This window comes from Arachis stenosperma, chromosome 5, assembly GCF_014773155.1.
Source record: "Arachis stenosperma cultivar V10309 chromosome 5, arast.V10309.gnm1.PFL2, whole genome shotgun sequence".
NCBI lineage: Eukaryota > Viridiplantae > Streptophyta > Magnoliopsida > Fabales > Fabaceae > Arachis > Arachis stenosperma.
Genome location: NC_080381.1, coordinates 19,156,020 through 19,228,108, shown reverse-complemented (window position 1 = coordinate 19,228,108; position 72,089 = coordinate 19,156,020). Strand labels below are relative to the sequence as shown.

The 72,089-nt window shown below is 33.9% G+C and overlaps 5 protein-coding genes and 1 long non-coding RNA gene across 9 annotated transcripts; 3 read left to right on the top strand and 3 right to left on the bottom strand.

Annotated features, from left to right (window-relative positions):
• Positions 1–3,156: 3,156 nt before the first annotated feature.
• Positions 3,157–12,066, top strand: LOC130981794 (protein PLANT CADMIUM RESISTANCE 10). Of its 3 annotated transcripts, XM_057905499.1 has the most exons (5): positions 3,157–3,529; positions 4,497–4,573; positions 10,010–10,197; positions 10,619–10,845; positions 11,465–12,060. In XM_057905499.1, exons 3-5 carry the CDS (start codon positions 10,017–10,019, stop codon positions 11,633–11,635), a joined length of 579 nt encoding a protein of 192 aa, XP_057761482.1. In that variant the 5' UTR covers positions 3,157–3,529; positions 4,497–4,573; positions 10,010–10,016; the 3' UTR covers positions 11,636–12,060. The 3 variants fall into 3 exon arrangements, with proteins under 3 accessions (XP_057761482.1, XP_057761483.1, XP_057761481.1); XM_057905500.1 differs by lacking the exon at positions 4,497–4,573 and having other exon boundaries at positions 11,469–12,066; XM_057905498.1 differs by lacking the exon at positions 4,497–4,573 and having other exon boundaries at positions 11,465–12,056.
• Positions 12,067–12,479: 413 nt separating this feature from the next.
• On the top strand, positions 12,480–17,710 carry LOC130981972 (pentatricopeptide repeat-containing protein At3g18110, chloroplastic). Its single transcript, XM_057905754.1, has 4 exons — positions 12,480–16,263; positions 16,390–16,590; positions 16,740–16,830; positions 17,006–17,710. Exons 1-4 carry the CDS (start codon positions 12,629–12,631, stop codon positions 17,603–17,605), a joined length of 4,527 nt encoding a protein of 1,508 aa, XP_057761737.1. The 5' UTR covers positions 12,480–12,628; the 3' UTR covers positions 17,606–17,710.
• A 5,853-nt stretch (positions 17,711–23,563) lies between these two features.
• On the bottom strand, positions 23,564–25,807 carry LOC130982164 (60S ribosomal protein L7-1-like). The gene is made up of 5 exons (XM_057906043.1): positions 25,479–25,807; positions 25,299–25,393; positions 25,087–25,224; positions 24,139–24,241; positions 23,564–24,062 (listed from the first exon to the last, which is right to left on the bottom strand). Exons 1-5 carry the CDS (start codon positions 25,662–25,664, stop codon positions 23,847–23,849), a joined length of 738 nt encoding a protein of 245 aa, XP_057762026.1. The 5' UTR covers positions 25,665–25,807; the 3' UTR covers positions 23,564–23,846.
• A 20,257-nt stretch (positions 25,808–46,064) lies between these two features.
• LOC130979599 (uncharacterized) lies at positions 46,065–52,151 on the bottom strand. 2 transcript variants are annotated; one of them, XM_057903064.1, is made up of 8 exons: positions 51,776–52,151; positions 51,248–51,612; positions 51,025–51,105; positions 50,446–50,631; positions 50,253–50,354; positions 50,085–50,159; positions 49,718–49,834; positions 46,065–47,487 (listed from the first exon to the last, which is right to left on the bottom strand). In XM_057903064.1, the coding sequence occupies exons 1-8, from the start codon at positions 51,960–51,962 to the stop codon at positions 46,213–46,215; spliced, it is 2,388 nt and encodes a 795-aa protein (XP_057759047.1). In that variant the 5' UTR covers positions 51,963–52,151; the 3' UTR covers positions 46,065–46,212. The 2 variants fall into 2 exon arrangements, with proteins under 2 accessions (XP_057759047.1, XP_057759048.1); XM_057903065.1 differs by having other exon boundaries at positions 50,088–50,159.
• Positions 52,152–53,196: 1,045 nt separating this feature from the next.
• Positions 53,197–54,446, bottom strand: LOC130980525 (uncharacterized). The gene is made up of 2 exons (XM_057904194.1): positions 53,938–54,446; positions 53,197–53,863 (listed from the first exon to the last, which is right to left on the bottom strand). Exons 1-2 carry the CDS (start codon positions 54,444–54,446, stop codon positions 53,197–53,199), a joined length of 1,176 nt encoding a protein of 391 aa, XP_057760177.1.
• A 14,931-nt stretch (positions 54,447–69,377) lies between these two features.
• LOC130982853 (uncharacterized) lies at positions 69,378–71,536 on the top strand. Its single transcript, XR_009087205.1, has 5 exons — positions 69,378–69,823; positions 69,902–69,947; positions 70,034–70,088; positions 70,834–70,926; positions 71,441–71,536. It is a non-coding gene; the product is annotated as an uncharacterized LOC130982853 (long non-coding RNA).
• The last annotated feature ends 553 nt before the right edge of the window (positions 71,537–72,089 follow it).

Genomic DNA, 72,089 nt, shown 5'->3' with positions numbered 1-72,089 from the left:
ATTAGTGGAATGCCCATATGATTTGTGATACTCGCAATACCCCATTCGACTTCTAACTTTCTTGTGCTTAATAGGATGAGGAGGTGAAAGTTTTTTTAGTGTGGCAGATTTTCCTGTAGATGTCAACAAGAAAAACCCAGAGCGGGGTGTAGTTATGATATCTTCAAATCTTTTCTGAGCCGTATTCTCTTTTTCTTCGCTTCCTTATCTTTGTCCCGAACTTGGTAGGGGGTTTGGTGTTGGAACTGGTTCTCTAAGTCAAAAAATTTTCTCCATGTTAATATACTTCTCCACCTGTTACTGTACTTCATATAAAGTGGTCGAGTTTCTCTTGGATATAGATTGGGGAAAAGGCTCTTCTCTAAGGCCATTAACTAACCCTATTATCACTGCTTCTGTGGGTTGATTTTGAATCTCCAAACAAGCTTTGTTAAATTGCTCCATAAACTCGGAGGGTTTTTTCTGACTTCTCATTTAACTCCAGTAGGCTAGAAGCATGTTTGACTTTATCCTTCTAAATCGAAAAGTGGGTGAGAAATTTTTGCGCTAGGTTGTTGAAGAAAGTTACCGACCTACATGGTAGACTATCAAACCACTTCATCGCTGCTTTGGTTAACGTCGTCGGGAAAACTTTATATCGAGTTGCATCGGACGCATCAGATAGGTATATCCAACTTTTAAAATTGCTAAGATGGTGCCTTGGGTCAGTCATTCCATCATAGAGATCCATGTTAGGACTTTTGAAGTTCCTAAGAACCCTAGCTCACATGATCTCTTTAATGAACATATCATCTCCTCCAAGAGGGCTTTCCTCCCGATCAGCCCGAGTACCCCGACCTCTAAGGTCAGCCTCTAGTTTTCAGAGCTTTTCTTCCAGTTCTCTTCGGCATCGTACCTCCTTTTGCAAATCTATTTCCGCTTCTCTTTGTCATTCAATCTCTTGCTCAAGTTGCTTTAATCGACCATGGTGTCTGTGTTCAAGCCCCATGATCTTTGTTGGATGAGGGGGTCCTCATCCTCAGGTGGATGAACTTCTGAGAAGATTCGCCGCGGTGGAGGATTTTCCAATGTACCCTCTCCGTGGGAGCCACTCGCTCTTTCATGTCATGGAGGTATCCCGAGTGCTCGTTCGTCGTTATGAGATTCTGGTTCTGATTCAAATTCCATGTGACTGTCTTCAAATTGATTGTTCACCATGATTGGGTGTAGACTTCTAGGTACCCGACAACGACGCCAATGTTCTGAGGGTTACCTGAATAGGATTGCTTTTGGGCCTAAACGTGAGGTTCATACTTCTGCTGATACTGAGGTGCCGCCGTTCGAGTTTCTCATGAGGAAGTGGGGCGTGGTACCTACAAGAAACTCCGATATCTAAGTTAGTAAGGGTTCAAAGCAGGTTTTTTTAGTAGATTGGATTCTGCATATACCTGAGAGTGTTAGTACATTTATAGTAAAACGGATAACCACCTTTTAGAGTAGTTTCACTTTTGATGGTGGATAGTCATTCCTCTTTTTTAGGGAAGTTATTGAAATCTCTTTTTTAGATGGATAGGAGATATCTTTGAGAGTTAGTTTCTTATTTGAATAGATAAAATTGAACTCCTATCGTCACGTCTGACCTCTGTGAGGTCGGGTAAGTGTAGGCTAGACAGAAACTCTTTGTTGAAGTCTAAATTTATTTTTAGACCAGTATATGAACACTAATAAATATATTTATAAACACTAATCAATATATTACTGAATACACAAAATAAAATCTAAACATACTACAATTTTAATTATTTTAAATTTAGACATGTAATCTTTAATTAAGAAAACGAATGAATTGACCGACGAATAACTCAAAAAGAATTACTTAAACCCTTATTATTATTATCCGAACCAAAATGCATTCGAATTTTAAGTTGAAAACTAAAGATAGTGTACTTGTTTTTATCTTTTTTTAAAACAAAAGTAGTATTACGAATTAATTTTAAAGATCTAAACTAAAATAATAAATTGTGAGTTAAATTTTGTTCTCTTTATTAGTACTTTTATTTATTTGTTTATTTGTTACCAACCACTTTAAGTTAGTTCTTTGTCTTTGCTTTTAGGTCAACATGAGATTTTTTTTATTCAAAAGATATTTTTTTCAAATTTTTATGTTATACTTATACGACATTATAATAATTTAATTTTTTTTACTAAAAATAGAAAGGCTTGAATTTGCGACTTCTTAAGTGAGTATGAAGAGACTACTATTTGAGCTATAACTCATTGGCCATTATAAAATTTTAGTTAATTTTATATTTTTTAATTTATATATTTTTAAAATTTATGTTAACATATATTTATATTTTTGTATATTTATTTATAATTTTATATAATTTTTTGTTATAATTTAATTATTACGATTAAAATATAATTAAAATTTTAAATTGAAATTCAAAATTTAAGAAATTCAAATTCTGATAAATTAATAAATAGGTAGAACAGTTCTTTTTATTTGTATTTGATTTTTTAATTATTATTTTTGAATTAATTTTAATGATTTTTATTTTAAAAAAAAAAGAGTCAAGTGGGCTAGCCCGCCAACCTGCCAATCCGCCATAAAACGAGGCGGGCTAGCATTTTAAATCCATTTTAGTTGGCGGAGCGGGCTGGTCCGCCCCGTTTATAAGGCGGGCCTTCGCGGGATGGGACGGGTTGGGGCGGACCGACCCACTTTGCCACCTCTAGATTCCATCACTATCCAGCCATAGCTGGAATTCGAAGCTGGGATTTGGCTTTTATGAGGCCAACATATTGGCCAGTGGTGCAATGCCTCTGCCTCTAATAGGTAGAACGGTTTGATTTTCAGAATTTTGGAGTTTATGAAGGGGTTCTATTAGAACACAAAAAAAGACAACAATATTGCCCAATAAGATTTACCTTTTTGTTGGGCTATTGAATTTACTTATTTGGGCGGGCCCAATTAAAACATGCTTCTTCGGATCAAGTTGCAGCTCTGCTTCTTCTCTCCCAATAGCTCCGGAGTCCGGACATAGTTATAAAAACGGACCGATCCGGCCAGTCGAATTGAAAAACCAGTGAACCGACCATGGCATAATTGTAAAACCACGTGAATTGGCTGGTTTGAAAAATCCGGACCGGTTCAATTAAAAAAACAAACGTAATCCCAGCTAAGGATCCCCCTCCCCAATCCACTCTCTAACTCTGAAAGTCTGAAACGGGCCAAAGGGGAGAACGCGGCGCATCAACCTTCTCCTCTCACCGCACGGTCGCCGGTGCGTCTGCGTCTGCCAGCTCCTGCGCCTTCACTGCTGTCTGCGTCTGTCTCCTTCGTACGCGTAGCGTCGTCCCTGTGCCTTCACTGCGTCACCTCGCCTTCACTGTTTCACTCCATTCCTTCTTTGTGGTTTGAGCGAAGCCGTCAAAACAGCGAAACACAACGCTCTCAGATCTGCAGCAGCTTCATTCTCTCTCTCTCTCTCTCTCTCTCTCGGCTCAGATCCTACGCGGATCTTCCTCAGCTTCCGTCCCTCCTGAGGTGAGTTATTTTTATTTATTTATTTATTTTTAATTATTCTCTATTAATTTTGTGAGTGTGCTTCTCCTGCAAAATCTATAACCATATCTGAATTTGTGAGTGTATCACAAAAGAAAACGTAGTTTTAGTTGAAGAAAACAAAGATAAAACCGATTCTGTTTCTACAAATATATTTCTACATAAAGCACTGGTTTTGTAACAATTATTGCCGAAAGTGTATAATTTTGTTACTGCAAGATGCATCATCAAACAGAAATTTAATCAACTTAGCAATCAAAACAAAAGCATACATCAAAATTAAGCAAAGGAAGAACAAGTTTCCAAATTGGAAACCATTGAAAGCAAAAGTAGTACAACGAATTGCTTATTAGTTCAATTCATGATTTAGGTGATTAGGTTTAAATGGTTAATGGTTGATTTTTGTTGTTGTTTTCATGATTGTGGCTGTTTTTTTCATGATTGTTACTGTTTAGGGTTGATTGATGCTGTTTAGGGTTGACTTGTTTTATGTAGTTGTTGGTTTTTTATGTTCCTTTTATGCAATTTTGTTGATGAAATTTTAAGTTGGTGGTCCAAGAAGCTGGTAAGAAATCTGTTGTTAGTAGATAGTTGGATATTCAAGTGAATGTGTGTTCCTGATTGTTCTGAATATTATACATATGGTTCAAGATCTATTCATAGTTTTTAAGTTTGAAATTCAAATCCAATTATTAAGTCTGCTTATAGTGTTATTGTTTGTCCGTGTTTATATAGGTTCTATTGATTATTTTATATTTTTTTATTTATGTGGGACCAAATTAACTGATTGAACCAATAATTTATTGATTGAACTAATGACTTAGTGATTCAGTAGCTTGACCAGTTCGATCATCGATTCGGTTCTGACAACTATGGTTCCAGACAAGCTTCTCTCATTTTCGCTCAAGAAAGCAAAAAATAAAAATAATTTGCCAATTTTTCATTGTAGATTTTTTAGGAATAACACCCTCGAGATTGAGATTTGAGACCCCACTCAATAAAGCGTTTCAATTCCTTATTCCCGAGGTAAGATAGCTCTCCACATGAAACCTAATGCAATTTCAGCTTTGCGAATTTTGTTCTCTATAAGCCTACCTTTGGTTTTGTATGTTCCCCATTTTTGAAGCGCTTTTTCTGACATTCAATTCTTCGGTCTCAGCTGGATTCCAGCGTTTCCGCTTTCGATTCAGGTCATTTTTTAACACATATCTGATTCGGGTTCTGGTGTATTATTTGGAATCATAATGAAAATTCGTCCATGCATTGTTGTTTCGTTATTTTTGTGCTAACATTATGATCACTAAACTACATTGTGTGCTCTATTTTACTTTTTGTAAATGTTGTGTTCTTAATTTTCCATTTTTAATGGAATTTGAGTGCAAGCATGGTTTCTCATAATTGAAGTGTTTAAATGTATTGTGTTATAAAATGTACAGGGAATCAGCCTCTTTATAGAGGAATTACAGAAATAGAAATAACTAGAAAATAGGAAAGAAAGGAAAAATACTAGCCTAAAATAAAGGAAAGATTTCTAATCATAAAATCCCTAAAATTAAGCTAAACCTAAAAAGGAAAAGATTTATAATTAATTCTATTTACATAAAAGATTCAAGAAAGGAATTAGGAATCTGATTTTGATTTGATCTAGTCAACACTCCCTCTCAAGCTGGCTTGAAGATATCATTCATTGACAGCTTGCTTATTATGCTATCAAAAGTCTTCTTGGGTAATCCTTTAGTTAGAACATCTGCTAATTGTTCCGTAGTTGGAACATAGGAGATGCAAATCTGTCCTCTCTCAATCTTTTCCCTGATAAAATGCTTGTCAACTTCAACATGTTTAGTTCTATCATGCAACACTGGATTATGAGAAATGGAAATTGCAGATTTGTTGTCACAATACAACCTCATTGGTGGAGAAATGGAAACTTTTAGTTCTTGTAGGATTTTCTCTACCCATAGTGCTTCACATATTCCATGAGCCACTGCTCTAAACTCAGCTTCTGTACTACTTCGTGTCACAACACTCTGTATTTTACTCCTCCAACTAACCAGGTTTCCGCCAACAAAAGTACAATACCCAGATGTTGACCTTCTATCCATGACATTCCCAGCCCAATCTGCATCTGTATAAGCTTCTACTTGAAGATGTCCATGCTTTTTATAGAGTAACCCTTTCCCAGGCAACCCTTTCAAGTACCTTAGGATTCTAAAGACAGCATCCATGTGTTCTTGACCAGGTGAATGCATAAACTGGCTTACCATGCTCACAGCAAAGGCTATATCCGGGCATGTATGGGATAAATAGATTAGCCTCCCTACCAACCGCTGATATCTCCCTTTGTCCATTACATTTTCTGGTTCAGCTGGCTTCAATTTTAAGTTGGGCTCTATAGGTGTTTCAGCAGCTTTACAACCAAGTAATCCCGTCTCTTTTAAAAGATCTAGGATGTACTTTCGTTGGTTCATAAAAATGCCTTCCTTAGACCTTGCAAATTCAATTCCAAGGAAGTATTTTAATGAGCCAAGTTCTTTGATTTCAAATGCTTTGGCAAGCTTCTCCTTTAAGTCTTTTAGCTCCCAAAAATCATCACCTGTCAGAATAATGTCATCCACATATACAATTAAGATGACAGTTTTATTAGCTGCTGAATGCTTATAGAAAAGTGTATGGTCAGCTTGGCTTTGAGTATAACCAAGTCCCTTCACCACCATTCCAAGTCGTTCAAACCAAACTCTTGGGGATTGTTTCAATCCATAGAGAGATTTCTTTAGTTTGCACACTTTGTTCCTCCCTAGTTCAGCTTCAAATCCAGGTGGAAGTTTCATGAACACCTCTTCCTCTAGTTCCCCATTTAGGAAAGCATTCTTTATATCCAATTGATGTAAAGGCCAATTGTAATTCGCAGCAAGAGATAAGAGAATCCGCACAGAACTGAGTTTGGCAACTTGAGCAAAAGTCTCTCGATAGTCTACTCCATAGGTTTGTGTATATCCCCTAGTTACTAACCTAGCCTTATACCTCTCTATGCTTCCATCAGCATTGCACTTGATGGTAAAAACCCACCTGCAGCCAACCAATTTTGTATTCTGTGGCAGATCTACAATCTCCCAAGTTTCATTTTTCTTGAGTGTATGCCACTCTTCCATCACTGCTAATTTCCAGTTGGGATCATCTAGTGCTTCCTCTATATTCCTAGGCTCAAACAGATTTGTAATTTTAGAAGTAAAAGCTCGATGTTTTTGAGAGAGATTTTGGTAAGAGACATAATTGGAAATAGGATGGTTGGTGCTGTTTTTGAGTATTTTTTTGGTGCAGGTTCTGGTTTCTTTCCTAAGGGCTATTGGCAAATTATTATTAGAAGTGACAATTTCAGATTTACCTGGAAGTTCCTGAAGTACTATAGTTGGGCCGTCTTCCGGGTTTTCAGATTGGGTTGGTACAGAGATGATGGGCTGTTCTCTAGTCTTCTTGGGATATTTCCGAACATAACACCGAAGCTCCTTTTCTTGTGGTATTTCTTTTCCTGTTTGGATTCCAACTAATTCTGGCACAATTTCAGAATTGGTTTTCACATTTTGTTTTGCAATTGTTTCAGAATTTACTTGATTAGTGGAAGTTGTATCCTCAATATGTAAGATAGGAGTGGGTAAAGGTTCATGCAAAAAATTTTCTTCCCTTAGACTCTCCCCCTGAAGAGAATTCTTTTGAAAAAAGGTTTAATGTTCCAAAAAAGTAACATCCATACTTACATGAAATTTCTTGGTGTGTGGATTGAAACATTTATAACCCTTTTGACTTGGGGAATAGCCAATAAAAATGTATTTTTCTGCCCTTGGATCAAGTTTACTTCGATATGAAGGTGTATGTAAAAACACAGTGCAACCAAATACTTTTAAAGGTAAGTCAGAATGCAACCTACATGCTGGAAAATTCTTTTTGAAAGTATCCAACGGTGTGCAATAATTTAACACACGTGTGGGCATTCGATTTATGAGATAGGCTGCTGTTAGAACAGCATCTCCCCATAAATACTTTGGAACATTACCCTCAAACATAATGGCACGTGCTACTTCAAGAAGGTGTTTATTCTTCCTTTCAGCAATGCCATTTTGTTGGGGTGTATTGGGGCATGTAGATTGATGTTGAATACCTTTCTTTTGAAGAAATTCACCAAGATTTTTATTAAAGTATTCAGTGCCATTATCACTTCTTAATATTGAAATTTTTGTGTCAAATTGTGTTTCTACCATTGTTGAAAAATACTGAAAAATTTTAGAAATCTCAGATTTTTCATGCATGAGATAGATCCAACATAGTCGTGTGTGGTCATCGATAAAAGTTACAAACCATTTTTTTCCAAATTGAGTTGTTATTTTTGATGGACCCCATACATCACTATGAATCAAGTGGAAAGGTTTAGATGCATGATAAGGTTGAGAGTAATAAGGAGCTCTATGGCTTTTTGAACGAATACAACTTTCACATTTAAGTAAGGAAGAATCAATATTTTTAAACAAACTTGGAAACAAATGTTTGAGATATGGAAAACTAGGGTGTCCTAGTCTATTGTGCCAGAGAATTATTTGGTCCTTTATAGGCATAGAACTTATACCACTAAATCCTTGAGCTATTTTATCCTCCGAAATATCCTCAAAGTGATAAAACCCATCCATCATCTTAGCACTGCCAATCATCTTCCCCGAAGTCCGGTCCTGAAAAATACCATGAGTGTCAAAGAATGTCACAGCACAATTGGAATCCTTACAGATCTTACTAATAGAGAGAAGATTACAAGAAAGCTTTGGTACATGTAGGACATTTCTTAGGTCAATGTTTTTGGACAGTTTAATTGTACCTTTTCCAGCAATAGATGAAAAACTATCATTAGCAACTCTAATTTTTTCATTTTCAAAGCAAGGAGAATAAGTTTTAAATAAAGGGGAGAGGCTGGTCATATGGTCAGATGCACCTGAATCGACAATCCATGGTGCATTCAAGTTTGAGGTGCAGTTAAGGGACATAGGAATACTAAAATTACCTGTTTGAGCCAAAGAACCACTAGGAGTACTAGACACAGAACTGGAATTTAACAGCCTTATGAGCTGCTCAACCTGTTCCTTACTCAATGGTGATTTTTCAGCCTCATGAGCAGTTGGGGTAGAGCATATTTTGGGACCAGGTTTGCTGCCTTTAAGATGTGCTGGTTTTCCATGAATCTTCTAGCAGGTTTCTCGGGTGTGACGGGGTTTATTGCAGTGGTCACACCAAAGATTGGAGGGGTGCTTCTGATTTGATGAACTTTTAAGTGCAGCAGGTGCCACTAAAAGTGCATTAGACTCCAAAGAGGTCTGTTCAGTCTTGCATTTTCCCATCATCACAGCTCTACGAGTTTCCTCTCTTCTAACTTCAGCAAATACTTCTCCAATTGAGGGTAGGATTGCTCTTCCAATAATTCTGCCACGAACTTCATCTAGCTCCACGTTGAGGCCTGCAAGAAACTGGAATATCCTCCCTTCTTCCACTGTTTGTTGGTGGTGTTTGGCATCAGCGGCTGAATTCCATTTGTAGTTATTGAAGTGGTCAAGATCCTGCCACACCCGCTTCAATGTGTGGAAATATTTGGTGATATTGTCACTCCCTTGTTGAATTTCTCTAGCTTTTAGAATAAGTTCATAAATCTGGGATTTATTCCCAAGATCAGAGTACATCTCCTTGACACTATCCCACAATTCTTTGGCTGTGGTATAGTACATGTAGTTACTGCTGATATCCTCCTCCATTGAGTTCACTAGCCATGTCATCACCATGGAATTTTCGGTATCCCACACATGATATTGTGGGTCAGTGATGTTAGGCTGGCTTCGCTCACCAGTGAGATATCCAATCTTCCCTCTTCCACGGATATACATCTGAACTGATTGAGACCACCTAAGGTAATTTGACCCATTGAGTCGAAATGTGGTGATCTGAACTGAATGGGAGTCACCACTAACTAGTACCCGTTGCTCAGATTTTAAATCTGATGGAGTAGGAGTGGTGTTCTCCTTCTGTTCAGGATTAATGACTGAGGAACTGTCAGCCATAGCTATAAATCAGAGGCACAGTGCAGAGATCCTGCTCTGATACCAAATTGAAGTGTTTGAATGTATTGTGTTATAAAATGTACAGGGAATCAGCCTCTTTATAGAGGAATTACAGAAATAGAAATAACTAGAAAATAGGAAAGAAAGGAAAAATACTAGCCTAAAATAAAGGAAAGATTTCTAATCATAAAATCCCTAAAATTAAGTTAAACCTAAAAAGGAAAAGATTTATAATTAATTCTATTTACATAAAAGATTCAAGAAAGGAATTAGGAATCTGATTTTGATTTGATCTAGTCAACACTCAGTCTTCATGCTTAGGGTTCCATAAACTTTGTTTGAGGAAGAATTTAAACTATGTACTTGTTTCTTGTAGAAACAATATGAAGAACCAGCATGGTTATGTGCCACCTTCTTACATACCTTTGGGCCAATCGGAGTCGGAGGCAGTGAATCTCACACCACAGAAGAGCGGCGAACAACAAGCAAGTAGCAATGGATCAAACCAGATGCAGACTCAGTGGTCTTCTGGAATCTGTGCCTGTTGCGATGATATGCAGAGCTGTATGCTACTACTTCCTTAACCTGTCACCCTTATTTAATGCAAGGGATTATTAAAAAGGTGCCTCTTAATTATGTTTAAGGAAATTTGATCACTGTGTCCTTGTTATTTGGAATTTGAAACCTTATTATGGACATCATTCGGTGGATCCTGTTAGTGAATTCAATTGTATATCTACAATATTTTGTTATCTTTGTCTGTTGAATTCTCAAAAACGCTATCAATATTTAAAACCAACGTTGTTTTAAAGTGTTTGACGTAAAAGGCAGAAAACATAGGTAAAGGAATCAGATCAGACCCCTTAAGTAGGAAGATGGCCTATTTGAATAAAGTTGTTGGTTAAACATCCACATTTTCAAAGTATGATATAAATTGTGTAGTATCAAGTGTTATTTAACTTTCTCTATGTCACAATGGGTGCAGGCTTTATAGGGTTTATTTGTCCATGCTTTCTCTTTGGGAAAAATGCTGAGTTTCTGGGTTCTGGAACCTTCCTGGGATCATGTGTTACACATTTTCTGTTATGGTCTTTGGTTAATACAGCCTGCTGCTTTTTAACTGATGGATTGTGTTTGGCACTACCTGGATGCCTTGTTTCGTGCTATGCTTGTCACTACCGCAAGACCTTAAGGACAAAGTTTGATTTGCCGGTAATGATATTGAAAACTTAATTGAGCTCTTATAACATGATTTTTCATTTTATTATGTTTCAAACTTTTGATCACTTTTTAAACTGTTCAGTCTTCAAGTCTCTAATTCAAGTTTTACACTCAGTCAATATACAGCTTGTCAAGTTAATGCTTGCTAAAATTTATGTAAAATATTAATAAATAATTCTGAATTGCAGGTTGATCAATTTGGATTTTTGTAGCTCAAAACTGTAGGCACTTAGATTTTCTAGTGGATAAATGAACTGTTTAGATATGTTAGTAGGGAAAGAGGAAGAAATACCCCGGTCTCCATTTTTCACAAACAGCAAGTATCAAGTACTTCCAAGTGCCGATGAATTCAACAATTAACTAAAGTTAAAGCGTAATAAACGCAAAAGGGAGTAGCATACTTCTATGAGTTGGTTGAAAAACTTCCGGTTTAGAATCAGGGGTGTTTGTATTAAATTCCTCTGGGTACCTTGAATAGGCCTCTTCATCTGAAGCATATTCCTTTTAACTGTTTGTTCTGTCATAATCTATCATGTATTGTTATTATCTTTATAAGAATTGCTGAATCTAAAATTTCTAATGCTATAATGTATTCTTTCATTTTATGAAGGAAGCACCCTGTGGGGATTTTGTTACCCATTTTTTCTGTCATCTGTGCGCCATCTGTCAAGAGTACCGTGAAATCCGCGAAAGATCCGGGGATAGTGCACCGACCGACATGAAGCTTGCTGTAGTGACAGCCCCACCTATACAAACAATGCAGTCGGATTCCGAGCAGTAATGTCCCTGCCCTCCGCCCTCTGCGATTCAAATGTTGCAAACTCGGAACACAAGTTCATGTCTTCTTACAATAATGCATATGATCGCATTGCCACGGTTGTACTTTTTCAATTCTCTTACAGAAAACTAGAAGAATAAATACCCACTTGTAAATGATATTTGAGTATGTTTAGGACCTAGTTATGTCACCTTTTACAATTTGTTTGATCCTGCTGTTGGGATTATTCCAAATTCCTTAAGCAAGAGAAGTGTAGCTGCGTAATTAATCAAGTCTCAATTGGGTGTATCATTTGCTACGTAAACTCATTTCATAGTTACACCATTTGATGAACGCAAAAAGGTCTCTTATTAACTGCATTTTAATGACAGTTAAACGAGAAAAGCAGAGAAGCCATGACACTATAAACGACATTGTAAACTCAATATTAAAAAAAAAAAAATACTTCAATCTCAAATTATCTTATAAATTTTAACACTAGAATAATTTTGCATACTTAGTGAATCAAAACATCCAATTATTATTAACTGTGTATGAGTAAATCGAATAAAAATAATTAACGAATATCTGACATTTTTTTTTTTTTACCAAAGAACAACTTCTTAAGTCTTAAGTGAGTATGTGAAGATTATATCATTTGAGATATGGGAGGCTTGAACTTCCTCAACATGTACTTTTCCAAATTCAAAAGTAAATTCCTTTTCCAAATTCAAAAGTAAATTCATAAGATAGATATTGATGGACCTTTTTGCCTTCTCTAATTGGTCGGGGCTGAATCCCACAGAGCAAAATATCTATCCATCCACTTCGTTGGTACAAAGAAAGGCACAAACTGCTTAAAAATCCAAAACAGTCTCTTATTCCTTCCTTATTCTTATCTCCCTTTCTTTCTCGAACGCATACACTTCGGCGCCGCAAAAGGGCTATGTTACACGGCAAAGCAAGCAAATCTCTTTTCTTCCTTTAGCATCCACCAAACGTTGTTCGTGCCGGAACATGTCTGTGTCGGGCTCGGCACTGCTGAGCATTACACCCATAACCTCCTCATCCTCGCTTCCCCGCCGAAGAGACTCAAAAAAGTCTTCATCTTTTTCCAACCTTCCTTCAAGGCACACTGCGACTGTTCCTTACCTAGCTTCAACTTCTTCTTCTGCTGCTACTATCATTGATAATGATACCGATTTCTCTTCAGAACCCAATCCTTGCAATGACAGTGATTGTATCACTGTTGAGAGTGCCAAGTTTACATATAGCAGAGCATCACCTTCAATTAGATGGCCCCACTTGAAGCTCTCCGAACTTTACCCTTCTGCACAGACCCAGTTACCCGTTGCTTCTCCCATGGAAGAAAGTCACGTAGAGGGACCCGAGAGACCAGATTCTGGTGAACCTTTGGGTGTGAGCGATGAAGCGCAAGAAACATTGGGGAGACCTAGCAGGAATAGGGTAAAAAAGATGAACAAATTGGCACTGAAGAGAGCAAAGGATTGGAGGGAGAGAGTGAAATACTTGACTGATAGGATTCTTGCATTGAAGCCTGAGGAGTACGTGGCTGATGTGTTGGATGATCGAAAAGTTCAGATGACGCCCACGGATTTTTGCTTTGTGGTAAAATGGGTTGGGCAAGCAAGCTGGCAAAGAGCTCTTGAGGTCTATGAGTGGTTGAATTTGAGGCACTGGTACTCGCCGAATGCGAGGATGCTTGCGACTATCTTAGCCGTGCTGGGAAAGGCTAATCAAGAAGAGTTGGCGGTTGAAATCTTCATTCGAGCTGAGTCGTCCATAGAGGATACAGTCCAAGTGTACAATGCCATGATGGGTGTTTATGCCAGGAATGGCAGGTTCAACAAGGTAAAGGAACTGCTCGATTTAATGCGCAAAAGAGGGTGCGAGCCGGACCTGGTGAGTTTCAATACTTTGATCAATGCCAGGATGAAATCTGGTGCAATGGTGCCTAATTTAGCTTTTCAGCTTTTAGAGGAGGTTAGGAGGTCTGGTGTTAGACCAGACATTATAACTTATAATACTCTTATTAGTGCTTGCTCAAGGGAGTCGAATTTGGAGGAGGCAACTATGATTTTTAAGGATATGGAGAACCACCATTGTCAACCTGACCTGTGGACTTATAATGCTATGATTTCGGTATATGGTAGATGTGGGTTTGCTAGGAAAGCTGAACAACTATTTAAAGAATTGGAATCTAAAGGGTTTTTCCCTGATGCAGTAACTTATAATTCTCTGTTGTATGCTTTTTCAAAGGAGGGAAATGTTGAAAAAGTAAGGGATATTCATGAGGAAATGGTAAAAGTGGGGTTCGGGAAGGATGAGATGACATACAACACTATTATACACATGTATGGAAAGCAGGGGAAGCATGATCAGGCGCTGCAGCTTTACAATGACATGAAATCTTCTGGTAGGAGTCCTGATGCAGTTACCTACACTGTTTTGATTGATTCACTTGGAAAAGCAAATAAAATCGACGAAGCTGCAAATGTAATGTCAGAGATGTTGGATGCAGGAGTTAAGCCTACTTTGCACACATATAGTGCTTTAATTTGTGGTTATGCAAAGGCTGGAAAGAAAGTAGAGGCTGAAGCTACATTTAATTGCATGCGTCGGTCAGGAATCAAAGCTGATTGTCTAGCATACTCAGTTATGTTGGATGTCTTTCTTAGATTCAATGAGGTTAAAAAGGCTTTGACACTGTATAAGGAAATGATTCGCGAAGGCTTTACACCAGATGATGGCCTCTATGAGGTCATGCTAAAAGTGCTTGTGAGAGAAAATATGTGTGATGTTGTTGATAGAGTTATTAGAGATATGGAAGAAATCAGTGGCATGAGTCCACAAGTTATTTCATCCGTTCTTGTTAATGCAGGGTGTTATGATGATGCTGCTAAAATGTTGAAACTTTCTATCAGCAATGGCTATGAATTAGATCATGAGAATTTTTTATCTATTTTGGGTTCATATAGCTCATCTGCTAGATATTCAGAAGCATGTGAACTACTTGAATTCTTGAGAGGTCATGCTCCAGACGATACTCAAATGATCACTGAAGCACTCATCATTATACTTTGCAAGGCTAAAAAGCTTGATGCGGCCTTGGAGGAGTACAGAAGTAAAGGAGGAATGGGTTTATTCAGAAGTTGTACAATGTATGAATCTCTGATTCAGGAATGCATGCAGAATGAACTATTCGATGTAGCTTCTCAGATTTTTTGTGACATGAGGTTCAGAGGTGTTGTGCCATCTGAATATCTCTACCAAGGTATGGTATCTGTCTACTGTAGAATTGGATTACCCGAGACAGCCCACCACTTGTTGTATCATGTCGAAAACAAAGGTAGTGTCGTTGATAACACGTCTCTCTATATTGTTATCATTCAAACATATGGGAAGTTAAAGTTATGGCAAAAGGCAGAAAGTTTAGTGGGAAATATTAGGCAAAGATGTTCAAAAGTGGATAGAAAGGTCTGGAATGCTTTAATTCATGCTTATGCATTAAGTGGCTGTTATGAGCGCGCTAGAGCTATATTCAACACAATGATGAGAGACGGTCCTTCGCCAACTGTAGATTCCATAAATGGTCTGTTACAAGCTTTAATTGTAGATCGGAGGCTGAATGAGCTTTACGTGGTGGTCCAAGAGCTGCAAGACATGGGGTTCAAGATGAGTAAAAGTTCTATTCTTTTGATGCTTGAAGCATTCGCACAGGCTGGAAACTTATTCGAGGTGCAAAAAGTGTACCATGGAATGAAAGCTGCTGGTTATTTTCCGACCATGCATCTCTACAGAATTATGGTTGGATTGATGTGCAAGTTCAAAAGAGTAAGGGATGTAGAAGCCATGTTATGTGAGATGGAAGAGGCAGGATTTAAGCCTGATCTTCAAATTTATAATTCTGTATTGAAGTTATATTTAGGAATTGAAGATTTTAAAAACATGGCTAAAATCTACCAAAAGATTCAAGATGCTGATCTTAAACCAGATGAGGAAACATATAATACATTAATTATAATGTACTGCAGAGACCATAGAGCAGAAGAAGGTATCTCTCTGATGCATGAAATGAGAAGACTTGGCGTAGAACCTAAGCCGGATACATACAGAAGCTTGACAGCAGCATTTTGTAAGCAACAATTGGTTGAACAAGCAGAGGAACTTTTTGAAGAGCTTCGATCGAATGGTTATAAAATGGACCGCTCTTTTTATCATTTAATGATGAAAATGTATAGGACTTCCGGGGATCATCGGAAAGCTGAAAGTCTTCTGGCTATGATGAAAGAAGCTGGGATAGAGCCCACTATTGCCACCATGCATTTACTTATGGTTTCTTATGGTCAATCGGGGCAGCCTGAAGAAGCGGAGAAAGTCCTGAAAAACTTGACAACATCTGGACAGGTTGTTGATACTCTACCTTACAGCTCTGTTATTGATGCATATCTGAGAAAAGGAGATTATAAAGCTGGAATCGAGAAGCTCACAGAGATGAAGGAAGCATCCATAGAACCAGACCATCGAATATGGACGTGCTTTATCAGAGCTGCGAGCTTGTGCGAGGGAGTAAATGAAGCCATTAATCTTTTAAATGCACTCCAAGCTGCCGGATTTGATCTCCCAATCAGGTGCTAGTTATATTCTCTGCTGTTTTTTCATTCAAAAGTTTTGTTTTTCATTCTAGTCTTTTAGAGGAAGCCATACAGATTGATTTGTCATAGCTGTGAACTTAATATATACTAATTGTTCTGTAGGCTTCTAAGAGAAAAATCCGAGTCACGTGTTGCAGAGGTGGACCAATGTCTGGAGAGACTAGAACCTCTTGAAGACGATGCAGCTTTTAACTTTGTCAATGCTCTGGTCGATCTCTTGTGGGCGTTCGAACTCCGGGCCACTGCATCATGGGTTTTCCAATTGGCAATCAAGAGAAGAATTTATTGCCATGATATCTTTCGGTATGTATCATAGGTCATTTCCATTGTTCTCAACTGTGATATATTTATAAACTTTTGAGAGTTAAGTGTATGTCTTAATTGTAATCTTTTACTAGATTAGTATTACAAGCTCTATTAGGTTACTTATTGTGTGCTTCTATTGAATTCAGAGTCGCGGATAGAGACTGGGGAGCTGATTTTAGAAAACTATCTGCTGGTTCAGCTCTAGTTGGTCTTACTTTATGGCTTGACCACATGCAGGTGAATTCTGTTTCCCTTCAAAGTTGCTTTCTAAATGATCTATGAATTTTCACTCAGTTCATATTCCTAAATACATGGTTTTTTCTGTTGTGATCACAAAAAGATGTTCATCATTCTTAGTTTCCTTTATTGTCTTGTATCTTGCCTTGACGTTTCGATTTCATGATCATGGCAGGATGCCTCGTTGCAAGGCGATCCAGAGTCACCGAAATCAGTTGTACTTATAACAGGAACTGCAGAATACAACATGGTATCACTCAATAGCACATTGAAGGCATGCCTTTGGGAAATGGGATCGCCTTTCCTTCCGTGCAAGACAAGACACGGTGTCCTTGTAGCCAAGGCTCACTCTCTAAGAATGTGGTTGAAAGACTCGCCGTTCTGTTTGGATCTCGAGCTAAAAGATGCCCCGGGTCTCCCCGATCTAAACTCCATGCGGCTCATTGAAGGATGCTTCATAAGGCGCGGCCTTGTTCCGGCATTCAAGGACATTACCTCAAGATTCAAAGTAGTGAGTCCCAAGAAATTTTCCAGATTGGCCTTGTTACCGGACGACAAGAGAGACAAAGCAATTCATGCTTATACTGATGGAAAGAAAGAAAGATTGGAGAAAGAGAGACTAAAAGCAAAGCAAATTGTTGATCCCAAAAAGCTGAAGAAGATTAAGAAGATTAAGCAGATTAGAAAGAGGAAATACATTAGGGAAGCTTTGACACCCAATTTAATTGGGAAACAAAGAACTTTCGTTCCTATTAGTGAAAAACAAACAATGTAATGCCAAACATTACTTGTAATCTTAAATCTTGTACAAATATCCATTTAGCTAACATCAACACTAATTGAAAATATTAATAGCAATTAATAATAATAAAAGTTTAGATGAGCATTCCAAGCTTATTTTTTTTCTAATCCATTACCTAATTTGACGCCACATATATAGTTCATGAACCTTAATGCTTCACCATATTAACACAAGCTTGTTCTCCTGTTAGATTCTAAATTAATCCCTAGGAAACTGAATCCATTAGTGCTACTTAAGTTGTGAACTCAATATATATATATATATATACAAATGATATTTCTAACTATATTTTTTAGGTAAAATTTATTAGTCTCTTTAGATATTATGTACCTATACATATACATTGTAATGTTATTAGTCTAAGATTACGTCTATTCATCTTTTTTGTTAAAATACGTAAAAGTAATATTTAGCCGCTAAGCCTAACGTCCTTCAAAAAAATAATACAAATATGTTTATTTAAAATTTAAAATTTATTTGTATTAATTTTAAAATTATTTAAAAAAATGCGAATACGTTTATTTAAATTAAAAAAAATTAAATTAATAAGAATCCGTTTATTTAAAATTTTTAATTTAAAAACAATACGAATACATTGATTTTTTTTTTAGAGGACCTTAACGGTCAAATATAATCTTTAAATATCTCAACAAAAAAGTTGGATAAATGCAATCTTTTAAACTAATAAATCTTATCTATGAAATACAGTTAAAAATATTTTTTGTATGATTATGTTAAACTTTAACTGTTAATTTATTGTTATATGGTTATTTAATTGAATCTGTTAAGTTTTTATTGTCTGATGTCTATTATTGTATGATTATGTTAACTTTAAACCTTTATAACTAATTTTTCTGTGTGAATCTAGTGGATTGTATAAAGTTTGCCTAAAGCTAAGGCAAAAGTATAACTAATTTCATGTAGTTCGCCTAAGGTCTGGGAGAACTTCGTTAAATTTGTTTTAAGTTTGCAGATCTGATAAGGAACAAAGAAAAGATAGGAAGCAAGCAGCATTAGGCTTATTAATTTAAATATGGGAAATATTTTGGTGTATTGGATGAAAATGGACTTACTATGTGTATTACAAATAGATGGACGTGTCAGATGAAGGGGTAACACGCAGGGGGCGTGGTGCCTTCAACACGTAGGGGGCATGGAGGCTAGGTGGCAGACTGTGGTTGAGCCACGTAAGCAGCACGCAAGGGGCGTGCTGAGTCAGCACGCAGGGGGCGTGCTGACGTGGCAGATGTCATTGGCCAGGAGGTGCAGCACGTGGCAGCACGCAAGGGTGTGCTGACGTGGCAGGGGCGTGGTTAGTCAGCACGTGGGGGCGTGGTGACGTGGCGACGAGTGATTGGCCAGCTGGTGCAGCACGTGGGGGCATGATGAGTCAGCACGCAGGGGCGTTCTGACACGTGTCAAAGCGTGATTGGTTGAGACAGGCAGCACGTGGGGGGCGTGTTAAGTGCACTGCTCTATATAAGGAAGAGCTCGAGAGTGTTTTCCATAGTGAGTGAGATTTGAGTGTGTTGTGAGGATTCTTTGAGGCTGTTGTTGGTGTAATAATGGAGGGAACTGCAAATTTGGTGGTGTATCGCAACGGTGAGATAATACGTAATACTCATGAGGGAGTGAGGTTTGTGTCCCAGAATCCGTTTTCGTTTGTGGTTCCATGTACGATGACATTAATGGAGCTGCAGAACGGCCTCTGTCAAAGCATGGAGAATGGTACGTTAATGAGAGTGAGCAGAATTCTGTACCGAAATCCGGTTGTTGTTTTTGGTGGTCTAATACAGTTTGATGCCATGCCGATCACTGATGAAGCGAGTATGCAGAAGATGTTTCAAATTCACCAGCAGACTCAGATGCGACACCCACAGATTGAGGTATACGTTGATTTTGAAACTGTAGAGGCAGTGGCGGTTCAGAATGATATAGATATACATGATGATAGAGCTGCAGTATACCAAGGAATGAATAGTGACAGCGAAGATGACTTCGAAGCCACTTATGAGGCCGGCGACGAAGATGAGGATGGTAATGTGGGAGTTGAGGCAGCAGCAGAGAATGTAGTGGTGGGTCCATCGAGCAGTCAACCGATGGACGTTCTACCTTTTATGCGTGAGTTGGATCTCGAGGCCATGCATGCCCCCGAGTTTCCAAAATATACAAACATAGGTACGTGGTGACTAAATAATAATTTTTTGTTAGTTTATACGTTCGATTGAGTAATAAACAGTGTTGTCTTAACCGGACCGGACCGGACTGAACCGGCCAGTTCGATCGGAAAACTGGTGAAACCGGAAATGAACCGATGAAAACCGGTCAATCTCGGTAAATCGGTCTAACCGAACTGCTAAAAATTTTAAGTTGAATTTTTTTTACTATTTTTTAATTTTGTTGACATAGGCGTTGCCGATGGTGAGGACGGGAGTTCCGGATTGGAATGGAATACAGTTTTAGAAAGTCGGTCGTCGCAGCAATTAGAAGTTTCACTATTGCTAAAGGAGTTGACTATGAGGTGTATGAGTCTGAGCCACAGACGTTCTATGCAAAATGCAAGATGTACGGGCGCGGATGTGACTGGCTTATCCGAGCTAGCTTGATACGGAAAAAAGGTTGTTGGGAGATACGAAGATACAACGGTAGCCACACGTGCACGATCGGAACAATTTCACAAGATCATTCCAAGTTGGACTCAGATACAGTTGCTGATGCTATAAGGCCATTGGTCGAGACGGACCCGTCCAACAACTGCGTATCCCCGCTGACGCTGAGTAAAATCACTATCACATGACACACTCTCTGACGTGTGGTCGGAAGTACGACCCCGCAAACCATGCCCCATATCTATTGATGCCCTACGTGGATCAGCCGGCACTGACGGTGAAGGGATACTACTAAAATCTGACCAGCCACCCAAACCAGCGTCAATCCAATGCTGTTGTAGCTGATCTCCGGGTCCGTCGCTGGAGAAGTCAAACCAATCATGACCAGAAGGAATGGTAAGTATGGGATCATGATGCTGAGAGTGGTGGCTGTGCTGGGACTGCTGAGAGTGGTGGCTGACCTGAGTGTGATGGCTACCATGACTGTCGGCCGGTGGCTGTGGTATATAATAAGGAAACGGCTCAAACACTGCATGCTGAGGTGGCTGAGGGGGAGGTGGTTGTGGGGCATGTGGCTGTGGGGCAGGTGGATGTGGATGATGAGGAACGTACCCCGTCAATCTCAACAGATGTCCGTAGGAGCGCATGTACCAATCCCGGTACTCAGCCGTCGGTAAAAAATCCCAGGTCGGAAGGGGGTGCAGGTCTCGTAGTCGGCTGTGTCGCTTGTTGGCCCACTCCACTATCCATGGCCCACGCAAAACTGTCCAGTCATGAAGCTGCACTCCGCGTAGAACGATGCAATGATGGTCAACTGGAATATCCCTTGGTACCCCCGGAGGAGGTTGTACATATCCAAACTGACGCATCACTCTGTCCGCAGGGTGCCACTCTACACACTCGAACGACAACAACGGAGCAACAATGTCACACACCTCTGGGGATGCAAGTCGCCAGGGACGATCAACCCGTCAAACGGCCGCCACTCAAACTGCCACAGTATTATTGGTATATTAGAATCCTAACAATAATGGTTCAAAAAATGGATTAGAAGAGCCATAACTACTTACCTCCTGCATGTAATCTATATCATGCCTGAATGTCTGCACGGTCTTCGATGACCACGCTGTGGTCCGTTCCGAATGACTCCACCTGAAACATTATTAATTGAAAAAATTTAAATAACTCATCATATGTCATATGTGCATCATGAATATAACACATAACTAAAATAAGTCTTATTACCTCATGGCAACTGGTATCTCGGCCGGTGGAAGCGTTTGTCTCGGTACGGGAGCAAGACACGGCATTCGCTCCCATGTCCAAACAAACAAGAGATTTAGAGGGCCATCCATCTCCTTTGTATCATATCATGATGCACGGCATAGTGCTCTATAAAGATGTGCGAGACAAGCTGACCCCCAACTATAAGTATGGATCCGCTCGAAATCGCGAAGCAACGGTAGATATTTCGCATGGGCATATGCAATCGACTTGTCTGTGAATAAGGTCGACCCTAACAAACAGAAGATATGACATCTGACGTATCTCCTGATAGACTCGTCAGTGTCCAATAGCTCTGCGTCTCTAATACGTCGAACCCATCCAAGCTTTATATAAGACTTCGCATTACCACTGACTGATGGCTCACGACCGAATATCGCTATGCCCTGACTTTGAACGAACTCGATACTACTATCTGTCCATCCACTGACAGCCTCTCCATCAATGGGTAGTCCGAATATATGAGCGACATCCTCTAATGTCACTGTAACCTCACCGATCAGCAATACAAAGGTGTGAGTTTCAGGCCTCCACCTTTCAACAAGAGCAGCTAACATGGGGTGATATCCTCTTATGACTCCAATTCTAGAGACATGGTAGAATCCCGTGGCGCGTAAGTAATTCTCCACTATCGGATTCCATGTCTGTGGCGGATCCAGTTTACGTACCAACAAATTCCGGTTAGGCTGCATCAATAAAGATATCTGTTACATTATTTAAATAATAATTCTTATAAATATATTAATAAACATTCACATATTTATTTTAATATCTTATTTATTAAAATATTCAACATAGCTTATCTATTTATTTATTTATTACAAATTTAAATTCCTTATTTATTATAATATTTATTTTTTAAATATATTTTATAAGCCTTACTTATTTAATTTATTATAATATTATTTATTTATTAACATATGCATATTTATGTTAAAAAATTCAAAATATTTACTATTTAAAAAATTTATGCATATATTTATTAGTATACAAACCGTAAATATATATGTATATATTATATTATATTGTTATTATTTGTATATTATTATTATTATTATTATTATTATTATATTTTTAAATTGATATAAATGAGCGATTTTTTTTTACTCATGCATGAAAAACTAATATTTTTCTACTTTTTTGCAACATACATTTTTTCTTTATTAACAGAATATATATTTATTTTACTATAGCATTTTTATATTTTATTGTAAAACGAATATATTTTATTATAAAATTTGTATTACATCGTATAATATACATTTTATTATATTATAGTTTTTTTATAACATAAAATTAATCTCAAAATAACAAAAAAATAAATATACTATACTATGTTAAATAACAAAAAATAACAAAAAATTAAAACACAATAAAAATATAATGTACCAACTTACATAAATTGAATGATCCAAATAATTTATAATATGTTCCTACGGAGCGCAATAATTACGAACCATCTTTTAAAATAAATACAAAAATATTTTTTTCCTCCTATTTTCCAATCTTCCTCTTTTTTTCCACTGCAACCTTCCTTCTCCTCTTTGTTGATCACTAATCTCCACTTCAGCAATCTTACCTTTCTCCTACTCTCCAAAACATTACACACTACTACCATTGTGCATAACATTACCGAGTGGCTCTTTATATAGAGCCCCTACTCTCTGCTTGCTGCTTCCCCGAGTGGGAGGATTGTCTCCTGCATGGAAGCACAGTCAACACGCACCCCCGTGGTGAAGACCGCCTTGGGAATCTGCGCTGCCACCTCCACCACGCCCCCCCCCCCACCCCGTGGTGTCAGAATTCTGCATGGCTGCCACGTCACCATGCCCCCGGTGTGGTGCTTTCCCGATGACACGCGGCCTCACCACGCCCCCTGCGTGGTGCTTCGGCGATGACACGCGGCTTGGCTGCTTGGACAGCACACCCCCTGCGTGGTGACTGCTACCTCCACCCCTGGTAAATCACCCACTTCCCAATAATCTCCCAAAACACCAACTACCTCTCCATATGAAAAATAATTTCCGGCAGCATTAATCTAATGGCATTTTTCATTAAATATGAATTCTACATTTGTTAATATCTATTTTTCGTAATACATTGAAATATCATCGGTAATACATTACTTCTCTAAAATTGAAACACTTAAGACGGAAAAAATTGGTAATCGAAACACACAAGGAAAAAGAAAAGAAAGAGTAACATAATTTGTCTAAAGAACATCAATATCAATAGTAACTAGAAAATGAGATCCTTGAAGCCAAGATTTGGGGGGCATCACAAACAAGATCAAAATTTTGATACAATATATATGAGCGAGGTTAATTCATTTTAGAGACTAATTCGTTGATGAGATCCTCCCGATTTCCAGAGTCTCCACCATCCTTGAAAAGGGTTTTTGATCCTGTCAACCCTCCTACTGGTTTGTTGAGTTCAAAGGGCCACATAAGTCGAATAACTTCTTTAAAGTGTGGACCAACATTATAGATCTGATGCACCATGTCTTCTATGCATACAATACCATACTTCCCTAATTCCTACAAATAAAAGAATATGAATCGCAAATACAGTTAAGGGGGAAATCACAGTTAAACCAGGAACACCATATATTACCTGCTCAATAATGTTATTATCTGTCAACGGAACTTTCCGCTTCTCTATTTTCATGTGCCCCTTCTTGTAGATTAGCTCCTTTATGCTCTTAAGATTTGGGTATCTACAAAAGAAACAGATTTTCAAGAAATCAAGAATAATTTTAACATCATCCGCTAAACCATTACTTATGAGTCTATACCCTCAGGCCTCATGCAACGTAATATAACTAAACACTAAGCCATTATTTAAAGATATATTCTCCTCCAACACAGATAAGCCCAACTAACAATCTAACATCAACAATACATAAAACACCCATATGGAAATTTCAATCAAATTCATCATATCAACTTTCTCTAGTTTTATTTACATAACGTGGTCCTGACTCTCATGAGCATCTTAGGTTCACTCACAAGCAATGTAGCTTAGTTACATGCTCTCAAGTCTAAAGTTAAAGTAGAACAACTTATAAATTTATAATTAACTAAAACTGATGTAGAATAATAATAGTTAAAATCTTCATTACAAAATATCTTCAACATAAAAAAGCAACTACCAAATAGATATGAAACACCAAATAATGTATAGTCGTATATAAGTTATCAAGTAACTCATTTGACCTTGCTATGCCTACAATTGAAGCAAAAAATTCTATTCATATCAAGACATACTAAACTATATATTATACAATAATACAATAGTAAATATTTCAGCCCCAGGATGGAAGATACAATACAACCAACTGCAGTTAACTTGAAGTGATAATTCCAAATCTAATAATCCAGTACCAACACAAAACACACTCCTAATTCTATACAACTCCATAGCTAAAAACGAAACCAACTTCAAATTTTATGGAAGCCCCATAAAGCTACCCTGCCGCTGACAGCTAAAAACATAATCACCTCATAACAAATATTTATAGTTAACTAGTTATAAAACAAATTAAAAAAATGTTGGTCTTACCCATAGGTAACAAATGGTTCCACCCTCTGCAACTTGGCCAACACTCCATCTGATGGCTTCAAAAAGACAGCACTGAATACTCTTCTCAACCCCAAGCTGTACAAATTCTTTCTTGTTTTCTGATGCATATCGTTTTTCCTAAAAATGATACAAACACTTGATAAGTCGTATTCACATAACCAAAAAGGAGAGACAGAGAGAGAGGTACAGACCCGTGAATCCGAATGACAAGTAAGGACTTGGAGTCTGAGTTGAGGTGTGGAAGTTTCCTCTTTACTCTGCGCTTCACTCTAATAAGGTCCAGCTCCTACACATGAATATAGCAACAAAGCACGCAACTCAGAAATAGAATGAATCAAGTTCTGGCAGAGACAGAGAGAGACAGGAGTTACCATGTTGCGATATTGAATAACGAAATCCTCGGGCTTTTTGATGGTAGCGTCCTTGCTCTTGTTAGATTGGAAGTTGGAGCGCTCTAACTGAGCCTTTTTCCTGAGAGCCCATGCTTCGTTGCTTTTTCGCTTCTTGAGTATAACCTCTGGTATGAAGTTCAATGCTTTTGATTCCTCTTCTGCCATGTTCTCCTATTTGCATACAAACCTTGCAGCTTAGAAATTAGAGCAGAGAGAGAGAGAGAGAGAGAGAGTTACCGGCGAAGAAGGTATAGTAGCAGAGAGAGGGTTGAAATTTAGGGCATGTGATTAACGTCAATTCTGTTGAGACCATACGTATATACCTAGCCTTTTCAAAATAATATACTAGTGTATTTTTTTTATAAGATATCAAATATACGTTGTAATATGGATGTCTATCAATTAAACACTCATGATTTATTCTTCCAAATCAAATTATTTGGGTGATTCAAAATTTTAATAGTGAATTGTGTAAAATTTTTGAAAGAGGAGTGCTACACATATAAGTCATTTTTGTTTATAAGTCTTACAAGTTGGGCTTAACACGCGCATTACAAAAGAAGAAGAAGAAGAAGCGTGAATATAAATGATTTATATGATTTGTATGGAAAAGCGTTCTCTCTTTACCTTCGATCTCTTTCTTTTTTTTCGATTTTCATGGTTTCTGAAATCAAGCTTTGAAATTGTTTTGAAGATGATGGAACTTCAAAAATACACCCGAACGATTACAAAAATACACCCAAATGATTATAGAAATACATCCAAAGGATTACAGAAATACACCCAAACAGTTATAGAAATAAACCAAACGATTACAGAAATACACCCAAAGGATTTAAGAAATACACCCAAAGGATTTAAGAAATACACCCAATATAGGGAGAGACAGTATATTTTTTCTTGAAATCAATACACCCAAAGAATTATAGAAATACACCCAAAGAATTTAAGAAATACACCCAAAATTCGTTGAAGTACACCTTATGCATAATTCAGAACTTTTTCTCTTTTTCCTCCTCATCTTCTGCTGCTGCTTCTTCTTCTTCAAAAATGATTTCAGAGCTTGATGTCAAAAAACAATGGAAACCGAGAATAACGAAGAAAGAAAACAAAGAAAAAAGCACGTAAATGAAGAAAAAGAACAGGAAGAGGAAGAAGAACGTGTAGCAAGAAGAAGAAGAAGGAGAAAGAGAAGGCAAGAAACGTACCTTGAATAATGTTTCTTCGTTTTTTCTGGTGATTTTGATGAAGGAGAAAGAGAAAACGAAAAGAGGAGAAGAAATTTCAATAAAAAAAAGAGGGAGGAAGAGAAGAAAAAGAGACACAGAGAAAAAAGAAGAAGAAGAAGAGGAAGAGGAAGAGGAAGAGGAAGAGGAAGCACGGAGAAAGAAGAAGAAGAAAAAGAGGTAAAAAAAATGTGAAACGACGTGTTTATAAATGACTTGTATGACTTGTATGGAAAATCACTTGTATGTGAAGAATTACTCTTTCTTGAAATTAGACTGAACATTAATGAAGCTTGAAAAAGTAAACTTTGTATATGTATAAATTAGTAGTAAACTTGTGTACTTGTACGATTTTAAAACAGATTTTTTTTTCAATTTAAAGAATAACTATAGTATTATTGTAATCAATTTATACTTTATATGTAACAAATCTAATTAATATACAAATAGCATTGTTTTAATTCACTTTTTTTTATAAAAATTAATTAAATCAAATTAGAGATATTTAACCTTTGCAATTCAAAGAGGAGGAGGAATCTATCTTTTACATATATACTATTATAGCTGAATAAAATATTTCTCACATAATAAAAATAACAATATAATTAAACTTAAACTATTGTATTTTTTCAAGATAACTTTAATCCTTTTTACTATTTCAAAGCATTTAAAGAGATGAAAAAAAAAACATAAAAAATTTTGAAACGGGAAAATAAATTTCTTAATATCTTTACACGATAATTTGACTGTTTCTAAAAACATACATAATTGTTTACATATTATCTTTAACTATTACACATTGTGATAGTGTTTGTTTTGAGGTACTGAGACAGAGACTGAGACTTAGTATCATATTTGTTGGTTCAGAAACTGGTACTAAAATTTCTGTCTCTGTCTTCAAAATTTCAGTATTTCAGTACCTCCAAAAAGTAGGGACACAGGGGACTAAAATTTTTAGAGATGGAGACTGAAACTTTAATAACATTTTATACTTAAAATACCTTCATTTCAATTAATTAATTCCAATTTTACCCTTTGTACAAATTAAATTAGAATTTCATTCTTATTTTAATTTCTGTCTCCCATTTTGCACCAAACAGAATATTGAGATTTATTTCAATCTCTGTCTCTTAGTCTCAGTCTTTCCGTCTCTGTCTCTCCACCAAACGCTACCTGTAAGTTGTTGTTTACTAAATTAAATTATAATTATTGTCTTTCATATACTTTAAACTTTTTTAAACATGATACGGTCAATAAAAGTTAGATATTAAGCACTACATTTATCCATATGCTCATCCAAAATACTATTCAAATATTTCCTAAAAGCAAGCTATAGCTCCCGTCTAATTTTTCATGGGCTAATATGTTGTGCAACAGGTTTAAGCTATATGAACACTTGATATTTTTATAAATAACATCCTGCATAACATGAAAAAAAATATGTATTCAATACAATGAAACTAACAACCATACAATGGACCTAAGCAAGATTATAAATATAAATTAATATAATATCTTTTATTGATTACACAATTTTATATGGATCACATTGAATTCGGAATCTTTCATACATGTAGTGTGAATTCTTGAACTACTAATAAAATTCTGTATTTTTTTAAAAAAAATTAATAACATTAATATAGTTACACAACATAATTAATACACAATAAAAGAATCCAAAATCTCAAACCATACAAACAATAAATATATTAAAATTTTTATATAAAAAAACAAAATATGAAAGCTTTGTTTTAATTAGTATACCCAATGATTTAATCTTTCAAGAATCATCTTTTCTCATGGGATCTCCCAGCTTCTAAGACAAATTTAATGGATTTTAATGTATTTTAATCCTTAGTATCTGTGTGTTTTTCTTTTTAGGATGACTTTTTTTTATATAATTAAAATCATCAAGTTATCAAACAGCATACAAATCACATGTTCTGCGTCACAATATAATCTCTAACCACTTTTTAAAATAAAACTATCCAAATCAAAACAAACAAAAACAACAACATAAGTAACAATAAAATCAATAACAAATCAGCTATATTATAGTACCTATCTCTTCCACCCCATTTGCTTGGATTTCTCTTTCTTTTTTCCATGCATCTCGCCAATATAACACCTCATTCTTCATCTCATCAAAGTTTAAAATCTTATTTTGAAAAATAATGCTATTTCTTGTTCTTGATATAGTCCATATTGTTACAAAAATAGAGACTCTCATACCTTTTTTTCTCTTTGTTATACCCACCATTGGCCAAGCTTCAAAGCATTGTTTAGTTGTTCCTGGCCATATCCAAATTTGTCTCTAAACTCCAATAATGTAGTCCGTAAATTTCACGCTAGCCTGCAAGAAAAGAAAAAGTGGTGCATGTTCTCCATCTCTTTCCTTTGGATCATTCGAATCCCTCTCTACCCTCTTTTTTACTAAGTATCCATCCTCAAGCCATTGCATCCTTATTTCATGCCTGCCTCTCCTTTTTCCATACTTGGCTCCACTATTTTATTTCTCATATTAGCTCCTCAAGTTTTATATTTTTCCCCCTAAATATCATGTTATTGTTGTTGTTAGGAGACAACCTTCCATGAAATAATTGAAATTACCTGCAAGCAATAAAAGTATAGAACTTTTCGAATTCCAACCATCAAGTGTTAGAGAAGAGTCCGTACATCCTCTAGGGGTGAGCTATGTATGGATTCAAGATCTTTGTGCACATAGATCTAGATCATTTTTCTCTCCATTTTAATCACATACCAAACTCATCCTAAAGATAGCAATAAGATTAATGGTACCACATATAGAATGAAAGTTATACCAAAGAGTCTTTGATTGTCTCCACAAGTAAAGCTTGAAAAGAAGTGATGCCTCCTTTCTTCAAATTTTCACCTGCACCGTTTTTATTTCCAGCTCCTCTATTTCCTTCCTTTGTCGAAGCTCCCGTTCTCTCTCCCTCAACGTATCTTGTTAATATTTTGAATATAATTAACATGTCAAAAAAGCTTTTCAAAATAAACTGCTGAGTGAACGCCAGGATACAACTAAAGCAATAAATCAACACAAATAATAGATGCAGAGAATCAGCTACATTATTAAAAAAAAAAGTCATCTCTGAGATGTATCACAAAAGTACTAGAGAAACACATTTATACCGGCCGCTCCTCCTTTTTGGCTTTGTTCTCTCAGTTTACAGCATGTTCAGCAGCTTTTAATTCAGATATATACTTATTGAAAAAAATATCCATATCCTTGTGTCTCACATATTTATATCTTGGGTCATCTCTTAAACAACAGATTTTTCTTTCTGACTAAAAATGTTGTAATTACCGCTGCATTGCAACAAAACTTACGGTTCCTATTTTCTAATTCTCAAAACGGGTTATGATTTCGTTTTCAGTTAGGTTCTGGCTTAAACTGCTTCTTTGGAGGTGAACTTGCGATTCCAATGATTTTGCATCTTTGCGAAACAATTTTACACAAATGAAGAACACTCCTCAAAAGGAAGATCAAAGTGGATGAACATAATGTGCACATTCAATAGTTCAAAAAGTTTACACTTGATACACTGAGACCCAATATTCTTATTCTTCAACTTGATATATTGATTAAAAAGATCAAAAGTAGAAGAAAACTTTTCTAATTTAATAGGAACATATAACCTATCATAGCTCCATCACTATCAATATCACCATGGTTTTTCTACCATTGCTATCATCACCATTTACCAATTTTACGGTGATGTCTTTTACTGCCACCTTTTTTTAATCATGTAATCTCAATGTTAAAATTTAAAATTATATTATAATAGCAATTATATTTATCACTATTAGATTAACAAAGATAAATTTTAATTATATTAAGGACATAAGGCTCTATATTCTAAATCAATTATGAAAATAAGAATGAACACTATAAAATAAGTCATATGAACAACTAATTTGAATCACCATAATCATTAATTTGAGTATAGAACCATGCAAATAAGAGCAGATTTATTACTGCTATCATGCAAATTTAAATATTCATCAAACAAGGATAGAAATACCAAAGTGTGTAAAAGTGAAAAGTTTATAAACAAACATGAGCATAGAACCATAATAGGAAGGTATAAGTAAAAAATGTAGAGTGTATATTCTTTTGCTATATAAAATGATTCTCACACTAAATGATATGAAGCAAGAGATGACGACATCAACAACAACATAAGCATAAAAGAACAAAACTTGCATTACACATTTTACATAAAGTGTAGTCTTTTTCCCTTTTTCTTTTTAGTTCATGTCATAGTTATCGACTTGGTTACTATTTAAAACATGGTATTTTGAGCTTTGACCTGAATCTATGGTTTTGAATGTATAGAAGTAGGAAATTACTGATTTGACATCTATATATTGATAGTTGATTTTTATGTATTTTGTCTAAATCTAACTTCATTTTCTTATGCTTGTTTATTAAGGTTGTCAATAACTTAGTAACTATTGATAAATATTTTTGGTATAGTGAAAAGTGAAATCTTCCAAAGCCATATTGTATAAAAAAATGTCTGAGTAAAATATATTTACACTCACCTACTTTAGAATTGTCCCACCAAATGGGGATGATTTTGTAAATCAAACAGCACAAAATTTTTTAAATCATACTAATACATATACATCTTTTTTTCCTTTTTTCTTGTAATATTTTAAGTTATTGATAAAGCATATTGATTTCAACAACAAAGAATGCTCAGATATAAAGCACACTCACAAAAATTATAAAAATTCAAAGGTTATCTTCTTCTACTTACAAATTACAATGGTTTAACAAAAACTCTCAGTAGCTAGAAACTTTGCCATGGCTTCCATTCTTCCTTTCCAAAAGGAATGAAAAAATACATAAAAATACCACAAATCTGAACTAACTCAAAGAAAAAATAACATAAAAGAGATTGTTGCAATAAATAAATTTTATTTTACAACCCTCTAAAACTGCAAAGATATTTTATACCGTTTTCATGGGCTAGCATCAATGTTCATACTCCAACTATAACAAAATTTACCACTATTTTCTTAAAATTCACCCGCAATGAATTTTATTGATTTAAGACATACAACTAATTTAGTCAAGTGAACCTAAGAGCACAAAAGTCCTCTAAAAGTGCACGTTATGAAGATTAAAAGTTTCCATCACAGAAACAATGATATAATGAAGAAGAAACATAAAAGCATAAAAGGAAAAAGAGCACCATATATGTTAATTCTTAGTTCAGCATCTAACCAAAACTAACTAAAAGAAGATTAAATTCCATCAAACTCAAGCAACCCAAATTGCTTTGCCTTGTAAATTGTAATTGTACTTTTTGTATCATGCTCCCTTTTTCGGCTAGTAAAATTATGCAAGCAACACATTTTTCCACAAAAAACACATCGAAAACTATTAATTAGCAAAAATATCATACCTTTTAACAATAAGTTGAAACTCTTGATTATGGCCCAATTATTGAAACCCCTCACCAGTATCACTAACACTTTTAACAAATATTGATCATCGGAAGTTGGATGGGCACAATGAAAAAAAATAAACAAAATAACAAAATTTTAAAGAAAATCAAGGATCAGAGAAGTAAAAAATCAAATCAAAGTTGAATAACGTATGAAATTGGTGGTATCATAAGCCAGCTAAGATGTGTTCAATTCCTCTACCTTCGCGCCGCGCCAAGGTGGGTTCGATTCCTCACTGCAATCATGTCCCGCCCAAGATGGTTCGACTCCTCTCTCCTATCGCGCTGCCCAGATGGGTTCCTTTCTCTTTTGTTTAGCGCTGCCAAAGTTAGAGAAGTGAATTGGAGTTGGTTGCGATGGAGTTTGATGGAGGCAAAAGAGAATGTTAAAGAAGCAGGAGATGCTGCTGTAGCTGACTTGTACAGATTCTTCAGCTGATGAACATACTCATCATTTGAATGGATTGATTCCTCTTACAGAAACTCAAAATCTGAAGAAGGGTATTTGAATTTTTCAATAAAAAATTAAAAATAGAAGAAGAAAGAAAGGGTAAGAAAGTAACAGAAATAGAAAAAAGAGTAAAGTAGAGAGCAAGTTTTTACCAACTCCTTTTGACTATTCTCACCAAATTACTTACCTTTTGAATTTTTAAAGTAAAATTCATTTTAAAAAAATTCAAAATGCTAAGAAAATGACATGTCAGCACTAACTCTTCTAAGTTTACTAGTATAAAAGATAAGAGGAGTATAATCGCAGGCAAAACACACAAAAATAATAAAATATTTTTCTTTATATATATATATATATATACACACACATTTGAATATGCGAAAGAATGAATTATCAAGAAACAAATAAATTATTTCTATTATATTGAGATAATAATATTGAAAAATATTAATAATAAAAAAATTATATTTTTTAATATATATTTATTTCTTTTTTTATTTATTTATTTTACAACACGTTATTAGCACAAGATTCTGATCAAAATTTAGGAAGACACAAATAATAAATTTTCATTATGTCAAAAATTTCTCAAGTTGAATTTAATACTCTTGATATATCTAGAAAAAACTACTTATCATGGATATTAGATGTCGAAGTTCATCTTAATTCAATGAATCTTGGAGATACCATTAAGGCTGAAAATAAAGCATCCCAGACAAATAAAGCCAAAGTCATGATCTTCCTTCGTTGTCATCTTGATGAAAATTTGAAAAATGAATATTTCATACTAAAAGATCCTGCAGATATGTGGAAGAACCTTAAAGAAAGGCATAATCATCAAAAGACAATGATACTGTCTCAAACCCGATATGAATGGACACACTTGCGTCTACAGAATTTTAAATCCATAAATGAATATAATTCAGCGATGTTCCGAATTACCTTAAGAATGAAATTATGTGAGAAAAAGATATCTGATAATGATATGTTAGAGAAAACTTTTTCGACTTTCCATGCCTCGAATATGTTCATGCAGCAGCAGTATCGAGAAAAAAAATTTAAAAATATTTTGAGCTAATTTCTTTTATTCTTGTTGCTGAACCTAACAATGAATTGTTTTTAAAAAATCATAAAGCATGCCCAACTGGCGCTGCCCTATTTTTTGAAGCAAATGCGACAAACTTTAACCCCAAAAAAAAGTAAATGGCAAGATTTTGGTAACAAGAAAAATTACGTAATAAAGAAAAATTATTTTCACAAGAAAGGATCTCACCAGAAGTGGGATAAAGAAAGAAACAATGGGCAAAATAAATTAACAGAGGATAAATATTTTCGTTGTGGTGGAAAGGGTCATTGTTCATACACATGTCATACCCCAATGCACTTAGTTGATCTTTATCAAGCATCCTTAAAAAAATGACAAAGAAAATAAGATAAATTTTGTTTCAAATGATGTTGTTGAAAGTTACACCACACATTATGAAGTATCTGATTTATTTGAGAATCCTGAAAGAAATATTGGCCATTTAATCAATGATGGAAAAAATTAATATTTGGATTCGTTAAGTTCTTATGTCAATAAATAATGTAAGAAATCGTAGATAAAGCACAACTTTCTATACTATGATGTAAAAGATATCTGACAAAAGAAATTCATTATAGACACTAATATAATTAGATTTGTTCTTCATAGATAAACTTGAGATTTGCGATCCCAGGTAAGATCGGTTAGGATCATGGGATCCTTTTCTATTAGATAGGAAGGACTATTTCAAAAAATATACTTTTAAGTAATTGCTCCCAACCAAAAAATTTTCCGAAACCAAACTGAATAGAATTGTGACATTCAAAAAGTGCTTGCTGAAAATCAAAGAAAGAAGGTCCATTTAGTTCGTTGGTCAAACCTACAATTCCGACCAATAGCATCTTTGAACCAATCCAGAGCCTCATTAGTTAATCTCATTGTAATGAGTGTAACTATGTGAAATGAATCGTTACGCTGAGTTACACTCATTTCGTACCTTTTTTGTCATATTTGCTCTTGTATAATTTAAGATTCTCATAAACTATTCAAGACCCTAATGGTCACTCTCCCCACGCTCTACTACAGGAAAGCTAGCTTCCACTACACGCTAAGAAGAAAGTTTCGACTAACTAAGTGCTTGCAAGAAAGATGATAAAAAAATCATCACCTTCTTGCTCTATGTCATTCTTACTGATTGTATCATCACAACAAGGTATTTTTTTGGAAAGATCAAACCCTTCAATCCTGAACTACTAGTTTTCAGTCTCATCCGACTTCTTGTTAAGTTTTATCTCTTATTTATTTGAATTTCAAGTATGATGTATATAAATAATGTTTAATAAAATATTAATTTTTATATTTAAAGATTTCCAAATCACTAAATGTATCAATTTCTATAATAATAATAATAATAATAATAATAATAATAATAATAATAATAAATGTCTAGTATATGATACTATTCTTTTGTATAGTGCTACTTAGACAAATAATTCCAATCAAGAATACAATTTGACTGCACATGCACCTTTACTTATTTTATGATCTTGTTATTATTATTTGTCTTTGAAGAAAATGACAAGGACACATAATGAAGATATTTGCCTTGCGAATAGTGCAAGTTTGCATATTATTCTTAAAAGTAATATATATTTTACTCATCTTGTACCAAAAGAAGAATGTGTTAATACAATTATTGGCTCAGGCAATGTGATAAAAGGCTCCGAAAGAACTATAATTTTATTCTCTAGAGGAACAAAATTCATAATAAATAATGCACTATTATTTACTAAATCTCTAAGAAACTTGTTGAGTTTTAAGATATTCGCCGAAATGGATATCATATTGAAACCATGAATGAGGGAAATCACGAGTACTTATATATCACAACTCATGTTTCAAATAAAAAGATTATATTAGAAAAGTTATCCTCACTTTCTTTTGGGCTATATTATACTAAAATCAGTACAATTGAATTATATACCATTATAAACCAGAAGTTTACTAACTCAAATGAATTCATAATTTGGCATGATCGATTGGGTCATCCTGAAACAACCATGATACGGAGAATTATTGAAAACTTCCATGGATATTCACTAAAGAGTCAGAAAATTCTTCAATCTAGTGAATTCTGTTGTGCTGCATGTTCTCAGAAAAAATTTATTGTAAGGCAATCACCAGTAAAAATTAGATTTGAGTCTTTTGAATGTCTAGAAAGAATTCAAGGAAATATATGTGGACCAATTTATCCACCACATCGAACATTTAGATACTTTATGGTCCTAATAGACGCATCCTCGAAATGGTCATATATGTGCTTATTGTCTTCTCGCAACTTGGCGTTTGCGAAATTATTTGATTAAATTATTCGATTAAAAATGCATTTTTCAGAAAATCCAATGAAAGCAATTTGTCTTAATAATACTGATGAATTCACTTTCCAAGCCTTTGATGCTTATTATATGGCTAATGGAATAAGTGTTGAATATCTAGTAGCTCATATTCACACACAAAATGGGTTAGCAAAATCACTTACTAAATGTCTCCAATTAATTGATAAACCCCTACTTATGAGAACAAATCTCCCTATTTTTGTTTGAGGGCATGCGATTTTATATGCCGCAATACTTATTCGTTTGAGGCCAACAAGCTACCATCAATTTTATCCCTTGTAATTAGTTTTTGGCCAGTAGTCAATTAGGTCTATGATATATGTTCCAATTGAGAATTTATGTAGGATATGATTCTCTCTCTATAGTGAGGTATCTTAAGATACAAATAGGAGATGTGTTTAAAGCTCGATTTACAGATTATCATTTTGATTAATCAATATTTCCAGCATTAAGGGGAGAGAATAAGCAATTTGAGAAAGAACTTAATTGGAATGCATCATTGTTAATGTATCTAGACCCACAATCAGGACAAGATGAACTAGAAGTTCAAAAGATTATACATTTGCAAAGAATAGAAAATAAATTGCCTGATGTATTTTCTGATACAAAGAGAATAACCAAATCCTACATACCAGTCGAAAATGCCCGAATTCAAATTGATGTTCTAATTAGACAAATGGCTACTGAAACAAGTACACGCCAGAAGCATGGTAGACCAATTGGTTCTAAAAAAAACCTTGCAAAAGAAAAGAGGCATTTGATATTACTAAGACAAATGGTACTCCTATTGAAAAAGATAAATACACTGACAGGACACTAACAATTGTCCAAAATTTTGATATAGTGTTGACGCTAGAAGACGTTCAAGTACTTGAAAATTCTTTAAATTGTGAAAATGATAAGATCTCGATAAATTATGTATTTACAAGAAAAAAAATGGAATCCAAATAAAATAATTATCAATGAAATATTTACATATAATGTGGCATTACACATCATGCATAAAAGTAAAAATCTTGAGCAAACAACAATCGAAGAATGTCGACAAAAGAATGATTGGCCAAAATAGGAATAAGCTATGAATGCCGAGTTAGACTCACTTGCAAAACGTGAAGTCTTTGGACATGTAGTCCGTACATTAGAAGATGTAAAACCTGTTGGATACAGATGGTTATTTAGGAGAAAACAAAATTAAAAAAAATGAAGTTATACGCTACAAAGCTCGACTTATGGCACAAAATTTTTCACAAAGGACCGGTATAGATTATGAAGAAATATATCTCCCTGTCATAGATACAATAACATTGTATTATTTGATCAGTTTATCCGCATACCATAAACTATATAAGCATCTAATGGATATGGCGACAACTTATTTATAAGGATCATTAGATCGTGATATTTATATGAAAATCCCTGAAGGACTAAAGATATCTAAATTATCCAATGAATATTTACAGGAGTTATACTCAGTCAAATTGCAAAGATCTTTATATGGTCTAATGCAATCTGGACGAATGTAGTATAATCGTCTTACTGAGTATCTGACCAAAAATGGATTCAAGAATGATGATATTTGCCCATGTGTTTTCATAAAAAAAATCTGCCTATGGATTTATTATAATTATTGTGTATGTTGATTATTTAAATATCATTGGAACCCCTGAAGTGATTCCAACAATTATAAAATCTCTAAAAGAAGAGTTTGACATGAAAGATCTTAGAAAGACTAAATTTTGTCTCGACCTTTAGATCGAATATACAAATAATGGGATCTTTATTCATCAAAAAACAAATACAAAAAAGATCTTGAAGAAATTTTATATGGATAAGTCACATCCATTAAGTGTTGGGAATAAGGGGTATGACCACAATCCAATCAATCATGTGTCAAATAATTTGTTATTGTTATTATATTAAAATGTTAATATAATAAAGTTCTTGATTAAATTTAGAGATTTATCATTGTGATAGTGATCATAATATTGGGAGATAAATCTATTATAATTTAATCTAAATTGTTCTTGGTCATAGGATTATTAAAAAGGACATTAATAATCCGAAAAGATCAATATATATGTAATGGTCTTCATTGGATGAAGAGTAATAGATCTCATTTATTAAATTATATATATATAGATGGTACATATAGAGATATGGTCATTGAACTGACTCACTTTGAGAATTTCTAATGGTTATAATAACCGCATATTTGTCAATAGGATATTCTCAAGATAAACATAGTAACAGAGTTTCCTTTTACCTGCGACTGTCATAGTAATTAATAATGTATTTATTATACTTTGATTCCGAACACCTAATACCCTAGGGTGCTAGTTGAATGGATATTGGGTATGATTTAAATACTTGTCGAATTAATGATTAGTTAATAAGGAATCCGTCAACTCTCGGTAAAGAGTTTGAGCTATAATTATAATGACTGAGATGAATAAAACCTTGGTCAAGGAGATTGAATGAATGAAGAAATGAGTTTCTTAAGTCATTCACAGTTCATTATAATAATGGTAACAAGTTAGAGTTTGACAATTAAACCATACTATAAGGGTTAACCAAGAGCTGGAAAGATGGAAGGAATTATACTTTGTTCTTCTAAGGTTCTTAGTAAAAATATATTACTTCATGCTATCGGGTCGTTGAGGAGTGTTGCTAGATGCCAACCTTGATTAGTAAATTTAGTATGACTAATTTACTACCCTCTTAGTATTGAACCTATGGGGTCACACACTAACGAGTGTTCTAATCTTTGCTGTAGAATTATTTAATTATTATTTTAATTTGATTAAATAAATAATTATATTAATTCAAATAGAATATTATTATATTCTTTGCTAGCACCAAGAATATAATAATAATATGATAATTGAGAATATTAAATGAGATTTGAGAATAATTAGTTATTCTATTTCTAAACTTGAATTCTAAATTTGGATGAGATCCTAACAGATTCGGTTTCAAATTGAGTTATAATATGATTCATAAATTTGAAGGATTTAGATTTAGAATTTCAAAATATGATTTAAATTTGAATTGAGATTCAAATTTAAAAGCAATAACAAATCTCATACTATATATATGTACGTCAAGAGTACAAGAAAGACACAAGAATAACAATAGTTTTATTCCTTTACCTCTACACACATAAACGTATGTGAGCCTGATTCTTGGAGAAGAATTTTATGGCGTGCAAAGAGTTGCAAAGAGGTTCTCAATTCAGATCAAATATCCATTGGTCAAAGAGTTGACAGCAAAGATTGGTCTCGGTGTGGATATGCATAGCGCCTTCATACCATCGAAGGAGAAAGTAATTTTTACTAGCGTACACAGGTATTTAGATCTGATCTATATATTATATTATTATTAGAATAAAGTTTAAACACAAAAATAGATCTTTAGGATTACCTTCTTTTTTTCCGCTGCGTGTTATGAACACATGGTAATCCTTCAGTGGTATCGGAGCTTTGGCTTTTTTTTTTTATTTTTATTCCTATTTTCTTAAAGTTTGTGAATTAATAGGATTAATTCAACTTATTTTTAAGCATGTGATGTATTTATTTCCATGAGATGGTTTTCTAATAAATTAATAATTAATGTATTTTAATTATTTAATTGTAATTAAATTATCATTCTTTTAATATAAAAGTTATATTTATAATCAGATATTTTGTTTGATTTTATTTATATATTAAATTTTATTGTGATTTTGATCACAATAAAAGGAATAAGATGCAAAATATCTTTTGTTTGTTTCTTATATATAAGTGTATATATAAAGGTAAAATTTGATTTGATAATTTTTTAAAATTGAACGTTAGTACATAAAAAATTAAAATTTGATTTGATTGATGTGTTTTGAACACTATAATTTTAGAAATTAGTTTTTCTAATTTTCTTGATTATAAAGAGCGGCCTGACAACCAAGAGTTTTATGTTCAAGATAATAATCAGTATATATATTTGATGTATTAGGAATTTAATTTTATATTTTACCTAGACAACCTAGGAATATAAAATTTAATCCATAAATACTTGTAGAAATTCTCTAATAATGGAGATAAATCCTAAAAGTTAGGAGATTGTCAAAAAAATAAATTTATCTCTTGTTTACAAGGAACAACCTGACAACTAAGAAACTTGTACTCAAAAATTGAATTTATTTATGCATATGATGATGTATAAGGAGAATTAATTTATACTTGAACCTAGACAACCTAGGGGTATAAAATATAATTCAATTAAATAATTGTCTGCCAACCAGATAATTATTTGGGATTATAATTATATGGGATATAATTTAATCATGTTTATTTAGAATAGATATGAGTAACAACTTGACAACCAAGGTACTCATTCATGATTATAAATAATTTTGCCAGAAATATAGATTTCTTGATTTACTTTCATATTTTAAATTTTTAAATATGTCCATCTTTCGTATGGCATACTTGAAAGTAATAAATTGGCTATACATTGAGAATTGTTCTTATGTATGAAAGGGTTATCATGGACATGATAATCCTATTGAAATAATATTGTCCAATAAAATTGGTGATAGAATAGTAAGTACTTGTGAAGTATCTAAAATATTATTTTACTACAATATGGGTTGTTTTGATAACCATAAGTTCTAATTTCAAAAGCATATACCCACTATTTATTACTGAACATCTTGAGAAGATGTATGGTGTCCAAAGTAAGATAGTATGACTATCAAAGATTTTATTTAAACTAGTGGGAGTATTGGGCAACATATTTTGAATTAAACAACTTTAGAAGTTGAAATGCCATTAAGCAAATGGCTTTTACGAGAATTATTCTTGCAAGCATGTTTGGAGATTTATTTTGATACAAACAATTTATAATTGGCCTTAATATAATTAAGATTTATGATCTTTTTGAAAAAACTCAATATGAGTATTGAGGATGCGAATCAAAATTGCTCTTAAGGGTTGATTTGACCAATAATAAAGATATTGAGTATTTTTATTATAAGAGTTTAAAGTAAAATCTCTAATATCTAATTGATATTTTATTGAATAGAGAATAAGATTCTTTCAATGCACAAATACTAGTACTCTCTATACTTCATTATGTCTAAGAAACAAGGAAATATTGCACAACAATAGAATTGATATTAGGTCTGATAAATGAGATTAATTGGTTACCCTAAAAAAATAATGAGTATTATTTCTATCACCTTTCTTAAGAGTTAAGACAAAGTATTTGTGATAAGAGATTTAACTCCTGTTCTTTAGAAAAAAGGGATTCTCTCCCAAAGGAAGATAAGGTGAACAAATAGAACTTGATAAAGTCAAGACAATCGAAAAGTTTGATTTATACAATGTCAAGAGAAACTTTGTATTTACAAAGAAAAAGTGGGAGTACAATTACTTTTATTAGAATTGTTTACCACTCAATAGAGGATATACTTTCTCCGGGAAGTATAAAAAGTTTGATCGTCAAACTAATTTTTTGAAAAAGTAGCCTATTTGTATAATGATACAATTCTATAAAGATAGATCTAATGGTTACTTATATTTTTTTTATAATCATGTTCAATAAGGATTGTCCTTAAAATAAAATTATGCACTATTGTAGTGGGAGATTTTATGTTTTAAGAAAACGTGATATTTATTATGCGCTAAACGTATTTTGCAAAAAGTCAAGCACATATGCTCAAGAGCTAAAGTGTTTAAGGTCAAAAGAGTTTTGATAAATACAAATGTGCATGAAAAATTATACACATGATTGATTGACTCTAGTGTAAGTGGGAGATTATTGAGATAATAGTATGCCCAAGATCCAATCTATCATGATTGGCCCTCGTGCAAGTGGGAGATTGTTGAGAATAAGGAGTATGACCACAATCCAATCAATCATGTGTCAAATAATTTGTTATTGTTATTATATTAAAATGTTAATATAATAAGGTTCTTAATTAAATTTAGAGATTTATCATTGTGATATTGATCATAATATTGAGAGATAAATCTTTTATAATTTAATCTAAATTGTTCTTGGTCATAGGATTATTAAAAAGGACATTAATAATCCGAAAAGATCAATATATATGTAATGGTCTTCATTGGATGAAGAGTAATAGATCTCATTTATTAAATTATATATATAGATGGTGCATATAGAGATATGGTCATTGAATTGACTTAGTTTGAGAATTCCTAATGGTTATAATGATCGCATATTTGTCAATAGGATATTCTCAAGATGAACATAGTAATAGAGTTTTCTTTTACCTGCGACTGTCATAGTAATTAATAATGTATTTATTATACTTTGATTCCGGACACCTAATACCCTAGGATGCTAGTTGAATGGATATTGGGTATGATTTAAATACTTGTATAATTAATGATTAGTCAATAAAGAATCCGTCAACTCTCGGTAAAGAGTTTAAACTCTACAATTATAATGATTGAGATGAATAAAACCTTGGCCAAGGGGATTGAATGAATGAAGAAATGAGTTTCTTAAGTCATTCACAATTCATTATAATAATGGTAACAAGTTAGAGTTTGACAATTAAACCATACTCTAGGAGTTAACCAAGAGCTGGAAAGATGGAAGGAATTATACTTTGTTCTTCTAAGGTTATTAGTAAAAATATATTACTTCGTGCTATCGGGTCGTTGAGGAGTGTTGCTAGATGCCAACCTTGATTAGTAAATTTAGTATGACTAATTTACTACCCTCTTAGTATTGAACCTATGGGGTCACACACTAACGAGTGTTCTAATCTTTGCTGTAGAATTATTTAATTATTATTTTGATTTGATCAAATAAATAATTATATTAATTCAAATGGAATATTATTATATTCTTTGCTAGCACCAAGAATATAATAATAATATGATCATTGAGAATATTAAATGAGATTTGAGAATAATTAGTTATTCTATTTCTAAACTTGAATTCTAAATTTGGATGGGATTCTAATTGATTCGGTTTCAAATTGAGTTATGATATGATTCATAAATTTGAAAGATTCAGATTTAGAATTTCAAAATATGATTTAAATTTGAATTGAGATTCAAATTTAAAATCAATAACAAATCTCATACTATATATATGTATGTCAAGAGTACAGGAAAGGCACGAGAATAACAAGAGTTTTATTCCTTTACCTCTACACACATAAACGTATGTGAGCTTGATTCTTGGAGAAGAATTTTATTGCGTGTAAAGAGTTGCAAAGAGGTTCTCAATTTAAATCAGATATCCATTGGTCAAAGAATTGACAGCAAATGTTGGTCTCGATGTGGATACGCATAGCGCCTTCGTACCATCGAAGAAGAAAGTGATTTTTACTAGCGTACACAGGTATTTAGATCTGACCTATATATTATATTATTATTAGAATAAAGTTTAAACACAAAAATAGATCTTTAGGATTACCTTTTCTTCCGCTGAGTGTTATGAACACATGGTAATCCTTCATTAAGTACCTCAATGATCGTAAGGTCTTTGGATGTGGAAAATGATCAATTCCGTCTTAAAGAAGAAAATGAAGATATACTTAGTCCTGAAGTACCATATCTCAGTGTCATTGGAGTACTAATGTATCTTGCTAATAATACACGGCCTGACATATCATTTGTTGTGAATTTACTAGCAAAGGATAGTTCCTTTCCAACCAAAAGACATTGGAATGGAATCAAACAAAATTTTCGATATCTTTATGAAACAGTTGATAGGATTGTTTTATCCATATAAATATAAGTCACAATTAGTTAGCTATGAAGATTCAGAATACTTGGATACTTGTCTGATCCACGCAAAGAAATATCTCAAACAAGATACCTATTTACATATGGTGATACAGCTATATCATGAAGGTTAGGACTGGAAGTGAGTCAAGCCAGTTCATGAGCCAGCTCGAGCTCAACTCATTAATAGCTCGATAAGCTAAACTCGTGAGCTGGTGAGCCAAGTTTGAGCTTGGATTTGAGCTCATAAATTAAATGAGTCGAGCTTGAGCTTAGATAAGCTCAACTCATTAGCTCGTGAGCTAGCTCGATTATATATATAATATTAAAAGTATAGATTAAATGCATATAGGATATACGTATTAATAATTTATATATATATATTAATGTTCTTAATTGTTTAAAATTTTATAGTCATTTTTTATATATACTTTTGATTTAGGACATAAATAAAAATTTATAATTGATAGGTAGACAATATATTAAATTTATTTTTTTAATATTTTTTAATATATATAAGTTATAATTTATTGATATAGAATTATAGATTATGTTCCTATTATTTGAGCCAGCTCGTGAGCTTTCGTTGAGCCGAGCTTGAACTTACGAAATAGGCTCGATTGTTAATAAGTCGAGCCGTAAGCTAAGTTTAATTTTCGTGAGTCGAGCTTGAACTTGGTCTAGCTCGGCTCAGCTCGGCTCACTTCCAGCCCTAATGGAGGTCTACAAAACAGACGATAGCAGCAACATTCTCTAATCATGCTAAAGTACTAGCAATACATGAAGCAAGTCGTGAGTGTTTTTTACTCAAGAGTTTAATCCAATATATTCTATCATCATGAAGACTGACTGATAGGAAAATAGCTCCAACTATTCTGTTTTAAGATAATACAGCATGTATTGCTCAACTTAAGGGTGAATACATCAAAGGTGATAGAACAAAGCATATTTCTCTCAAATTCTTTTTCACATATGACCTTCAAAATCAAGAAACCATTGATGTCTAACAGATCTGCTCAAACAATAATCTGGCAGATTTATTTACAAAGTCACTTCCAAAATCCTCTTTTGAAAAATTAGTACATCAAATTGGGATGCACGGATTTTGAGATATTAAATAATGTTGACAAGAGGAGGAGGTTGTATTCTTTTTCTCTTGGTCAGGTTTTTGTCCCTATTGAATTTTTCTTAGCAATGTTTTCAACGAGGCAATTCTCATCACAAAAAATATTGTACTCTTTTTTTTTATTAAAAATTTTTTTTAATGTTTTTCTTTAATAAAATTTTAATAAGGCATATTCCTAATGAACATCCAAGAGGGAGTATTACAATATGGATGTCCATCAATTAAACACCCATGGTTTATTTCTCCAATCAAAATTATTTAGGCAGTTCAAACTTTTAACAATGAACGGTACAAAGTTTTCAAAGTTGGACTGAACATTAACGAAGGTTAAAAAAGTGAACTTTGCACATATATAAATAGGAGGAGTATGGTCGGAGACCAAACACACAAGAATAACAAAACACTTCTCTTTATATATGTACGTTCCAACAAACGAAAAAATGAATTATCAAAAAATATAAATTATCTGTTATATTGAGATAATAACATTAAAAAATATTAATATTAAAATTCTTTATTTATATTTTTTATTTATATTATTTATTTATTTATTTTAGAAGAATATATAGTTTTATACTTGATGACTAGTTGGTAATTTTTTTTTTTCGGAAAGGCAAATGAATTTTATTCAATTGGAACAAAATTATAGTCACAAAAAAAATGGAACAAAATTATAATGTGATCCAAAATAATAACATAAAGATAAGTAACTTTTAACATTCGCATAAAATAATTATATTAAATAATTCAAATAATAATTTCATATTCATTTTTTGTGATTATATCACTTAAAACAACCCTTTTTTTTCATATATTTCAGACACAATAAATTATCTTAAAATAACTTCAGTTAAAATATCCAAACAAATTAATTATCTCATATAATCAATTGTTTTAAACAATTATACAAATAAAAATTATTAAAATAAACTTAATTTTTCAACATTTCTAATCACTCTTGGCCTATATTGCTAATCTAGGTGCCCAATGCAAGAAACTATTGATCAGCTTCGTGTACCAATGAATTATGTTTTACTCATACTAGCTGCACTTTCCCAAATTCTTATAACCAAATCACAGAATGACAGTTCAGAGCATATTAGGAACACATTGGTGATAAACGGAAGTATTCAACGCACCAACTTAAAATTAGATTTTGTCATGTTCATATTATGATGCGGTACAGATTACAACAAATGGAAAGTTACACTAAGACATCAACTACAGCATCTAACACTATAATAATGTAGTCACTACAAAAATAATCATCGCGGTGCACCATACACTTGGGTGGAGTCATACTGATAAGTGGGCTGAGGGGACAATGTCTTGCCATATGCGGCGGGAGCACTCGCTTGTACAGCCGCATAACCAGCAGACTGAGGATTAGACTGCTCATAGCCAATCTGAGTTGGTGCAGGTTGAACATAACCTGGCTGACCACTTGGTGCTGCACTATACGTGGTTGCAGTGCCACTGGCATAAGCAGGATCTTGGGGTGCTTGGTAGCCATAACCTGCATTGTTGTTAGGAGCCTGCTGGTCAGGGTAAGCTTGCTGTGCAGAAGGGTACGACCCATAACCACTAGGAGCAACTTGCGCATAACTTGCAGCTGGCTGGGAAACCGGCTGACCATAACCAGGTTGTACAGTGGGTGGAGCATAAACTGGGCCAGATGCAGGCGGAGGGTGGCTATAGTTATCTGCAGCTGGAGCAGACCCATAAGAAGGATATGATGCTTGATTTGGCCCAGAGGATGCATACGGATATGGCTGTTGCGTTGGCATATTTGCGCCATATGATTGGGCAGGAGTAGAGCCCTGATATGGCATATCCCCTGGTTGAGCAGCTCTAGGATGACCATAAGATTGAGGAGGCTGCCCCTGTGGTGGCATGCCATATAATGGTGGCTTGCCATACTGCTGCGGTGCACCATAACTAGGTTGAGCCCCAGCCTGAGGGTAGGCTGGTTGAGTGTTCATGTGTCCTCCATAGGGATGCTGGGAAGGAGCACGATTTTCAAACTTGGAATCATCATATCCTTGTCCATAACCTTGTTGAGGAAGCCCTGCCTGTGCATAAGGTGGCTGATGACCATAATCATGGGTTTGCGGCTGTCCATAATTATAATTTGCTTGTGCTGGGGATGGGCCCATAGAAGGTACAGGGGAAGGACCAGCACCATGCGGAGGGACAGAACCAGGGTGCTGGGAGGATGGAGGAGCATCAATATGACCCCCTTGCCCTCCATAATACTCGTAACCACCGTTGTGTGGGGGTGGCCCCTGCATGCCATGGTGAGGCCTTTGCTCCCAACCAGAACCATAGCCACTCCTAGGGGCCATATGTTGAGGATAATTTCCATACGGTGCAGGAGGATAAGATTGATTATGAGAAGGATATGGACCACGATGCTGATAATCATATGCTGTTGGGTGGCCAAAATGAGAACCTCGTTGCCCCCACTGGGGATGGCCACCAGATCCACGGGGTGGACGATAGCCCTGCTGCCCATAACCACCAGTTGATGCCCTGACAGGCTATTCATGCAAAACACAAGGCAGAAGTCAGTAAATAGAAAAATAACTTAAATGAGAACAATAGCTCAAGTCAATATGCTGTCTAGAGGTAGGTTTGGTTTTCAGGCAGAATTGTATCATAATTTTCAAATAAATGAGAACATAGCAAATTTCATGCCCATTAATCTTTCCTGACCAGTTGAGCACCTACATCAGTGGATGATTACAGCAACAAGGATAAACATTGTATTATACCAAAACAAAGTTGAAATATGTTGAACTATACATTTAAAATTAGTGGCAAGAAGTCAAATAGATTAATTTTATCATCATAATATCATACACTAGGCACAAGTCATAAGAACTAAATTTTAAGAACTACTATAATGATGAGCTGGAAGTGTCTTGAACTGATGAAATAACCAGGCTGTTGAAATAATATAAAATCTGTAGCATGCCATGCATCTCAACTCAACCGAAGCCAATCAACTAAATGCATAAAATCACACCATATGATTGATATTACCAGTTATACTAGAAAAAAGATCTCACCTCAGCAAACAACGTATGAAAAAAGAGGAAGCCTGACAGTGCCAAAAGGAAAAATCAAAATGCACTAAATTTGAATGTATTATCACCAGTAACTAGCTAAAGATAACCAATATTAGAAGAGATTATACAATCATAGTTGAGTAAAGGCACCTAACATACTATCATGTTATAATAAAATTGATCTAAAACAGCATACAGCAGAGATGCCTATAGAAGAGAATGAAGTGCAAATTTTAATGGATACAGAGCATTAAGTAGATTAAGGGAATCACATCAGAGCATTCAACATTCAAAACAAATTCAATTGCCATATAGGATCAACACGGTTATTCTAAACTTTCGTACTTACAACACTCAAAACTCGATCCAATATTTAGTCCTTTCAAACAAGTGAATCATTAGGTCAAAGATATGTTAGGTACAATAACACAATATACTTCAACTCATCTCTGATCACATGACAACTACAATAGCAATTTCCCAGACCTCAATGAACTGAACACCATAGGACATGAGTTGTTCAATTTAGTATTTTCATTACAGAATTAAATAGACACGCAGGAGTACAACTCCAACACAGTTATAAGCATTAGACGTCATAACTTCACCAAGAATGACTCTTTCCTTCGATCTCATGCAAATCACACAGCAGCTCTATTTGAGCACCAAGGCCAGCACAACAGTCTTACTGAATCATGATTTTTAACTTTTAAGTCTTGAAGCAATCTTACCAACCATTAAACATCCTGCAATCCGAGGTTCTAATGCCTGCCACCTCTCTTCAGTGGATGAGAATGAATATGTTGTCTATGCTACATCAAGAAAGCAATGCTGACCCCAGGGAAAAGGCAATAGCCAAATCTGCAGTTTTAAATCCAACCAATTCGAAATTGGCACCTTCAAGATAAATAAATTATTCAACTGACATCGTGGTTTACACATACGATCTCCCTAGACCATTTTAATTGACGTTGGCATGGATTATTGATCAATTTCCAAACTCACAAACACTCTTCAGGTGATCTATCTCACTTGTATGGCAACAATTGATAAACAGTTCCATAAATGGATCATACAGGCACACTACACAGGAATATCTAGATCCCTATTTTACAAAGATTCTTATCCACAAACAATCATTCTTCAATGTTCAAGGATTTTGCATGGCAGTTTCAACTTAAGTAACAAGTTGACCTTGTAATTATAGAAAATTTGTAAAATCAACCACCAACTATGCATGCTTTCAAGAAGGTGCAAATAATGACATCCTTCTACATAGTACTTCTAGTAGTTCAGAGTTTCTCAAAAACAAAACTCTACAATAAATGTATTAAGCTATTACCCAATAACTCCAGTGAAAGGTGATGTATACATCTCAGTTACCTATTCAAATCACTGAAGAAACAAAAGTTGGTATGAATAAGAGTACGAACGCAATAGTACAAGATTATAAGGTTGCTCCAAATCAGCAAAAATTAATATGCAAATTGTTCTCAGATTCAATAGGAGACCAAGCTAATTGATAAGTTGTATCTAAACATAGAGCCATGACATAAATATTGTGATAAGAACAAACAGCATTAACCTTTGAGACAATGCAAAATTATAAGCATCAATGAAAGAACTATTAAGCACAACTGTTCACTAAATTACTAATATTGTCTCAGCACGGGATATAGATAGAGAATAAAAAACAAACCTGACTCATGACTTCTTTTATCAATTCTTGAGCAATTTCAATTTGTCTCCTATCCCCAGTGACTTGGACAGTCCTTTCTTTAGAATCATCTCCTTCTGGAAGATGTTGAGGTATCAACTACATAAGGTAAAAAGAATATCAGGCTCCAAAAATAACATGAAATGTACAAAATTCTAGTAAAATCTCAATACTATGAATCACCCAAAAAGAATCTTTTTGGGTGATTCATTTTTTTTTCTATAATACAGGAAGCAGTGCTCTTGTTAAATGGAGCATACTCTTGAACTACACAACGCCCAACTTTTAATATATATTATTGTATCAAATGGAATAGAACCGAAAGCGGTACATGGTATACGATAACAACTACCTGGATGCGTGCCCCAGATTTCGTTTGCAGACCTTTAATTGTTTCCCCACCTCTCCCTATGATTAAACCCACCTGCATGCATAAAAATAAAGTGTGACTCAGTTGGAATATGCATCAAGACAAAAAAAGAAATCTAAGAATATAAATAAATTATCAGCTTATCACCTTTTCATTTGGAACTTGTAACTGAATTTGTTCAGACCCCATAGTAGCTTGAGCAGGAGAAAGGCCGCGAGCTACAAGGGCAGGAGACCCCCCAGCATCTGCCTGTAGAATCCCCAAAAAGGTAAATAATGTGTAGATCATGGTAAAGAAAAAAAAAGGAGACCAACTCTTCCAATTGGTTACAGCATCTGACCTCCGCAATCACAGCACTTATCAGCTTTTCTGCTTTATCTATACTTTCCGAACTTCCTATCAGTTCCACAGACCTAGTTGCAGCTTGAGGATCTGCATCAGCATCCCTAGTGATCTGAATCTTGGCACCAGAATTATATTGCAGGTATTTTATTGTATCTCCAGCCTTTCCAATAAGTACGCCAACCTTAAACACAAAGGTAATATATCTTATCATGGAAACTGCTTTCCAAATAGTTATATTAATTATTAAAAGGTCAATTCCAAAGAACAGAAGATGGGTTGGACATAAGAAAGCAGATATGGGCGTCTATTTCAGTGTATCATCATCATCATAATCATAATCATAATCATGATGATGATGATGATGATGATGATGATGATGATGATAAGTAAAGAAGGTTGTGAATTGTGATCACTCATCATTATGGTAAATGACCTAAAGCTTAACAATCGAAAAGCCTTAGACTCAATGCCAGAATACAAAAAGGATAGCCAAACTGGAGTTGGACATAAAACAAAAAATACCAATTATGTAAATGAGCCAAATGTATGCATCTATCTACATGAATTGGAATACCTTATTGTTAGGAACATCAATTCTCCGGGTTGTGGTCTCAGTGGCAGATGTAAGTTGATTTCGGCCAGGAGAAGCATCTTGCTAAAAGCAAGTAAAACAAAAACCAAACAAAGAAAACGATGCCCTTTAGAGTGAAATACAGATAGGTAAAAGCAATTACAATGTTTTTCTCCACAACATGTCTTACTAGCCTCACAATATAAAGCAGCTTTATAATCCGCACCTTATCAGAGGGAATCTCCACATTCTCTGAAGCATTGTCAACTGAATCCGGTTCCTTATCCCCAGCGGTAGCGTCTTGCTCGGCTGAATCCTTAGCCGGTTCTTCAGTTTCTTTAGGAGGTCCCTCTGCCTTTTCATGTGCATCCTCAGCAGGCACCTCCTGGCCCTCAGCTGGCTCATCCCGCGACTCAGCTGGCTCGGCAACTTCACCAGAACCTTGTTCATTTGCAGTCGTCTCTGAATCATTCTTGGGCTCAGCAGGTTCACCATCCTCTGTAACAGCACTCTCTAAATCAACTCTTTCCACTGTTTCTTCCGCAGGCTTGTGAGACTGCTCCTCCTGATGCCCATTTGCATTTGCACTAGCTGTTAAAAAGACACAGAAACATGTTCTTCGCCACATCATTAACAAAATCAATAATTTAGTTGAAATGATAATTACATCATCAATTATACAGATTCAGAGTCGAAGTTGGCATCACTGTATGAAAAATGTGTGAGGCGCGAGATAAAGAGAGGAATAAAGTACCTAGGTCGTCGTCAAGGCGAGGGCGCTTGTTGTCGCCTTCGTCGTAAACCGCGGCATCGGCGTTGTTATCGTCAGGGTTGGATTTGGGATTAGATTCGGTAGGCTCAGAATCGAGATCTTCGAACTTGCGTTTGCAATCGGAGGGAAGAGGGCTGGCAGAAGGTGCAACAACTTCTTCCTCCGCCATTGAGCTGCGGTGTTTGGGAGAGAGAGTGGTTACGCTTGGAGGATTTTACAGTGACGAAAAGAAATGAGAGGTTCGATGGAGGGAGAAGACAGAAGAGAAGAGATTGGGATATTTTGCGGAAAAAAGGAAGGAGGGTGTGCCACTGAGTGGCTCAGACTTTAGGGTTACGACTCTGCGCTTCACAGTTTGCACGCCACTCACGGAGACCGAGGTGGGCTAAACCCTCTGCTCCTTTTTTCACCACCGTCTTGTTCCCTATTTTTGGGTTCCAATTCTTAGTGGATCGGCCCAATCATTCTCGTAGTTGCAGTATGTCCAAAAACCAGTAGCTGACAGTACACCCAAAAAAACGAGTAGCTGACATCACCCAACACAATTAAGAAACACACTAGAAAATAGAGAGACATCCATAAAATACTAAAATCCGATTAATAAGGTTTTTTATCTAATTAACATTAGCAAAAGCATTGTTACAATCAATAAATATATACTTGGAGAAATAGTAAAGGAAAAACGAAATAAAAGCTATAACACTAATATAACAACAGAGCATTTTCTTAATGAATAAAATCAGGAAGTAGGTTGTCAAATATCTCCCTATAAACAACGGTAATTATGTGATTTGACACTCTCATTGTTATCTATGATCAAGACCTTGAGACCTAAAGTATTATTTATTCTAGACTGCGCAATATATAACTGACTTATAGGGGTGAGCACGGGTAGCGGGTACTCAATTACTCGTCTAAATTTGAACCGAACCAATTAAATTGGTTTTGAAATCAACGGGTAATCAGATTTAATCCGAATCAAATCAATTATTTTTGTTAGTGATTGGTTCAGGTATCAGTTTTGGGGTGCGGAACCCAAACTAACCCACAAACTTGATCATATATTAATTAAATAAAAAAATAAAAAATATATATAGTTTTTTTATTAGACAATGATTATTCATTATTAATATATTTGGATTTTAATGAGTTTTGCTTTTAATGTATTTGGTGTTTAACATGTTTGGATTATTTCTATTCATGTTACATGTTTATTGTAATTGTTGAATTTTTAAGATAAAAATTTGGTTTTTATTTATGAATTTCAAAGTCATTGGGTACCCAATTACCTGAATCGAACCAATCTGTTCTTAATCGATTTGGTTTGGTTCGGGTACATATACAAAAAATACAAATCCAAACTAAACCGAACCAATTACATTTTGATCGGTTCAGTTCTAATTTTACCATAAACTCAAACCAAATCGACATGTGCTCACCCTTAACTGACTATGCATAAACATGGGTCTAAAAAGATAAACACTAACAGTTGATAATGTTTGTCCTTGTAATTTGTTTATCATCATGGCAAAACATAATACAACTGGAAATTGTCTCCTTGTAAATCTAATTGGCAATGTTTTATTATTAGGAACCATGTTCATTATTGGAATAAATACAACATGACCAATACTACGGCAAGTTAATATCACGCATTCAATAACATAATCACCAAGTCCCTTAACTTGCAATCTTGTTCCATTGCAGAAACCAATTAACTGGTCGATGTTACGGAAAAGCATGATTGAAACACCAATCATAAAAACTAATTTATGTTGTGGAATACTAAAACAATTCAGGGCATTCAATATCTCTGTGCTCATTGTGTATAATTCATATTCCATGATACTATTTTCATTAAAGATTGAGTCAGAACTTAGATAAATCTTTTCATTAAGAGGGAGTAATGACATAATATAATTGTTAACTTCCATCACAACATTAAGAGTAGATACTAAGATATTCCTATATTTAAAATAATCAACATTAGAAACGTTGAGCAATATATCAGGATAAACGAACAACACCAGATCTTGCAATGCATGTGACTTATTATTAAGAGTAAATTGTCTGGTAACCAAAGCAACGATTTAGCAAATATCTGTAACTCTCGATTGCAAGGGTTTAAAGTTCCTCCACATTGCCTCATGTTTTCCCTTAATTGTAAAACATGGCAAGAATGCCACAAATATGAAGAATTAACACATGCATCTATAACATCCTCCCGAGAACCATGTGGAATCACAGGTTGGCAGGAGTCACTGCCAAGAAAAATAACTTTGCCACCAAACAGAGCATCAGGCTTAAAGCCATGATTAAAATGAAGAACATCTCTCAAGCACTTGTCCAATGCTTCATAGCAAAATTTACTTAACATAAATGCCTCATCCCATATAATTAATTTTGCAGAAGAAATAAGACGTGCCAAAGGTGAACCTTGTTTTATAGTGCAGATTAAATATTGGTTAACACTTAGTGAAACTTTGAATCGTGAGTGAGCAGTTTGTCCATTGGGTAACAACAATGCCACAATACTGCTAGATACAACATTGAGAACAATCTGACCCTTCGCTCTAATTGAAGCGGATAACGAGTTCCAAAGAAAAGTCTTTCCAGTTCCATCATACCCATAAATAAAGAACAATCCACTCATATCATGACTAATTGCATTCAATATTGTGTCATACGCAGTCCTCTGGTCTTGATTAATTGGTTAACTAATCAATGGACATAGCTGGCAACTCATCTCTATTGAAATTGAGCTCATCAAAAACCAATGCGTCATAAGGGTCAATGTAATTCAAGCAATCGGGAAATGGCATATCGATAAATTCTGAGAGACCTACCATTGTTTTGCAACAAATTCTCAATTATGGTGAGAATTATCGCTTTCACTTCTTCATCCGGAAGCGGACCGCCTAAATCAAAAAAGAAAAAAAATGTTAATATCATAAAATTTTATAGCACACCGATAAAAAAATAAAAAACAAAAGCCCAAGCAGGTATGACTCATTTGAATTTAAAAATGATTGTAATTGAACCTTAAATCATCAATTACAATAAGAATTTAACTTACAAGTTCAATTAGAGGTGGCAATAGTACCCAAACCCACAGGCACCCGACCCGTAGCGTGGCGGGTGATTGAGCGGGGGCGGGGTCGGGTTCAGAGTAAACCCGCCCCGGAGTGCATATATATTATTTTAGGAATTAGAGTTCAGATCTCACCGCCACTCATTTCAGTTTCCAACCCTCAACCAAACTCACCTCTTCAGCTCTTCTCCAAGGACCACAGCCTCTGCTTAGTTGCACCAGTCAGTCGCCGTCACAACTCGTCCTGTTGCTGTAGCAGGTCGGCTTCATCACCGCCGCCGTCGCTCACCAACCCTCCTTATTCACCTCGTCACTGTCCCTTAACGAGCTCACGTCGGCGTCACTCCCACTTATCTCCTTACCATCACTATCTTCGTCAGCTCACCTCTGCAGTCTCTGGTCTCTGCTCACCTTGTTGTCCCTCTTTCCTCCCTCTTTGTCTCTCTGATAACTGGTAAGCACTCCTCTCTGACTTGCTTCTTTAGTTTTTTTAAAGTTAATTCTTATGATTTATTTTTTATGTTAAAATAGTTAAACTAGACTCATTAATATTATTTATGATTGTTGTTGATGGTTGATAATTTGATTTTGTGTTGCTGATGGTTGATTTTGTGATGTTAATTGTTGATGCTTTGATCTTTGATTTTTTGTTGTTGATGCTTTAATTTTGTGCATTCTGATTTTTTATTTTGTGTTGTTGGTGCTTTAATTTTGTGCATTCTAATTTTTTATTTTGTGCTGCAGATACCTTGATTTTGGCTTCATGTAATAATGGAAATGGAAAGTCAACAATAGTTGTGGTTAGAAAGCCTTTGTGCTTAGATGTTGATGGCCCTTTCAAATATGGAATCTACCAATGGGCAATTCTTCTTATTTCAAGCAATTCTCTGGCTGTCAAGATTCTGTATCCCATTTTTTGGGGTGTGATGACACTTAGGCGGGATACTATTTCAAGAACAAACAAATTCTTTAATTTTTGTGTGTGTGTTTGTGTTTGATTCATTATTCATCATGATTTTATTGTTGTTGCATGAGCACTTTTGGTAATGATCTTGAGCCAACAAGTAATTGGCTACAAGATATTTCTAGTATATGCATTGTGCTCACTACTTAGAGGATTTTTTTATGAGGTTAAGAATTGGTTGGTGGCAAGATTATTCAGATAAGAAAATATTTTACAGCAGCGTATGGTGGTGCTTTTATTAAATTATATCGAACATTAATAATTTATTATGATGTTGTTGAATAAATAAATGAAAGAATCATTAAGTCTTCTGTTAGTAAGTCCACCATACATTTTTTAAGTCTTGATTTACATTGAATTTGCTCAATTTCTATGGCTCTTATTTGTATTACACATCTCAGAAGTCGTAACACATGCATTTTCGAAAATTATCTTAGAAATTATTATGTTGATTTATAATCTAATGTAGTAGTTAGGTTGTTATATAATTAGTTTCTTATTATTATCTTGTATTATTCATGTACTGTGTCAGACTCTTAATCTCTTCCTTCAGTAGATACATTTATATTTCACAATACAAAAGATATTTCAATTATTAATATTTTTATAATCTCTGTATCAGATAATTTCATGACTAGTAATGCTAGAGAAGACACATAAAGCAACGATGTTGCTCCTACCGATAATGAAATTGAAGTTCAAAGTAATGCTAATCCAACTTCAAAAACTCCACAAGCAACGGATAATAATGCCTCAACCCTTGAAGAATCAACTCCGGTTGAAGGTGACAATAAGGCTAATGTTAAAAGTGCTTATTAGGAGTATTTTGATCGTTTAAAAGTTGAAGGTGAATGGAAGGCAAAATGCAAAATTTGTAAGAGTGTGCTTAATGCAAATCTGAAGAATGTACCAAGTCATTGAGGAACCATATGGACTGATATTGTAAGAGAATAAAAGTGGCAAACTCAAGGCAATCATCAATTGTTGAATCACTAGCAAAACAAGAACAAGTGCAAAAAGTAAATGAAGATGGCTTTGTGTTTGACCCTTCAAAGACAAGAAAGTATATTGCCGAAATAATTGTCCTGCATGAATATTCTTTGAGTTGTGTAGACCACCATGGACTGAGGCAAACGTTTGCATCAATGCAACCAACATTTAAAATGCCTAGTCGAAACACAGTCAGGAAAGACATCTTGAAGATGTTTGGGAATGAGAAGCTGAAGTCAACTCTTCAACTAGATGAAAATGATAGTAGAGTTGCAATAACTAGCGGCATGTGGACTTCCAATCGAGAAAAAAGATACATGGTTGTTACAGCTCACTATATCGATAGTTCGTGGAAGTTGCAAATGTGCCTATTGAGGTACTTCAAAAATTTCATAAACTTTTATACATTATGTTGTCTTTGTATGTTGAGTTTTGTTCATCTAAAGTGCATGCATGTTTGTTTTATTTTTCAACTTTTGTTGTTTCTTGTCCCTATACAAGTGAAGTTCTCACTCAAACATTGATGAAAATATTGTTAAAATGGAACGTTGATAGAAAACTATCTACTGTTACATCAGATAAATGTTCTACTAATGATGCTATGATAGATGAACTGTTGGGTCGTCTATATTCTTCATTCTTGATGTTGGGGGTAAACTGTTACAGATGTGTTGTTGTGCTCATATATTGAATTTGAGTGTGAAGGATGGTTTAAGTATAGTTAAGGAAAGTATTGAAAAGATTCGTATTAGTGTATTGTATTGGAATGCAATGCTGAAAAGGAACGAAACTTTTGTGAGATGGTATGCTCAAACAACAATTCCATTTACTATGAAATTAGTTCTTGATTGCCCGACTAGGTGAAACTCAACTTATTTGATGTTAGAAGCTGCTTTGTTGTATAGAGTTGTCTTTCCTAGGTTAAGGCAGAAAGAACTCCAATATAAAACTGTGTCAAGTAATGAGGAGTGGGAACTTATCAAGGAAATATGTGATAGATTGAAATTATTTTATGATGTTACTCAACTGTTTTCTGGTTCTAAATTTTTTACTGTCAATCTTTACTTTACTCTAGTTTGTAAGATAAGAGTCTCATTAGATGAATGACAACTTTCTAGTAATCCTTTAATTGCTAATATGGCATCTAGCATGAAGAAGAAATTTGAGAAGTATTAGGATGAGATTCATGGCATTATGGGTATTGCTGTTGTTTTAGATCCTAGGTACAAGATGAGATTCATGGTATTAATGTGACAACTATACTTCAGAAGCAATGACATATTTGTAAGGAACAATGTATTGATTGTTGACATGTACATTTCTTTTAATCATTGTACGACCATTATCCTAACGTTTATACTTCGGAAAACCTGCATCACCTATCAAAGTTCTCTCACGAAAGGACATGGGATAAAATTTTGAACACTTTTCATTGACCATGCACAGGCTATTCACATTTAACAAACCACATGGACCATGAATCATGAACCTTTGAACTAAGTTGTAAAGCTTAAGCTGCATTTGTTTATTAGGTATCTCTGCTAAAATGTGTTGTTCGATATCATCAGAATGTCTAGGCTTGTCACTTTGCTGAAGGGATAACAATATGTGGCAATGTGGAAGGCCACGCTTTTGAAACTCAACCGTATAAACAACTATATAGGACAAAAACCAAAATGACAAAATAAGCATATAACCAACATATAGTTTGATAGGGACGAAGCTATATATTAGAAATTAGAAAAATATAATACATATGCTTACTTGCTTTTGACTTTCCAAATATAGATCCATTCCTCGAGTCTTTCAGTAATTCATCCAACTTTATTTTAAACACCCTACAAATGATGTCTAGACTGTCATTTGAGCTATAGCTTTAATGAATTTCTAAATGCACAATCTTTGATCTCCTTCCATTAAGAATTATATGTAACGGTAATAAAATAGCTGGAGACCCAGCATACCACATATAGCAAATATATTTTTGCAATTGTAATATAAGTACCGTGGACCACCAACAAATGACGATGGCAGAATAATTTGTCTACCAGTTTTTGCAGCAATTGTTTCACCTTGGATTAAGCACTCAAGCAACCCTTGTAGTTGAGGGGACCTAAACTTTTTTTTTTATGGTATCTATGGTACTGTAACCGCTCAACCTCCACCATTGTATAGCTATCAACTAAGAATTGCTGAAACAAACGTCCAGATTTTAGCATGATATGTGACTCATGTGGTCTCATTTGAAGCCTAAAGGAAAAAATTCTCTCATACTTATTGTTTCTCTTTTATAAAGATTCTGGTTTGCTCTCTAGTCAGATATCAAAATGACGTTTCTAAAACCATCTTCCCCATATAGAAATAACAAAGGATATTGCAGAGCTAGGTACTAAGGGTGATTAACATCAATTCATTTCAAATATTTTGAATGTATCTCAATAATCACATCTCTAATAAGATCATTAGAATCAATATCACCCACAATAAGAGCTACAACGTCAGACGTAGTAGGAAAATATATCTTCTACCATCAATATCTCTCTTTTTAATCAAACGGAGCCATGGAGGTGTGGTTTGATCTTTAGCAAATCTCTCCATAGTATTCCAAAATGTTTTAGCAAGAGAGTTATTTGAATCAATCATGTCTGTTATATTAGCTACCATTTGTCGCTCAATTGAATTATTCTTAGTATTATGCCTACACAGATGTATATACCAAAAATGAAAAATCAAATAAGAAAATCATAATAAGTTAACAACTTTCAATATTAATAGAATGATAATTGCTATAGAAAAAAACAACTAACCCAATTGCATCAAGCCTGTCTTGTACTTCATTTTTAGTATCGTAAATATATAGCTGTGCAAACTTTGGCTTGTTAGATTATTCTGGTATCAAGCAACCAATTGAATGATAATTTTGACCACTAATTACAAACATTGGAGGAGCGACCCCTTTATTAATTGTGTATTGTATTTGCCTAGCCATGGATGTAAATGAAAACATACCATTAAAGGACCTAATATGTTTTGGATAATACTTCGCTTGATCGTCATTACCATTCAACAACGAAATTAACAGCGGAGGTGGCATCGGCAAAAATTCCATGTAGCACTTGCTAAACAATGGATGTTATTGACTCCTCTTTTCACAAGCCATTCCTGAATCCACATTTCAGCTCCACAATAAAAACAATTGTGCTCAAGACTCCCAATTGACCAAATATCTATATCACAACACATAGAACCAGACAAAGAACTTCACACGATGAAATATACGTATATATTACAAAATCAAAGAATAAAAATAATTATCTAATATAGCATAATACTGGTTCAATATCTAACGCTTCAGGGAGATTTACTTCAACAACATTAGGATCGAGAACATGAGAGTGAACTAGAAACGGTAAAGATAATTGGAAACTACAACTGCAAATTTCATTAAAATAAAGCCTGACTTGTCCACATTCCAATAATAGTTTATGAATGAGAAACAATTCATATGAAAATAAAAGAAAATAAGTTGACAACACATTAAAATCAGGAACAAATGGTGTCTTAAGTTGATAAAGTGATATCTTAATTATAGGGGAGTTCTACTAGAGTATTAAAGTATTGGAAGAAAACTCTACAAATCCAATTAAAACAATGATAAGAAAATAAATCAAACACAATTTACAAAAAATATAAACCAAAAATATAAAGAAAGAGAGTATCTTCAAAAGATAAGACAAAAATTTCCAATTGAAAAGTAGATGGAATTAAAAAGTCTTCTTCTTTATTATAATTGTAATTATTCTTTTCTTCTATCACTTATAAAAGTTTCATATATATTTGAAATCTTTTGTGGTTTACATTGTAACAATAAATTTATGTAAATTTGTTAAAATAAATTAACTGTACAACTTAGGTTTTGTAAAATATGTTAACAATATATTTTTAACATAAAATATATTATTTGTACTCATTATACTATGTGTATCGAACCAATAATAATATTTTTGTAAGTATAACATAATATGTCTCTTTTAAAGAGAATGGATATTCTCAATTCTTTTTTTTTTGTAAAGTGTAATTTTTTATCATACACTCTTTAAGTGGAACAAAAAAAAATATAAAAGCAAATATTAAATGGTAAGAGATCACATTTTAAAAAAAAAAATTGAGAGAAAAAAATTTGAAAAGAGCCACTTCTTTTTTTAAGTGGAAAAAGTATCATTTTTGTTCCCAACATTTGGGGTAAGCTTCAAAGTTGTCCCTAACATTTGAATCGTCATATTTAAGTCTCTAACGTTTCAAAATTGACTCAATATTGTCCTGCTATTAGGAATCTATTAACGGAATTGACGGCGGGACAAAATTGAGACGATTTTGAAATGTTTGGGACTTAAATAGAACGAACACGTTGAGAACAAAAATGATACATAGAAATAAATTTTAATTTTATCTTTCAATAATATCAATTTTTACGGTACATAGTTATTCAGTTATTTTTTAATCATATATAAGTAAATTACACTTAATCACATTAATTTTACTCTAATTAAATTTATTTTTTTATAATTTTACTCTTAAAATTTTTTACTCATCATAAAATGTTTATAGAATAACTAGTACATAAACTTGTGGAAAAAAATGATACATATACAATAAAGTAATGTGATTCTAGTCATTTTACAAACATTTCATAATTGGTAAAAATCTTTAAGAATAAAATTAAAAAAATAAATTTATTTAGAATCAAAGTAATGTGATTAAGTGTAATTTACATAAATGTGATTAAAAAATAATTGAATAACTATGTACCATAAAAAATTGATATTAGTGAAGAATAAAATCAAAATTTATTTCTATGTATCGTTTTTGTCCTCCAAATTTTTTGTCCTATTTAAGTCCCTAAAGGTTTAAAATCGTTTCAATTTTGTCCCGCCGTCAATTTAATTAACAGATTCATAACGGCAGGACAACATTGAGTCAATTTTGAAAAGTTAGGAACTTAAATAGGACGATTCAAATGTTAGGGACAACTTTGAGACTTACCCCAAACGTTGGGGACAAAAACAATACTTTACTCTTTTTTAAGTGCATGCATGAGAAGTTTAATTTGGATGCCATTCTCTGTTTGATCTTTGTCTATCATCATATGAAAGTTATATTCTTTTACGTTAACTCATATATCTATGACATACCCAAAATAAAAACTAAAATAAAAAAATCATACTAAGTTAGACCTTTATTCTTATGTACACCCCTTATTAATCTACAAATAATCACTATATTATTTATTTTTCTATTAAATATGTCTAAATGTTGGACAAAAAAAGGACAAACCTAGTTTTCTACCATTTTAGCACCAAAACTTGATCTAACTAGATGTGAATGAAGACATCATGTCAACATAATTTTTTTTCCATTATGCAAAGTTGAAACTGAAACACATGCTAGCTAAGATTCACTTTTCTCTGATAGCTCAACATCCATTACCAAGTCCTTCATTTGCAATGTATCACCAGCTGAAGTTGCAGATAGTGTTTGCAACTTGAGAAAGAACTACATTCGGTCTAACGAATGTGAAAGGAAATCACTCAAACCTTTTTAATCAAAATAAAAAGAGAAGTAACAGTGATTGACAAAAAAATGTTTAAATGACTTCAAAGCAAGCAAGATCCATATCCTCTGCATACTCAATAACTAAAAGACTTAAAAATGGAAAGTTCTATAATATTGATTGTGATTGTCAGCATGGTATGAAGACAAAGCGTGTCATCATGAGAGTGCTACAAGTGGAGGGTGGTAGGTGGCTAGGTGGTCAAAGTTCTGCGTTGACCATACATGCGCGAGTTAGTTTTCTATTTTCTGTTTCGATGGGGATTGTTAATTAGATGTTAATGACGTTGTTAAGGTTGGCAGCTGAGTGGGTCGGAATGTGATAACCTTGGGCGATGGGTCAGATTCGATGATGGGCCAATAATTTTGCAGTGGATTAAAAAAAATTAAAATTAAAATTACCTCAAAAAGGCTATAGTGAAATCATAAAATTGAAAAAAAAACTTAAAATTATTTATTAACATATTGTTTGGAAGTTTTATTTTCACACAACCACCCCCACTTTAAATGAAGGCGTTTGCGGGCCAGAATAGAAGGATATCAAAACCCTTTCTATTTTGTTCAAGCGATCGGAAACCATGCTAATTAGAACAAGAAGTTGAATTTCAGTAGTGGTTCTGAGCTGGTGTGACAATCTAATTCGAAGGTTGTATTTTTTAATTTAACCTGTAACCTTACAAAGGAATATGTAGAATGGAATTATTGTTGGTTCAGCTTTGGAGAAAATTTTATACTATATGCTTTACTAGTTTCTTTGTTGTAAATGACTATTTGGGCGTTTTAGCATTTGAGACGGGAGGAGTATCCAAAGGAAAAACAGTGGGGTGGTAATACCCACTGATACTGGATAGTTTGGGCGACTGTATCTGAGATGGGTTATAATGTAGATGCTGTGAAGGTGTGAATGGTGGTGTTTAATTCAAACAAATTTATCATTTGTATAAGTACATTAAAATATGTATGGGTTGGATTGAGGTTTATCCAAAAATGCTTGGTTCAATAATACATGTTTGATGTTTGATAGTTTAAATGAAATAAGCCCTGTCTTTCAATATTGATTTAAAAAAATATTGGATAACTAGCATTCTTCATACTTTTTACCTTTAAATTGCTTCAACTTATAATAAAAAAATGAACATACCCTCTTTTTTTGTCGTTGATCTATTCTGAACAGTGCTTATTTTTGAATTATTCTTGACAATTCTTTGCACACCAAGTCTACAAGTGCAATTAATAAAAAAAGGAAAAAAACTTAAATAATTAAAAAAATAGACAACTGAAGAAGCAAATAGCAACATGATATTATACAATGAATTATAGACATATTTGAAAATAAATATGTTAATAAATACAATAATTGAAGTATAACATGTACAAAATTAACAATAATTAAAAAAAACTGTAAATTCTAACATTTTCATATTCTCATGCATCCCATTATCTTCTATACCAGAAGCAACATCATCCAATGCATCAAAGTAGTTTAACCCTAACTTATCATGGATAACTTTTAACAAAGATATCCCAATAATATCTTTAACATAGTGAGATTCATAAAAATCCATATAGATTGGATTATTTCGCTTATCCACAGGAGCCATAAAAAATATTCCACTTGTGACATACATTAAACAAATCCTCACCATGCTTTTGAAGTTGTAGAAAGCAAGTAATTTCTCTACCTCATGTGAAGGTATCCAGATTTTTTTTCCTCGAGTTTTTATTTTAAACTTAATACAATTGTCATAGAGATCAATTAGGACAATTTCATGTTTCAACTCAGCACCATATCTAGCAATTATTCTATCTATAACCAACACATCATCCTGAAAAAAAAAACACTTATCACTTACATTTAATTTATTATGATAGATTTTGTTAATTCGGTTACATGTAATTTATTTGTTTTTTACATCGTTACTAAAAAAAACACAAAATATATATTAATTTAAATGTGTACTTGTCATTTGCATGCATCAAATATAATTCTTGATTCTTTATCAATTGGCTAATATTGTCTTGTGCCAAAGAACGCATAAATCAACTCCATTCAGAATGTTTACAACAGATAACAAAAAATCATTAATAGATGAAACAAATAATACAATATCTACCTTTTACGATCACTTCTACATGCAACAAAACTCATGGTGGAAGAATAGTGTTTAAAAAACTTCTTTGGTTTATTTGCAAACAAACAAAAAGAAAGGAACAATAGTAACTTTTTATTAATGTAACTTTTTTATAACAAAAAATGTGATAATAATAGTAACAACATAAATGAGTTATTTCAAAAAACAGCATTCCACCTTGTCACAAAGCATATTTGGATTCCGCATATTCAGACTCGAAAAATCAACTTATCAACTCAATCTTTTCAAAATTTAAAACTTCACTTAATCAAATTAATGAAAGGAAAGTTACCAACAGAGAAAAGACATACAAAAAAAGAAACAGCAAATAAAAGATTGTGTGTTAGGAGTACAATGATCAAAGCAAAACTTCACCTTGTTCGATTTTCTGACAATTTAGAATTAAAGATGCTCAAGTTCGTTGGTAACAGCACAAAGTTTGTAGTCTCAATCCGTCAACAACCCAAGAAAAGGGCTGTCCGCGAAGAAGTTGCCCGGGACGTTACTATCAGACGAGTCGCGGGTGATAGCATGCACTGTAGTTGACGACGCCTTCGTATGTGGTAGAAGGTTATGCAGTTTGACTGTGAAAAAGTTGGGTATGGTTTCTTGGTTAAGTGAGATGAGACGTCAGAGAGAGATGATGAAGGGTCACTAGGTTCACTTTTGTTTCCTTTTTCTTTTTTGAAGGGGTGGGGGAGTTTGTGACTTTTGGTTTTTCTATATTTGCCTTTTGATTATATTTTAAAAGATAAGAACAAAAATATAGGGGAAGTGATGGGTTCTAATCTTGTTAGAGATGGAAATAAATTAGTAAAATATAAAAATTATTAAGATATTATTTTTTTATATGTGCCTAATGAATAATTTTTATAATATAACAAAAAATGTAAACTTGATTAAGGAAATAATTTTTTATATTTATTCTTTAATAGATCTTCTAATTTATCAACGAACTAAAAAAAAATTAAATATATGAATTAATTTTCACTTACAAAGCGATTTTTTAATTTTTATTTCATTAAGAAAATATTTAATATAGGGATTAATTTTTTATATTTAATTTTTAATAGATCTTCTAATAATTATAATGGATAAAAAGTGCTTTAAATATATGAATTATTTTTCACTTACCAAATAAAATTTTACATTTTATTAAGTTAAAATTATATTTGAAAAGTTAAAATTCCCTTTTTTTGAAAGGTTATTTTATCAAACTGCAATTCAATTTTTCAACTATTTCTAAAAAATCTGCGAAAAAACTATCTACAAATCATAGGATTTATTATTTTTAAATAATAAATACAGAAGTGTATATATTAAAATTCGTTAAATATTCGAAGAAACAGACTGAAATTAATGATTACCTAAAAAAGGTTTAAACCTTTTTTCCAATAATAATAACTAAAAATTTTACCACTTTTTTTTATCTTGTATTGAATGTTAATTATGGATATCACTATTTTCTTTATATCTTGATTATCTTCCAAAACCGTACAACTATTAACCATGAATGCGAAATTAATAATAATAAATATCATAATAATAACAATGTCACATATTACCCATATTAAATTGGATATATTTTATTTTTAGATTATATGATAGTGTATTATATTATTTGAAATTGAATTTAAAATAGTAGTTCATCAAAAAATTAATTTTCTACTTTCTCATAAAGATACTATATCGACAATATTTTAATATTTCTAGTATTTTAATAGTATAATTATTATTTTCCATTGTAATACTATTATTATTATTGTTGTTGTTGTTTTAGTACTACCAGTATGAAAAATTTTTTTTTACAGATAATTATAATTATATATATAATATTTTTCATTGTATAAGAATACATACACTATATTAATAATAAAAAATAACAAACATATCATCTTTTTTATGCAACCGTTGAACACCTCAGTATTGTTGTTTGTGATGTTATCGCTCTTCGGCCACTTGCTAAAATGTGATCGGCTCTATTGAGAAAGTTTAATTCGCTTAAGATATTCACATGCGTGAGGGTTCATCCTTTTAACTCTATCCATGGCAACATCGAATTCCTCGGGAGTCATGGCTTTTGCATAGCTGAACAATGTTCCTTTGAAGTCAAGACCATTTCATTTCTTAGCAAAATTCTGTCATATATGTCTAGAACAAAATCTATGATGTGATCCTTGCATAACTTCCTGTAGAACAGGAATAAGACCCTACAATATCTAACACAACTTAAATATGTTACAACTATACATTATAATACCAACATACAATACAATCATATAAATATGTTACAGCTATACAACACCAAAAAACCATACAATCTTATAAAGCATATAAATATCTTATTATTATTCATCACCAAATTTCAGATCAAGCATATAACGCATATAAATATGTTACAGTTTATCAAGTCTTGTACCATTTCAATAAGCTTACTTATTTACACTTTTCTTGAGATTATCAAATTTCAGTTATTTTTTTTTTGTATTTTTCAAGTTATGAAATTATCAATTCTGCCATTAGTGCACTCTCAGTTGAATGGTGATTGATGGCATATCCTTATTGGATTAAATGTTGTCCCAGGAAATTATGTGCAAATATTAGAAGAAATTTGTTATTTCCAATTAATCATGTTAATGGGGAAATGATGGCATAAAAGTCAATTATAAAATTAGATAATTACACCGTGTATGTATACATGATTATCAAAGAATGTCTGATGCTAAATAGGTAATAACGTTTATAATTATGTGTAGTTTTCTGATAAATAAAAAGCACTTCATGATAATCATGTTAATGCCAAAGAGGCGAATCACATTTATAAAACGCAATGCCTTTAAGAGCTAGAAAATTATTAATTCATTCTAAATTTATTGAAATGGGATAATCACTCACAACAGTTAATAAATGCACATGTTACCTTTTCACTACAAGAAAAATACCCATTCAGCCACACTTTTTTTAAGCTACATTTGAAAAGCGTAGCCTATTCATAGAATAGGCTACGCTTTTCTCCGTGTTGCCTTTTTATAAGAGAAAATGATACACAAATGCGGCATCATTTAAAAAGCGTAGTCTTAGGTATTATAGAAATCACTTATAAAGCGTAGCCGTAGGTTGATATCTATAGCTTCACTTTTCGTATCAAAGGAGACGCTTTTAAAGGGTAGCCTATTTTTTAAGTTTTGGGTGCACTTAAAAAGCGATGCCTAATGTATCTAGAGTAAAAAATTTGACACTTACTGAAATTTTTTCCTCTTTCCTGAAAGCAAACTCATCACACTTAGTAAAATTTTTGTGATTCAATTCCCTCCAAATGTCACTCAATCACCCTCGTCCTCTTTCGTAAACCCTCAGTCTCACTTTTTCCTGAAAGCTCACTCATCACCTTCATCACCTTCATCGCGAAGTAGAAGCCCTCGCCATCGTTGCCCTACAAGAAGAAACCCTGTAACTCTCGCCAATAACCGTCGTCGCCTCCCACTCCCCACTCACCCCCACTCCCCACTACTGACCGACACTCCTCTTCGCCATCGCTTGCACTGATCGTCGTTGTGCCACCCTCACCATCGTCGCTGAGCCGCTCTCACCATCATCGCTGCGCCGCTCTCGCCATCGTCATCTCCGTGCTTCTCATCTTCGCTGTGCTCACATCATTGAATAGGTATGTATTGATTTCTATTTGCTTCTGAAATTGATCAGAGGCTTAGGGTTCCTATTTTAGGGGTTTTAATTTGGGGGTTTTAATCTGTGAAATATGGGTTTGTGAACTGTAATTTGATAACATGCATGCTATTGTTGATGAAGATTTGTGGTATTTTAGGGTTTGTTTCTGAGACTGAATCCAAATGCAGCGTTAATAAGTTTTTGTTTCTGTGATTTCTCAATGAATAAGTTGGCTTCTCCTTCTCTGATTTTAGCTTCCGTTTCTGTTTTCTCAATGAATAAGTTGGCAGCAACTCACCAATGAATTGTATCATATTGCTTTCCTGGTGGGTGCCGACTCTGAACAAAATTTTCAAGTTTAAATGTAACAATAGCAAATAGATCACTTTGCTCTGCATGCGACATATCTTTCAAAATTCGTTTTGCATCTTCATTTGATGAAACAGTAGCACTGTTCTCTGAATTATCTGCATGGTCCTTGTCTTTTGAATTATCTGCATGATCCTTGTCCTCAAGTTTGGAAGGCTTTGCACGCTTATTTCCAGTAGATTTCAATCTAACAGCTTTTCTCAGATTCCAATATGCATGACAATCATTTTAGATGCATCACAATCATTAGTATTAGGGTAGTTGTTTTGGATTATTTATGTTAAACTATTTTGACATATATTATGTATTAAATATAAATACTTAACTCAACAGTAATGTGGAATTTTCTTATTAGGCACATATAGTGGAAATGTGGAACATTATTGTTAGAAAATATATATGGACAAACATAAAGTTTTTTGTTGCTAACTAAGCAATAAGAATGGTTTTTGTTTTGCCCTAATACAAATGAACTTGGTGCTTGTAATGGATTAGTTATACTTTGGGTTTTGTAAAAAGGATTAGGATGAAGTATTGAAGTTACCTCCTTCTCTCTTTATATGTGACTATATGTTAATCAATTATTGTCAGGATTCTGAGGAGTGCTTTTATTTATTCTTTTTGCTTGTTTTGGCTAAAGTCTTTCTGACTCAAGAGCTGTAATCTTGTAGAACTTGATAGGAAGGAATTTGATTCAAGAGCTGTAATCTTGCATGTTTCTAAATTCTAAGTGGTCGGTTCAATCCCCTATTGCAGCTCTTTTCCATTTCTTGAAGATAAGTATTGTTCATAAGTATAGCAATGGTCGTACTAATCAGGTGAGTTGCAGAAGGATCTAAATGTGGGTGTAGATGGTGAACTAGTGAACTAGTGAAGTCAAAGTTTATCAAGTGATTGCCCTAATATTGAATATTGAATGGCAGGGTCAACAAGATTTCACGTTCAGAAATCAGAGGAGGAATGGAGGGCCATTCTCTGTCTGTCTCTGTCTGTCTCCCTCATGAATTCACAGACAGTAGAGAGAGGGCAAGGAACAGAGGAATAGCCAAAGTACCAGGGAGCAAAAACAGGAGTGTTCTTCAAGTTTTTGGCTCTTCATCAACCATAGCACCAAGAGAAAGAGAATGATGGCCAAGGAGGGAGCTGACTGAAGCTTAAGAGGGAGCTGCGTTCCACTCACCCAACTGTTCTTCGAGTTTCTTTGCTAGGTGAGGATAGCGACTTCATCTTTTTTCTTTTCTCCTCTAATTCAAAATTCTGATAATTCTCTTGCTCCATTTTTTCAGTTTATTCAATTTCTGTTAACACAACTACCACCACAAGCAAAGAGAGGTGAGTGATTTTCTCTCCTTTGTGTTTAATTTGGTCGAATGGCCTTGTGATATGTAACCAAAATTCTGGTTCTTGGAACGGTTAAGGTTTGGGCTCAAGAGAAAAACAGGGACAAGTCTTGTGTATTTGATCAACAAAGAGGTAAGGGTTAGAATAGTTAGATATTGATTTTAGTTGTATTTGATGATTAAATGGCAGAAACCTTTCCATTGAGTATGCTTATTGACCAGTCAGCTGCTTGATTCTTGGATCTGTATGTGAATGATTGTTGCTTTCTTAATCAGCACAGTTTACTTTGTAGTGGTAAATGGTAATGTTCTAATAAACAAAAATCAAGTACTAATGGGGACTATTATTCATTTGTCTAGAGTAGTTTACTGATTTCATGTTAATTATTTTTGTTTCATGTGGATTATATATGCTGCAGTATTTTCGTGGCTCATTGCAATTTGTCAACTATTGTAATAACCAATTAGATTGGAAGATGGCGCATCATTAGAATTCCTAGGTTTAAATAAAGGAAGGCATTCAGTTACACAATGAGAAATTACATACTAAATGTGGTGTCCCTTGATGATCCGTTTTAGTCGTTTCAGGATACTTTCTTAAGCTAATTCATTCTAAATGTGGTGGTTAGAGTAGTCTTTTTAACATGGTATTTTTAAATTCAATATTCTAACTTAAAAAAACTGCTCTGCTTCATTAGTGCTTCTGATCACTCTTGCTGGTTTCATTAGTGAATTTAGTTTATTATGCATATTATTTTTTATTATAAGGCATATTATTAGTGCTTTTGATTACTCTTGCTTATTTAATTTTTATTAGTGCTTCTGATCACTTTTGATTCCGAAGGATATGTGTGTGTGTGTGTGGCTTTTGATTTTAGGCAAGGTTGGAGTTCCCTGACAATTGTTTGTAACAAAAAATCCATCTACTATCCCTTATGAAATCACTAAGGCTGGGATGAAGTTACCATTAGGTACCTATCTTTATTTTCTCATTGAGGTCTGTACTTTCTTTTGATTAGGGTGATGATTATTTAGAACGTGATATGTTTTATTAACTGAGATATATGTAGCATTTCAGAAACAAGCCAATCAACCAGGGTAAACAGAATCTATACATAGACATTTTTTTATTGCTGTTATGCTCCCATATAATTCTCATATAGTTTTTTTTATTATGGTTATGAAATCTGGGTTCTGATTTTCTGGTCTTCTGAAGGATATGTGTGTGTGTGTGGCTTTTTTCCCTTTTTTCTGAATTACTTAAAATGCACAAGTGTTAGCTTGGATCTGTCTTTTGGTTGGTCATCCTAATAAATGGGGTTGCTTGGTGGTTTAGTATTGAGGGTTGTTCTACCTGCTCTGTTTAACTGTTTTGAGGGTATAGTTTATAATATTAGGAGTATGTACGGTCTATTCCAAAGAAATTTTCTTATTATGATTTTGCCCATGAAATTTTCTAACTCCAGTTTCTTTTCACTGGTTTAGGTGGATACCTTTTTGGATTATGATAATTTATCAAAGGGAATTGTCTTTACTACAGATCGGCCATATCAACCAGGTGAGCAGGTAAACATAGATTGAAAGATTAGAATTTGTTATCTAGGATAAAGTTAGCACAAAGCAAACAAGTTCCATTTTTGAACTGTGGAACACTAATGAAAAATAACTAAATGTACTACCATTTTTTTTAAGTAAATTCGTTATTTTTTAGAATTTTATTTATTTACTGATATAGCTTCTGTTTTCATAATGGCCATAAGCACATACCCTTTCGTTTCTTACTCTCTCTTGATGACTTTATATTATCTGATATGCCTTTAAGATATCATTCCGATGAATACTTTTAACTTTAATTGTTACCAACTTATTTTGTTCTATTTTTGGTCAGATCTCAATGTTTTCCAATACAGATTACTGGTTGGCCATTGAACTTAATGGCTTATGCTTATTTAGCTGTTAGTCCTCCAAGCATGATAGCGCGATCTGAAGAGGTATGAACTAAACTAACTTTTCTGATATTGTTGTTGTAGAACTCAACTAGTGATTCTTTTGACAGATGGCTGCAGCAGCATCAAATAAAAGTACCGCCAAGAAAGATTCGAGATATCCTGAAATAGAGGAGCAAGCATTGTGC

Coding starts and splice junctions, on each gene's coding strand:
- LOC130981794 (XM_057905499.1), top strand. CDS start 10,017: ATGAAGAACCAGCATGGTTATGTGCCACCTTCTTACATACCTTTGGGC. Junction 10,198..10,618: donor TTGCGATGATATGCAGAGCT/GTATGCTACTAC, acceptor CAATGGGTGCAG/GCTTTATAGGGTTTATTTGT. Junction 10,846..11,464: donor GGACAAAGTTTGATTTGCCG/GTAATGATATTG, acceptor CATTTTATGAAG/GAAGCACCCTGTGGGGATTT.
- LOC130981972 (XM_057905754.1), top strand. CDS start 12,629: ATGTCTGTGTCGGGCTCGGCACTGCTGAGCATTACACCCATAACCTCC. Junction 16,264..16,389: donor GGATTTGATCTCCCAATCAG/GTGCTAGTTATA, acceptor ATTGTTCTGTAG/GCTTCTAAGAGAAAAATCCG. Junction 16,591..16,739: donor TATTGCCATGATATCTTTCG/GTATGTATCATA, acceptor TATTGAATTCAG/AGTCGCGGATAGAGACTGGG.
- LOC130982164 (XM_057906043.1), bottom strand. CDS start 25,664: ATGGCAGAAGAGGAATCAAAAGCATTGAACTTCATACCAGAGGTTATA. Junction 25,394..25,478: donor TTATTCAATATCGCAACATG/GTAACTCCTGTC, acceptor ATTCATGTGTAG/GAGCTGGACCTTATTAGAGT. Junction 24,242..25,086: donor GAACCATTTGTTACCTATGG/GTAAGACCAACA, acceptor TTTCTTTTGTAG/ATACCCAAATCTTAAGAGCA.
- LOC130979599 (XM_057903064.1), bottom strand. CDS start 51,962: ATGGCGGAGGAAGAAGTTGTTGCACCTTCTGCCAGCCCTCTTCCCTCC. Junction 51,613..51,775: donor TCGCCTTGACGACGACCTAG/GTACTTTATTCC, acceptor TCTTTTTAACAG/CTAGTGCAAATGCAAATGGG. Junction 50,632..51,024: donor TTGATGTTCCTAACAATAAG/GTATTCCAATTC, acceptor TTTGTGTTTAAG/GTTGGCGTACTTATTGGAAA.
- LOC130980525 (XM_057904194.1), bottom strand. CDS start 54,446: ATGAGTGGATTGTTCTTTATTTATGGGTATGATGGAACTGGAAAGACT. Junction 53,864..53,937: donor CAATTAAGGGAAAACATGAG/GCAATGTGGAGG, acceptor TTTGGTTACCAG/ACAATTTACTCTTAATAATA.